At 55.2% G+C, this 69,014-nt stretch overlaps 1 protein-coding gene and 3 long non-coding RNA genes across 39 annotated transcripts; all 4 read right to left on the minus strand.

Annotated features, from left to right (window-relative positions):
* Positions 1 to 2,091: 2,091 nt before the first annotated feature.
* On the minus strand, positions 2,092 to 7,507 carry LOC140645890 (uncharacterized). Of its 5 annotated transcripts, none has more exons than XR_012040082.1 (6): positions 7,412 to 7,507; positions 6,412 to 6,613; positions 6,012 to 6,134; positions 5,470 to 5,622; positions 4,902 to 5,032; positions 2,092 to 2,645 (listed from the first exon to the last, which is right to left on the minus strand). It is a non-coding gene; the product is annotated as an uncharacterized lncRNA (long non-coding RNA). The 5 variants fall into 5 exon arrangements; XR_012040085.1 differs by having other exon boundaries at positions 5,909 to 6,134; XR_012040081.1 differs by having other exon boundaries at positions 5,470 to 6,134.
* Positions 7,508 to 10,083: 2,576 nt separating this feature from the next.
* On the minus strand, positions 10,084 to 22,898 carry LOC140645884 (uncharacterized). Of its 11 annotated transcripts, none has more exons than XR_012040056.1 (7): positions 22,050 to 22,898; positions 20,622 to 20,977; positions 18,499 to 18,827; positions 14,355 to 14,476; positions 13,080 to 13,178; positions 12,563 to 12,703; positions 10,084 to 11,527 (listed from the first exon to the last, which is right to left on the minus strand). It is a non-coding gene; the product is annotated as an uncharacterized lncRNA (long non-coding RNA). The 11 variants fall into 11 exon arrangements; XR_012040066.1 differs by lacking the exon at positions 22,050 to 22,898 and having other exon boundaries at positions 10,084 to 10,433; positions 11,336 to 11,527; positions 20,622 to 21,054; XR_012040061.1 differs by lacking the exon at positions 22,050 to 22,898 and adding an exon at positions 17,042 to 17,131 and having other exon boundaries at positions 11,238 to 11,527; positions 20,622 to 21,053.
* Positions 22,899 to 34,470: 11,572 nt separating this feature from the next.
* LOC140645862 (uncharacterized) lies at positions 34,471 to 56,204 on the minus strand. 21 transcript variants are annotated; one of them, XM_072849341.1, is made up of 15 exons: positions 56,106 to 56,204; positions 55,113 to 55,314; positions 54,713 to 54,835; positions 54,172 to 54,324; positions 53,604 to 53,734; positions 51,098 to 51,344; positions 50,397 to 50,672; positions 46,416 to 46,545; positions 44,993 to 45,071; positions 42,873 to 43,201; positions 38,729 to 38,850; positions 37,457 to 37,555; positions 36,940 to 37,080; positions 36,587 to 36,849; positions 34,471 to 35,912 (listed from the first exon to the last, which is right to left on the minus strand). In XM_072849341.1, the coding sequence occupies exons 11-15, from the start codon at positions 38,747 to 38,749 to the stop codon at positions 35,753 to 35,755; spliced, it is 684 nt and encodes a 227-aa protein (XP_072705442.1). In that variant the 5' UTR covers positions 38,750 to 38,850; positions 42,873 to 43,201; positions 44,993 to 45,071; positions 46,416 to 46,545; positions 50,397 to 50,672; positions 51,098 to 51,344; positions 53,604 to 53,734; positions 54,172 to 54,324; positions 54,713 to 54,835; positions 55,113 to 55,314; positions 56,106 to 56,204; the 3' UTR covers positions 34,471 to 35,752. The 21 variants fall into 21 exon arrangements, 19 of the variants coding, with proteins under 19 accessions (XP_072705442.1, XP_072705439.1, XP_072705440.1 ...); XM_072849338.1 differs by lacking the exon at positions 56,106 to 56,204 and having other exon boundaries at positions 34,471 to 34,820; positions 35,720 to 35,912; XM_072849339.1 differs by lacking the exon at positions 56,106 to 56,204 and having other exon boundaries at positions 34,471 to 34,820; positions 35,716 to 35,912.
* Positions 56,205 to 59,072: 2,868 nt separating this feature from the next.
* On the minus strand, positions 59,073 to 68,215 carry LOC140645865 (uncharacterized). Of its 2 annotated transcripts, none has more exons than XR_012040054.1 (8): positions 68,062 to 68,215; positions 67,283 to 67,611; positions 65,814 to 65,904; positions 63,121 to 63,242; positions 61,850 to 61,948; positions 61,334 to 61,474; positions 60,100 to 60,292; positions 59,073 to 59,203 (listed from the first exon to the last, which is right to left on the minus strand). It is a non-coding gene; the product is annotated as an uncharacterized lncRNA (long non-coding RNA). The 2 variants fall into 2 exon arrangements; XR_012040055.1 differs by having other exon boundaries at positions 60,096 to 60,292.
* Between the last annotated feature and the right edge of the window lie 799 nt (positions 68,216 to 69,014).

Genomic DNA, 69,014 nt, shown 5'->3' on the forward strand with positions numbered 1-69,014 from the left:
TAAAAGCAGGCATAGAGAAAAACCGAAAAACAAAGGCCTTCAAGGAAGAAAACAATAAAATAGAGGGACAGCAAACTAAATAAACAAAGGCACAGAAACAACATTTAAAAAGCGACAGGGTGTCGTGGTTTAGCCCCAGCCGGCAGCTAAGCACCACGCAACCGCTCGCTCACTCCCGCCCCGGTGGGATGGGGGAGAGAATTGGAAGAGCACAAGAAAACTGGTGGGTCGAGATAAGAACAGTTTAATAATCGGAACAAAATAGTAGGAATAATAATAATGAATTGTAATGAGGAGGAAAACCACAAGAGAGAGCGAGAGGAACAAAACCCAAGGGAGGGAAAATAAAAGAAAGATACAACCGCTCACCACCCGCCGACCGACGCCCAGCCAGTCCCCGAGCAGCGACCGCTACCCCCCGGCCAACTCCCCCCAGTTTCTATACCGGGCACGACATCCTATGGTATGGAATAGCCCTTTGGTCAGTTTGGATCCACTGTCCTGGCTGTGCCCCCTCCCATTTCTTGTGCACCTGCCAGAGCATGGGAAGCTGAAAAAGTCCTTGACTGGTGTAAACACCGCTTAGCAACAGCCAAAACATCAGCGTGTTATCAATCTTATTCTCATCCTAAAATCCAAAACACAGCACTATAGCAGCTACCTGGAAGAAAATTAACTCTATCCCAGCCAAAACCAGGACACAGGCTATGGCACAGGCTAGCATGAAACAGAAAATAAAGACAGTGAACTGGATACAAGGAGATAGAGAAAAAAATTCAAAAGCAACGTGACACAGGAAAGCCTGGAAATAATAAAAAAATAGGGTTAGACATCTGGGTAAAAGTAGGCAGAAAAAAATTTTACAGGTCACAATATACAGCACAGATAGGGAAAAAATAAACAAGAGACAGAAAAAATACATACAAGTGAACATAGAAACAAAAATTCAAAAGCTTTTTCAATTCAAAAGACATTAAGAGAGGAAAAAAAAAAATAGCAAAAAAACCAAGTAGATGGAGACATAAAAAGAAAAATTTAAAGGCAACTGGGCACAGCACAGACTAGAACAAATTAAAAAATGAGGACAGCAAACCGGATAAAGACAGACGAGGAAAGACAATTTAAAAGCAACGGCGTACAGGACAGACAGGAAACAATTAAACAGGGAGAGACATCTTGACTAAAGTAGACACAGAATGAAAATTTTAAAAGCAACAGGATACAGGAAAAAATTAAAAAAAAAAAAAAAAAAAAAGAGAGACAGAAAACAAGAGAAGAGTACACCTAGAAACAAAATTTCAAAAAGAGAAGAATTATGAGAGTAAAAAAAAAGAAAAATAGGGACAGTTTACTAGGAAAAAGTAGACGGGGTGCAGAGCAGAGGGAGCCACTGGAAAGAGAGACAGGCCACTGCACAGAGGGAGACCTCGAAATGCCATTTTCCCCAGCAATGCGGAAGAAGGCAGTGCGGGAAGAGTGAAATAATAGCAGGTGGGGAGCTGGAAAGGGAGGGGCATAGAAAGGAAACGTAGAAGGTGACGGTGTGGAGGGCAGCGCTAGCAGAAGGGCAAAAAGCTTTGGGGAGCCAAACAGCCTGAAAGGGAGACAGAGGCAGGTACAGGCAAGGAGGCAGGCAGAGGTCTGGAGAAGCACGGCAGAGAGGGGCCCGGACGCACGCGAGGGATGCGCGACTCACCGCAGCTCCTGCCACCGCCGGGAGACCTTCAGCGCCCCGGGGCTTCTCTCTCGGCCCCTGCCCCTTCCTCCTCCACAGTGCCGGCTGCCTCGCCCGCCCAGGTGCCCCGATGCTCCTCTCCCAAGAGGCTTCCCAGAGACACGGCGGCTCACGTGTGCGGCCCATGGGGGCACCGAGCTCCTGGCACCACGTGCCGGTGGTGCGCTCTGCCGGGGACGGCTGGGAGGGATCCTTCCCGGCTGCGGGGACCGGCTGCTCCTTGCTGGAGGCAGCTGCCTGGGGAAGCCCCTTCCTTTCACTCCTCAGCCAGCTCCCGCAGGCAGGCATGCCTAGGCAGCCCCTCCCCACGTAGAGCCCCTCGGCACAGCAGGGCCAGCCCCCTCCTCAGCCCTTTTTAAACCCTTGGCCCAGCCCCAGCCCTTTTTAAACCCTGGGCCCAGCCCCATCCTCACCTCATGGGTCCCACCTGTGCTGCCCCGGGCCACAGCTGGAGCCCATCGGGAACAGGGGGCCCATTACCCCAACCCTCACAAGCCAGACACAGCCAGCAACCTGGCACCGGCACGGGCAGACACCACCACCAAGCTGGCACCGCTGTGGGCAGATGCTGCCTCCAAGCTGGCGCCGGCCTGGCAGACTTTATTTTACGGCCCAAAGCCAAGGTTGGCCTCTAAACAAGAAAACATGTGAAAGCACCCTTACAGGATGCCGGTCCGGTGGTGTCCATGATAGCTCTCACAGCCTCCCACGTAATAGACAGCTCCCCTGTCCGGGACCATGTTTGGCATGTCCCAGGCCCTCCCCGCACCCATGCTGAAAATCAAACAGAACAATTAAGGACTCTGCTTCATCGCCTCAGCCTCCCAAAGAAGCTTCCTTCCTCTGCTGACGGTCGACGCGGATATCCTCGTGCTGTTCCTTGAATGCGGGCTGGCCTTGGGTGCCTGTGCTGCCAAAGGAAGAGAAAATGATCATGCTCTTGTAACGTGCTCCATCATCCTCTTGTTCTTCAAGAAATCAAAAGAAAGCTACCATCCCCATTGCTACATGACAGAAGTTTGTGCAGGAGACGGCTGAGCCCATCCCCAGAAATGGAAAACTCTGCTATGACCCTGCTTTGCCTTTTGGCGACAGCGCCCGCCATCGGTGTGCCCCAAACAGGCGAGGTCCCGTTCGGGCTGGCGTCCGCCACAAACAGGCGACGTCCCCTGCGGGCTGAACAGAGTCAACTGAACAGAGTCTTCAGAAGAACTTAGTTGTGCATTCAGTTTACAAGTAAATCCCACCCAAGCAATGCTAGGGGGCATGCTGGCATAGAAAGGAATTCATGAGTTCATTTAGTATTTCCAGTGGAACATTCCATAGCTTGTAAAAACAGCCTTCAAGTCTTTTTCCCTGTTGCACCAACAACGCTTATTTTAGTTCTGCTTAAGGGGTCCCCTACAACTACTTACTACAGCATGTGTGGCTCCACTATCAATTAAAAAAATCTAGTCTTTCATTCCCCAGCTTGACTGGAACCAGAGGATCGTCTGGGGAAACTTTCATAGACTCCTCCGGCCCCCTTCGGTCCAACCCAATCTCCGTCATGACTCCAACCCCTTCTTCTGTCTCTCTTTCCCGAGATGACTCAGACGGGGCGGACAATCTTTTTTCCAACGGCCCTCTCGCTTACGATTTGCACGCCGATTCATTCCCAGGGGAATGTCATAACCGTTTCTACTCTTATTGCTACGGCCCCTTTCTCGCCCACAAAATTCACCTCGTGTATTTTCTCTCCCTTTTTCTCGGTCTTCTGTCAAGGCAGCCAACAAAGAAGCTTGCGGCGTTACTCGTCCCCGCTTCTCCTTCTCTTCTGTTTCCTCCCCACTATTACGTACCTTATACGCGACTGACAAGAACCGCGAGATTGTCATGCCATCCTCGCCCTCTACCTTTTGTCATCTCTTTCTTATACCTGCTGCCGCTTGACCAATAAACGGCGTGTTCAATAACTTTGAATTGCTATCATCTTCCGGATCGAGATCCGATTAGATAAATTCTTAGGCTTTTGCACTCCATGTTGAATCCCATACCCAATTAACTTTGGATATTCCTTTACCCTCTGTAATCCCTCACACTTGTGTTTGGATCCCACTCCGGATCCTCCTTTGGGGGGTACGTAATGGTATTAGGCACCCCCCCACGCACACACACATTGTTGGACCAGTCCCTCTCTAGCCTTCTCTAAAATTGTTCTCCTCTCCTCAGGGGTAAACAAATATTCTAGGAGAGCCTGTACATCTCCCCAGTTAGGATTATGAGTCGTGATTAACAGTACTATACATTCCCTCTGGATTGTTTCGATAGGATCTGACTGCCCGTTGCCAGTTTAACAAATCAGAGGCGGTAAAAGGTACGTGTACGGATACCGCTCTTCCTTCAGGCCCTAGAGCCTGGCTGAGGGGAGCTTGAACTATCGGTTTCTGTCCCCTTGTTCTTTTAGAGACAGCACTCACAACTCCATTATCGCTTGAGCTATCAGATTCTGGCTGTTTTGGAGGAGCTACCAACAGCTGAATATCCTCTTCCGAATTTTCCCATTCGATAAAAGAGAAAAAGGGAAAACCTCGTTGTAACGCATATATTCCAACCTGATGTTTAGAATCCACTAAACCACCTTTCTTCCTAATATCCCAATCGCATCTTAACGGAAAAACCATATCCACGTAAGGCATTGCATCCCAGTTTTCCGTTCTCCGACAAAACAACATTCGTTCTGATATAGCGTTATATTTCAAGGATCCATCCTCAGGCCATTTTTCACCATCTTCCAATCGAGATCGTGGCCACCGTTGATTACAATATCGTTTTAGCCCATTCTTAGTCGTGGGATCTCCCCCAAATTTATTGCAATGCTTCAGGATGCATCCTAGAGGAGAGCAAAGGGGTGCCTCCTGGGAAGCAGCAGCGCCCACATCGGTACCGAAAAACCCAGCATTTCTACACAAACCAGAACGAGGGACGTCTCCCTCTGTTGAACAGGACGGCGTGTAGAAACAAACAGAACTACGCTACTGCCACCTATCTTTCCTGCTGCGTCTTATGCAGAGCCCAGAACAGAACAGAGGGTGCCTGCTTCCCGAGAGGTCTTGCCCCTACCCCCCTTTTCTCCTATCCCCCAAAAATACCTCTTTTCACTAGCATTGCACCGTTGTGTCGCCACCGCCCGACTGCAGGAGAGGAGCTGAAGGAGTCCCCGGTCGACAGGTCGGTGCGCGCCGGAGTCCGCTCAGACCTCTTCTCCCCGTCGGATGCGGCAAGACGAACCGGGCGAGGCTGTCGGCTCGGTCCCATCTGGGGTGCCAAAACCGTTATCCCACAAGCGTGAGGTCGCTTGCCCGGTGTGCGAGATGCCAATATACACACAGGGCAGAGGTATGTTTATTTCATGTCTGCGCAGAGATGGGCGCTAGGCGGTAGCTCCGCAAAGCTAGCACAGAGTTCGGTCATACAAGTACAGTATTTATACGGTCTAGCTATGCATATGCATAAGTAATCACACAAAGCAGTTTTCTATCGGTCTACATTTCTCTTATGTCAACTTAAAGCTACAGCGCTACTTTAACGTGCTGCGCACACTGAGCGGTGAGGGCTCTCTGCTCGGGCCGGGGTCTCCAGCTCGAGGGGTGTGACTTTTAGGATGATAACGAGGATAGTTTGCGGGAGGGTGCTTCTTATCACGCTCCTACTAGTTGTTTCGGATGGTTCCCAAACCATTTTAATTAGCTTACCTATTTCTTCAGGATGGGCTTCTCTCCCAAGGACAGTAATTCTCGTTTAGACGTTCCGCTTTCCAGCCTGCATCCTCCTTATCGGCTTTACCTAAGCCCTGGCCTTCCACCAGCTCCCGGTAGACGACACCGTTAGACTACAACACGACCGTTCTTTGACGCCCGTCAGTGGGATCGGAATTAGGAACAGAAAGAACAGGACAAGCTAAACACCCACACGAGCCTCACATCCCTAAGAAATGACTAAAAAACCCCAAACGACCCCCATTTTAGATTGCATTGCCTTAGGGACCGCCTCCTTCAAGTGCCCGGGCGGAGCGGTGGAATCAGTCACAGAATTCACTTGCCCGCCAGGAGACAGCCCTTGTCCTCGCAAGGCAAATTTTTCAAAACAGCGTGCTATTTTCCCATTTTATCAACTACAGCGGGCTTGCCCTACCAGCACGAGTTGAGGACGTTTTCCTGTGGGTTCATTTGACACTCCATTAAGTTTTTAGCAGGCGCAAGCGACCAAGCGCGAGATAGAAAGTAAGCCAAGATACCGGCTGCCGTACAAAATTTCTTCAAGATTGCGCCTGCGGGAATCGCACAAAGCCCACGACGACTGAACAGGTATGTCGGAGGCCCCCCGGCAAACAGCGCCGACGTTTCGTGAAGCTCTTTTCCTGTCAAGAAAAGGGCCTTTTAGATGGTATCTCTGTTGGAATTCAGGCTGCTTCCTACTCATTCTGGCAAGTTCGCTTTCACAGCAACCCTGAGATCTTCAACCACCAAGCAACATTTGTAATTCTTGCTCTCTGCCTACGGGGAATTTCAGCGAATCAGAACACTACTTCAAGCAAAATTCCGGGTCTGTTTCACGCAAATCAAATATCTAAGCCGTGGACAGGTGTCTGTAGAAAGACGCCGACTTTAAAAGATAAAGGGAAGTAGAGTACTCACTTTTCTGAAATGTCTTCCAGTCGTTCCATCGATTTAGCAGCCCGACCCAGCCGTCGAAATTCCGGAGCAACAGAGAGAGCGGTCGCACGTCCACGCCGTTCTCCCCTAGCCACAGAGCCTTCCGCTTTGCCCATTCCCGCCGACAGCCAGAGCATCGGCGCCGTAGCACCTTCGGAATAACGCACCTCCCACAGCTACGCACCTTTACAAAAGAACCGAGCAGCGTGTAAACAAACATTGCAACGGTTGCGGTAAGGGCTCAAACAGGGATGCCGATGTTATCACTCTGAGATTCAACAGCCACTAAAAATGTCATTTTGCTCCAGTATTACAGGAGTTCATTGGCTAGCGTCAAAAAAATTTTGTTGAAAATTCATTGTTTGAAGCATGACTTCCAAATGCAAATGTTAAGCAATTCTCGTGAGTCTTTAACTGAGCGGCATTCAGGATCTGACTAAAACAATGGCGGAACGGAGGGCTAGAAGCCCAAAACTAACTCACCATCCTGGCAACTATGGGAGACTTTTGGTGACTGTGGGGGAACTGAGCTTGGGAAGCTTTGCCCAGTCTGGCAATAGAAAGCTAAGGCCCTGCAAACACGGTACGTTTAACCAAAAAAAAAAGGGGGGGGGGAGGGGGATATGTTGTTTTGTAGTTCCTCTGCTTTCTACACAGAACCAAAGCAGTTTTAGTTCAGTAACGAATGTTCACACTTCCACACGGCACTCTTACAAACATCGGTCACTGCTAATAAGCAACGGATGTAGTGGGTACAGAGAAACCTCCTGTCCAGCAAATGCTTTAAGCTTTTCTACGTTCAAGACTTTACTTCCCAGGTGCCTGCAAAGACCCTTACTCTGCCCTGCCCCACCCAACCCGTTCTATTTGGAACGATTGCTGAAAAACACGACCATTCCACAGCAAGTAAGCAACTGACATCCCGACCCAGAGCCTTCCCTTACAGGACAATGCCAAAGCCAAGCCCAGAATTTTTACTTGCCGATGACCGGCAGCGTGCGAGAGCAGAGCCGGACGCGAGGACTTCCCTCCGGGACGGCAGATCCGCTGGTGCGCGCACACGCATGCGCGGTGCCGGGCTGCAGTTCCGGCTTCCGACCCTCCCGACGACCAAACGTCAGTACCTCAGGGGGGGGAGCCGCGCATGCGCGGTGGCGCAATTTTGTTGGTGCTCGCTGCTGTCGCCCGGTGGACAAAACGCAGTACTGCAGCTAGGGAGTCGCGCGTGCGCACTGGCACAATTTTTTTTTTGTGCTCGCTGCTGCCGCCGGGTGGACACAGGTCGGTACTGCAGCTGGGGAGCCGCGCATGCGCAGTGGAGGACTTTCGAGTGCTCGCTGCTGCCGCCGTGTGGGCAAAGGCCGGTACTGCAGCTGGGGAGCCGCGCATGCGCGGTGGTGCATTGTCCCGAGCTCGCCGCTGCCACCGTGTGAACAAAAGTCGGTACTGCAGCTAGGGAGTCGCGCACGCGCAGTGGTGCACTGTCAAGTGCTCGGTGCTGCAGGCCTGTGGGCAAAAGTCGGTACTGCAGCTGGGGAGCCGCGCACGCGCAGTGGTGCAATTGTTTTCGTGTTCGCTGCTGCCTCCGTGTGGGCAAAGGTCGGTACTGCAGCTTGGGAGCCCCGCATGCGCGGTGGTGCACTTTCCCCCAGCTCGCTGCTGCCGCCCGATGGACAAAAATCAGTACTGCAGCCAGTGAGCCGCGCATGCGCAGTGGCGCATTTTCCCGAGCTCGCTGCTGCCGCCGTGTGGACAAAAATCGGTACTGCAGCTGGGGAGGCGCGCATGCGCAGTGACGGACTTTCGAGTGCTCTCTGCTGCCGCCGTGTGGACAAGATGCAGTACTGCAGCTGGGGAGCCGCGCATGCGCCGTGGCGCATTTTCCCCCCAGCTCGCTGCTGCCGCCCGCTGGACAAAAGTCGGTACTGCAGCCAGGGAGTCGCGCATGCGCGCTGGCGCAATTTTTTTTCCGTGCTCGCTGCTGCCGCCATGTGGACAGAGATCGGTACTGCAGGTGGGGAGCCGCGCATGCGCAGCGGCGGACTTTCGAGTGCTCGCTGCTGCCGCCCGGTGGACCAGGGTCGGTACTGTAGCTGGGGAGCCGCGCATGCGCGTTGGTGCATTTTTCCGGGCTCGCTGCTGCCGCCGTGTGGACAATAATCGGTACTGCAGCTGGGGAGACGCGCATGCGCAGTGACGGACTGTCGAGTGCTCTCTGCTGCCGCCCGGTGGACAAAGTTCGGTACTGCAGCTGGGGAGCCGCGCATGCGCGGTGGTGCATTTTCCCGAGCTCGCTGCTGCCGCCGTGTGGACAAAAGACCGTACTGCAGCTAGGGAGTTGCGCATGCGCGGTAGCGCATTTTTTCCCGAGCTCGCTGCTGCCGCCGTGCGGACAGAGGGCGGTACTGCAGCTAGGAGTCGCGCATGCGCGGTGGCGCATTTATGCTCGCCCCTGTCGCCCGGTGGACAAAAGTCGGTACTGCGGGTGGGGAGCCGCGCTTGCGCAGTGGCGCATTTTAAAGTGCTCGCTGCTGTCGCTCAGGGGAACAGGGTCGGTACTGCAGATGCGGATCTGCGCATGCGCGGTGGGTCTTTTGGGCTCGCTGCTGCATCCCGGTGGACAAATGTCGGTACTGCAGCCCGGGCGCCGCGCATGCGCATTGGCGCATTTGTGTTGTGCTCGCTGCTGCCGCCCGGTGACCAAAACTCGGTACTGCAGCTGTGGAGCTGCGCATGCGCGGTGCCGCATTTTCAGGTGCTCGCCGCTGCCGCCCTGTGGACAAAGCTCGGTACTGCAAGCTGGGGAGCCGCGCATGCGCGGTGGCGCCTTCGCCCGACCTCGCTGCTGCCGCCCTGTGGACAACAGTCGGTACTGCGGCTGAGGAGACGCGCATGCGCGCTGAAGCATTCGTTTTGTGCTCGCTGCTGCCGCCCGGTGACCAAAAGTCGGTACTGCAGCTGGGGAGCCGCGCATGCGCGATAGCGGTTGTTTGGGGGTTTTTTGGGGTTTTTTTTTTTTTTTTTTTTTGTGCTCGCTGCTGCCTCTGTGTGGACAGAAGTCGGTACTGCAGCTGGGGAGAGCTCGCTCTGCCTTGTTGCCATTTAAAATTTCTTCGTATACGCCCTCTTTTTATGCACTTTTAAACTCCTTTTTTTAGTCATATATATGAGTTCTTTTTCTATTTTATCACCCTATATATCTCGATTTAGATTTTTTTCATATTCTACCATCCTTTATATAATAGAGTAGACAGAGGGGTTTCTTGTCAAATCTTTTTACGTATATATAAATAAAATTTTTCAATATACATAAAAAGGAGAGATTTTTCTCTGCTTCAATGCCTCACACCCCTATTTACAGTTTTTCATTATTTAATCCCTCCCCCACCAATTCTCAGGCATTTGGGGGCTGTCACCCCCCCTTTCGGGGGGGTGAACTGTCCCGTGACCCCCCCCTCCCCCCACTCAACCTGCTCCTCTGCCACATCACCATCGTCCCCCCCAGTGACACTGGGGTGCCCCAATAGACATCATCACTCCCCAGCCTCCCCTCTTCTTCGTCACACCCAAAAGACAAACAAAACAAGGGAAACTGCCCCAACTGCCACCTCCTTACGTCACCGAAATCGGGAATCAAACTCCTTAACACCAATGTAGTATTAAGAAGCAGGCATTCTTTACTACGGCACCGGATGCACGGGGGATCGCTCCACCTAGCGTGCATACCGCAGGTTACATCAGCCGAAACTTACATTGTCCAGTTACATACATATGCATCAAGTCTCCTGGAATGATAATGCATATTCATTCTATTTCCCGGAACTAATTATCATACTCGCGTGGTCATTACGCATGCGTCCTTGAGCTCCGAGGGGCTTCCGTGGGGGTCTCTGGTGGTCCTTGGTGGCCGTACAGGTGCGTCCTTCAGTCGACCCCTTCTTCTGGACATGCGCAATCCCACCTTGCTTATGTAACTTGCTCCCCTTCTTCATGGTGCGTGGTTCCTAACAATGATTCGGCACCCTTAGCACAAACCAATTATTCTAACCACCCTTGACTCTTTGTCAAGATGGGCTGGGGCTGTACTGGGAACGTAGCAGCATGACCGTACTACTCCTTGTCCAATTGTCTTTGGGCATAGTAGCATAGCCATAGCCATAGGTGTACAAACACAATATTAAAGCATCGTCTAACCTGCTCCTATCTCTATGTTGCTTAGTTACAAAAGAACAAACTAACAATTTTGGTTACATCTGGTTACACTTACTTTCATCAGGCCATTTACATATGTACATGCCCCACCAAAAAAGGGGAGCTCCGCTAGAAAAATAAAGGGGGGGGCAGCCCCCCCAGCCCCTGTCCCGCAGCCTGGCAGCCGCCCCACGCCATAGGGGAGCGTGCCCGAGGACGGTGCCACGTCTCTCGCTCGGCCTCTGCTCCGCCATCTTCCCCCTCCCTTCCCGCGCTGCGACGGGCTCCCCAGGGCAACAAACGGCCCCGGTCCCTCTCGGCCCCGGGCTCTCCCCACCACCTGCGGGGCACCCACCGCACACAGAGCCAGGAGCCTCCAGCCACAGGGCTGGCCCCTGACCCTCACCATGCTTCACCACCCGCAGGGAAACCTGGCCGGGGGGATCTAGGGAGCACCACCAGACGCTTACAGCAAGACCGCTGAAAAACAAAAACCCCACATTCCCTTTCAGCACATGAAAAAAAAAAACAGCACAGCAGAAAGTACAGGGATTCAGTCAGAATAAGGGATAGGAGAGGAGCTGAGCTAAAGCAGGATTCTAGGGAAACGGGTCCGCTCCAGATACAGCGCACGCTTTAACAGCTACACTGACTGCAACGCTTCAAATCCCTATTGAGACCAAGCGGTAGGATTTTCAACACCTTCTTCACCTACAAGTGAACGCTCTTGCTGCTCTTGGAAAACGCCTCATCGCTTCCTTCCAGCACTGCTGCAGGGAGACAACCCGGTGAGGCTGCAGGACAAGGCCGGACCGTCATCAGAATCTACGCTACGGATCCACCACAACGGCTACGGCCCTCGCGGCTGCTGCTGCTGCTGCACGTCTTGCTCGCTCGGTCAAGAAAGCTGAAAGGGAAGTGTAAACCTTTAGAGAGTAACATGGAAAATAAAGAACACATCTCAGTAATTCACTCTACGCTAAAAAGGTGGCCGTATGTTTATATACATCCAACAACAAGACTTACACTAGAAAAGCATTTGAGTTTCCTTTTGCATTCATTTACCTTGCACAGCTGGGATACCGTTAAACCATCTCTCTCCAAAATGCACGGTTATAACGTGACTGGGGGGGGTTGTGCGCTATGTCCCTCCTAGTGACATCTGCCCAGCTGCGCTGCCCAAGAGAGACGCTACTCAAGCGCCAGGGAAACGCGCCATGGAAAGAGAGGCAGAAATAAAGCACTGCAGAGCACGCCGTCAAAATACTGGGGAAAACCCCGTAACGTTCAGTTGCCTCTCTCTTGAAACACGGAGAACAAATACCTCACTGCTGAAACACACCTCCTAAGTTGCATGCCACAGCTATTGGGCAGTTACAGTTTCAACAGTGCCAGTCACTTTGTCAATGACACCATTTTAACTTCTGTTTAAAGTTCCAGTTTGATAGAAAAGTCAGTGAGATAAGAGATCGCCCAGACGGTTTCACTGGGGGAAGGGGGGCGCAGAAATCAAATCCCCAGTGCTGCAATACATCAGGCTACCAAAAGGGACCGGCAGATTTGCTAATGCTTTTGGCTGTACCGAAGCATGCAGAGGAACGCCTTTCCATCATATCTCGGCTGTTGCAACCGAGAACCAAAGACCAGCGATGCCATCAGCTTTTGGAAGACGTGCTGGGCTTGGGTCCTTGGAAGGAAATTGACTTTTCTGGGTGTTTTTAAAGAGAGTGAAAAGTCTTGCTGCTGATGACTTCTACTGGCACGTCCAGCCGCTCCGATGGGAAGTTCGTCAAATGCAACTTCTTTGAATGAGAAGGATTGCCAGTCGGGAAAATCTCTTCCCAACTGAAGTCAAAAATTACACACCGTAGCTTCAGGAAAAAGGACCTTCTCGAAGCAGTAACTCACCAAAACCACATCAGGACTCACTGGCGGTACTTACAAGGCTGCTAACGCTTCTTGGGAAAGCCTGGAAAACACGCGGAAGCGACGCCCATTTGTCCCGTTTTGGCCACGTCTCTTCTTTGACCTTGACGGCTTTTCGTACGGATGCTAGGATCGCAGTAAGGCTTTTCAAGTACTCCTACAAGATATTTTAAAACCTTACTGACTGAAAAAGCAGAAAGCTTTTCCCAGGAAAACAAAGGCTCTTTCTTCTGAACACCTGAACTCTTCCCAACAGTTTCTTTCCTCTTTTAGTACAAAATTATTTTCACAGTATCATTTCATAGGAAGCGCACAGAAACAGAAGATTACGCTTTCGGGAAGAGAAAAGAAACGGAGGGAAGTCAGCTTTGCGTAGGCACGCTCCAGAACACGCCTTTTTCTATCCGTAGTATTTGTGTTGAAATACTTCACAGAAAAACTACAGAAGGAGAGTTGGCACATTCTTCACCTTAACTTTCAAGTCCCCGCTACGAGTACCTTCGGAAAAACGCAGGCACACATCGTAGACATACCGTGGACTTGCAGACCACTACGGATCCTTTCCGTCCGTCTTGCACTTTCCTGGCAGAAGAAAGGGCGACCACGGCGAAATGGTGGCGGCTGACATTCTGCTGAGAGAGGGAAAAAAAACCTTTAGCATAAAGCTGGGTAGGAATCTAAAGCTTCCTTTTTTGGTGAAGCTTGGTGAAGACTACAACTGAGCAGAGGAAAAAGTGTTTTGCATCATCTTCGGTACAGTTGACGATACAGGCCGCTAGAGCTTGCGCGCTTTTTAGACAACCGTGCCTTTTTTTGACTCACGGGCAGCTTTGGTTTGCGCAGCAAAAAGCGCAGCAAGAAGACGGCACGCCCTCAGACCCAGAGCGCAACCCTCCGGATGGCCACACGCCCCTCGCTGTTTTGAGGAGGAGCCGCCGAGCATCCCTGCGAGCACAGCTGCACGCGCAACATCACTTTCACCTGCGCTGATTTCAGCGGATGCAGTTTCTGAAGCTTTACACTGAAAACCGTATCTTGACGCTTCGCCACAGGAGAAGCGATCCGTAACTAGAACCCCACAAAAACCTTGAAACACCACTTGCAATCCCACAGCAGCGACAGCTTCAGAACTATTTAGACCAGGAACAAGGGAGAAAAATAACACCGCTTCATCGCACGCACGGGAAAGCGGCAGAGAAAAGGGTCAGCATTCGTAGCCCTCACAGAAAACAGGCATTCTCCTTCCCTTCCTAAAGCCCTCTCTTGGGTCTAAATACCGCAGCACTACCGTGGCAGTATCGAGAGCAGGGAACAACAGCCCCGCCGCTGGACGTTTACGTAGCGGCATACATAAACAGAGGGACACGTTTTGCCACGCACAACCCTGAACTTCCTGAAAATTCACGTTTACCAAAAAGAGCCGCTTGGAGCATACTGCCCAGCAGCGTTTGGCAATAAAACTGCCATGTGGTGGACCCACGCAAATCGCTCGGTAACTTGCTATTTGCTTCCCGTTGTTTTTCTTCCTTCGGAAATTCTACTTGCGGCCAAGTTATTCGCTACGGCTTCAAGCATTGACCTTCCTGGGATTACCAGCACATCTACACAGGCAAGTAACTTACCTGCTCTTCTACCATTGTCCAAATTCCAATTACAGTCATGAAAGAGGAGTGAGAGAGAAGAAAAGGAGAGCTCAGGCAGCAAGAGAGCTCTGCAGGCTGCCGCCACTCAGCGTCGCACTCTTCTTTTTAAACCACACACACGCGCCCCCCACCACAAAACAGACCAAAAACCCCGTGACCTTGTACCTTTTTTCTTTCAGAGCTCATCCCTGTCTCAGCACGCCGTCTTGTCAAAGCGTGAAGTGCAGATGATCTGTAGCCCAATGACACTTGCGTGCGATGGATACGTGTTCAGAAGGAGTCCAGATCTGTAAGACAGGTGCCGTTTTGGTGGTTTTAATAATCATCACTCGAGTGCATTGACTGACACGTTTGGAAGGAAACTAACTGCTGTGGTTTAGCCCCAGTCGGCAATTAAGTGCCACCCAGCAGCTGGCTCACCCTCCCGCCCAGGGGATGGGGGAAAGAAGCCAAGGAGCAAAAGTCAGAAAACTCGTGGCCTCAGATAAGAAGAGGTTAATCATTGGAACAAAACAAGAAGAAGAATGAATTATCATGAGAAGGAAAACAACAAGAGAGCAAGAGAGGAACAAAACCCAGGAAAACACAAGGGATGCAAGCCCTCACCACCCGCCGACCGATGCCCAGCCACTCCCCCAGCAGCGATCCCTATCCCCCGGCCAACTCCCCCCAGTCTCCATACTGAGCGTGACGCCAGATGGCACGGAATAGCCCTTTGGCCAGCTTCCATCAACTCTTTTGGCCGTGTCCCCTCCCAGTTTCTCGTGCGCCCGGCAGAGCACGGGAAGCTCAAAACTCCTTGACCAGTGGAAGCATTTCTTAGCAACAACTAGAACATCACTGTGTTATCAACATTATTCTCATCCTAAAATCCAAAACACAGCACTCTACCAGCTACTAGGAAGAAAATTAACTCTATCCCAGACGAAACCAGGACACTCATTCCCTTTTAAACATAGCGTCTCCTTGGGGGAAAAAAAATGTGTTAGAGACAGGAAAAAAAAAAAAAGACAACTCGGGGCTCCCAACCACCACCGAGCAGTGGGGAAATTAACGAAAGTGAAGACAAAGAGCAGCAACGCTGTAATCCTGATCACGGACTTCAGAGACCCTCCAAGTCTACACCTCAAGCCTAGGAATGACTAGTCCTTTTTTGGAAGGACAAACTTTTTTTACATAAAACTCCTAGACTGAAGGCTCCACGGAAGAGAATGCGGATTGACCCACAGCACAGCATGCCATCAACGCTCTAATGAAAAAAAAAAAAATTTAATAAAAATCAAGTTGAAATGTCAGTTTCCATCACATTTCACTCACTCTATTTCTACTGGCGTCTAGGTGCTCCAAAATTAACTCTACTGACACCATAGGTTACTAACAATGTAGTTGTGCATATAAAAAGAAAAGGCTCTTGCCAACTTGCCCGTAAAGTTAGTCTGAACAAACAGAAGAGAAACACTTGACCCTGAAGAAGGTAACAGGCAGCTCTTCATTTATCCGAGATGAAAGTTCATTCTTTTACCCGAAAGGAAAACCTTCGGAACTGCCAAGGGACCAATCCAGGAACGAGGCACGCTCCGTTACCCGCAGGTCTTCATCACCTTTTCTGCACTGGCAGCAGATTTGCCTTTTCTCTGGGTTTCAGGCGGAGCATCTGTAGCGTCCCTGAACTCGCAAAGGTTTCTCCCCGCTCCCCCGGCCCCATACGCGCGATTCCCTGAGCGGCAAGCGGGACCGACCACGCGGGATTTTCTGCACGTGACGCCGAAGGTGACACTGGGAAAAGAGGAGGCAAAAAATGATCCTGTTTGTCACACCCAGCCGACGGGGAAAACACAGGGGAGGGTTCTGCCAGAGGGCCCTGCGGGGCCAGGCCGTGCACCCCGGCAGCTCCAACCGACCGGCCCCTCTCCCCTTTGCCAGGTACCGGGAGACACCGCGGCCTCCCGCTGCCGCCTCGCCCGCGCCGCCTCGCAGCGGGGCTGCCCCAGGAGAGCCGGGGCACCCCCACCTCGCTCCCACCCCCAGGAACGGGACCGGGAGACGCCCTCCATGCAGGGAGGGGCGCAGGGCGTGGATTTAATCCCCGAGGGAAGAGGCCAGGCTCCCCGCTGGCAGAAGGACCGCTCGCCTCCCTGCTGCTCAGAGACGCTTGCTGGGGACAGCCCGGCCTGCGCCCGGCCGCTCTGCAGCCCCGCTGGGAGCGCAGTCCGGCCGACGGATGCTCCAGCGAATAGACGCTCCGGCTCACGGCCGCCCCCGCTCAGCTAACGTTGCCTCTGGCTAATGCACGCTCCAGACAGCGGACACCCCATCTCCTTCCAGCTCCTCCTCGCTACAGCTCTGGCTAACCGAAGCTCCGGCTCCGCACCGAAGCTCCGCTGGATTTCAGCTCCTTCTCCTTACGAGCTCCAGCTATTTGCCACAGTCTGGGCTTTGGACAAGCTCGGAAAGCGGTCGCTGTCAGAACTTGAATATGACTATTAAACATCACAGCTGGACGCTGTGGAAATACCGATTCATCAGTTTGTACGATTAAGTACTTAAGAACTATTCTCAGCAGCGTACAAAGAAGAGCTGGGCTCCAAGAGGGCGTGCGGGGTCTGAAAAGCACCCTTCCCCCCCCAGAGGCCACCTCAGACCGAGAGGCTGGCCCGGGGCACGCCGGCCTCCCGAACTCTGGGCTCCGACGCGACCAGAGCCCCACCCTCCAGGGAGGGTCCGTGCACCCTGCCCACCCTCTGCTTTCCCCCGCAGCCCCCAACGCCCTCCCCCCGCCCTGCGCAAACAGCCAAACTGGCTTCTGCTTTGGGCCCCCAAACCAGCTCCCATTTCTGAGCCCACAAACCCACCTGCTCAGCCTGTTCTCGAGTCCCACAAATGCAGCACTTCACCTCTGCTCCTCAGCCCAAAACGTACCGCTCGGTCCCCTCTGGCAGGTCCTGAAAACGCACGACTCAAGCTGTTTCTCAGCCCCAAAGTCAGCCACCTCAGCCTCTTTTCAAGCCCCGAGAACACAAGACCCGCTCTCCATTTTCAGGCCCCAAACCAGCTCACCCTCTCTGCTTTCCGACCCCTTTGCGGTCCCCATGCGTGATGCTGCGGGGTGGGGGGAGCGGAGCCACCCCACAGCCCTGCACCCCCAGGGCCACACGTGCACTTTTTGGGAGCGCTTGGGCACTGCGGAGGGCCCGGCCCCACACCTCTGCAGGGCCGCACCAGCACAGGCAGGGCATCGCTTTATTACGGCTGCTTCCGGCTTGCTTTCTCCGGCACTGGTTGGGGGTGCCGGGCCCGCACCCCAAACCCCCGCAGCCCCAAGCACCCCTGCGGGGAGCCGGGCCCAGCCGCCTCCAGGAACCCCCGCCCGCCGCAGCCGCGGCCCTTCCCCGCCACTCCGGCCACCGGCACCCGCCCGGCGCCGCAGGAGCCCCCCGGGCCGCCGCTGCCCGACCTGCGCCGGGAGCGGCAGAGGCTGCCCAGCTCCACAAGCAGAACCTGAGAGCCAGATGGGGCTGCCCCTACTCCCCCCGGCTCGCACACGGGTTCGGCCCCAAAACGCCCCGACGGACCCCAGGAGAGCGCTCGGCCCGGGGCTGCTTTCCCGGACAGTCCCAAGAGAACAGAGCCTGCACCCGCCCCTATTTCATACAGGGATGGGGAGCAGGACAGAGGACTGGAAAGAGAAAAGGAAGACAAGGGAGAAGACTGAGGTGCCGCCAGAGAATGAAAGGCCGAAAGAAAAGGTCAGAGACGTAGAGGAAATCAAACACAACAGGGACGAGAAGCCCTGCAGAGAGATGGAGCAAGAAAAGGCAGGGTCAGCGAGCAGGACAGAGGGGTAGAGAGGTGGGGGGGAAAGGAGAGGAAGAAGAACAGAGGAACGTGACGGCGACAGGGCGCAGGACATACAGACAGAGAGAGAAAAACCACAGGGAACAGGACAAAGGGACTGGGAAAGCAAGAAAGGGTCAGATTTGTACAAAGAGACCAAGAAGGAAAAAGGGGAAAAAAAGCAAGCCATGGGCTAGAGGACAGAGGCAGAGGAAAAAAGGGCCAGGGAGCAGGACAGAGAAGGAGAGAAAGGAAAAAGCGGAGACAGGGAAGAGGGTCAGGGAGAGGAAGCAAAGGGCAGGGAGCAGGAGAGAGGTGGAGAAAGAAGCGCTGGGGCAGAAGGATAGAAAGAGAACAAAGACAGGAAGAAGGATGGCGGACGATAGAGAGAGGGGAAAAGAAGGACGAGGAGCAGGACACAGATTGTCAGACAGGGACAGGGAGCAAGACCACGCGCTGGCTGACGCATACAGACCCTGCGGTGCACGCTGGCGGCCTGGCCTGCCGCGGACTACGAGGAGGGATCCTTCCTCACCCGGAGAGGCAGGCTCTCTCTTGCCTGCAGCGGGAGGCAGCCGCCAGACGGCCTTCCATTTCTTCTTCTTTACCCTTCTCTGGCTTCTTTCTCCAGCTTCAGCCGCGGCAGCTCCTGTCCACAGCCAGCAAGCGCTCCGCCCGTCCCTTTTCGCCCCCACGCCGCGAGGAGAGCCAGGCCAGGCACAGACAATCCACGCAAGCCTGAGGCGGGTGCCGTCACCGGCAGCCCCAGGGGAGGAAGGGACGACCGTGTCCTCAGCGCAGCCTCTGGGAGAGGGAAAGAAGAAGCAGACACCGTTATTACCGCAGATCGCCCCCGGCTGAAGCCTCTCCTTCCGCAGGGGCTTCTCGAGACGCGCGGGAGGCCAGCTTGCCACCGGCACGACGGGGCTTGGGAGCGACCTGGGGCTACGGGACAGGCTTCAGGGGAGGGGCTGGAGCTGGGGGCAGCTGCGCGTGGGGGGGCAAGCGGGGCCGGGGAGGCTCAGGGGGAGCTCTGGGAGCGGGGAGCCGCCCGGCGTCTGCGCCTGGGGGGGTGTCCGCCTTCTTCCCCTCTCCCCTTCTCTCAGCTCTCGGGCAACTCCCTGGGGCTGCCCTGACCCAGCTCGCCTCCGGCACACCGGCAGCCTGCCGCAGCGGGCAGCTTCAGGCTTCCCGTCCCGCAGCCAGCGGGCAGAACACACCCCCGCGCCCGCCAAAGGGGCTCGCTCGCCTTACCGCTGCCCCAGGACACCCGCCGCCGCCGAGACCCGCGCCCAGCGCGCCGCCATGCCGCTCCCGGGCACCGCGCATGCGCCGGCCGCCGACGGCGCGCCGGAGGGGCCAGGGCTGGCGCCCGAACGCCGGGCGGCGGCACCGCGCTGCGGCCGTGCCGCCGCGGCAGCGGCGGAGGCGGCAGCGCCGCTGCGCTCCTGTGCGGTGTCGGCGCTGCAGTACCGCGCCGCGGCACCGGCAGCAGCGAGCACCCGGCGGGCGGCGCGGACCCAGGGGCGGCACCGGCGCTGCAGTTCCGCGCCGAGCGCCCGCCGGCAGCGTGCACGCGGGGCGGCGGCAGCGGCGGCGTTTCCTTACCGGGAGGCAGCAACGAGCGCGGCGGCGGCGGCGCTTCGCAGGCACCGCGGCACCGCCTTGCCGTTACCGGCGGACGGCAGCCGCGGTGAGCACGGCGGCACCCCACCGCACATGCGCGGTGCCGGACCTGCAGTACCGCGTTTCCTCCGCCAGAGGGCAGCAGTGAGCGCGGGCGCCGCCGCGCGCCCCCCCCCCCCTCCGCCCCCCGGCGCGCCACGTGCCCGAGGCCGTTCCCCGCCGGCAGACGGCTGCCGGCCCCGGCAGGTACCCGGAGGCCAGCATTGGGGCGAGGACGCACCCCGGCGTGCTGCACACACCAGCGGGGCTGGCTGGAACCTCCCTGCCGAAAGACTACATCTCCCGGCATGCCCTGCCAACAACGTGCCCGACCACAAGCTGGCTACCCCAGGACTACAGCTCCCAGCATGCTGCGGGCTGCTGCCTTCTGTGCCATTTAACCCTATGGGGACACCGTCCCGTGCGCCCTCCTCCCCTCACCAGCACCCGCGGGACCCCGCCGCGCCTGCGGAGGCCGGCTCGCAGGGCCGGGATTCCCAGCACCACCACCGGCTCCGCTTCGGGTCCGATGCTTCCCCAGCTGTCCCGCACCCCTCCGCACGACCTGGAAACCCCCCACACACAGACACGCACCGAGGGGGGGGGGGGCTTTGTGTAGGGACCACCCTTTTGCAGGGCCCCGACCCGACCCAGCTGCTTCCCCAGCACTACCCCTACCCCCCTGTGAGCCCCAGCGCTCAGGCAGCCCCGCGTGTCCCTGTGCGGCCTCCCCCCTGTCCCGGTGCATCAGCTTTCCCCCATCCCCTCGGCTTCTGGGCCACCCGCGACCCCGGCGCCGCACCCTCCGCTCCTTGGCCCTAGTGCGGGTCTTCCTGGACCCGGTCGCTGTTGCCCCAGCCTCACCTCCCCCTTTGTGTCACCTTCCCCGGGATGTTCCCGGTTGCAGGGACCCCCCCCCCCGGCCCCATTCACCTGTTCTGTGCTTGCAGCCTCAGTCCCGGTCCCAGCATGTATTGCTCAGCTCTGGCGTTGTTGTCCTGGACCTACCCTGATGGGGTGATGTGAACACCACACTCATGGCAGTAGCCCAGCTCAGCAGCCCCCGGCCCACAGCTGCAGCCCGTGGGGACACGGGCACCATAGCCATCAGCCCTGCTGGCCACTCCAGAGGCTTGTCAGCCCCAGGCCCTGGGCCCAGAGCTGCATCCCACCGAGAACACAGGCTATTGCCCTCGGCCCCACTGGGGACAGCTGTGGTCGCTGGGACAGCAGAGGGGTGCCCCAGCTCCTGAGGGCAGCTTGCCAAAAGCCAAAGGGAGAGTCCTGGGCTGCAGAGGAAGAGAAAAGGGGACGAGAACAAAGGGAGAGCCCTGGAGCGCAATGCTGGGGTGGGAGGAAGCCATCAGCAGGTGACAAGGAAAACATAGGACTCTGGGGGCACAGGAAGGTGGGGGGGGAGGGGGCCTGGGCCCCACAGAGAGGAAAACAGTTGACCCTAGAGCACACCAAAAAAGCACTGGCAAAACTCTGCGATGGGAGGAAAGCTAAACAGGAAGCATTGCGGCACGCTGTATGACAAACACAGGGCCTTGGGACACACAGAAGGACTCGGGGGGAGCCTAAAATATGAATTCAGGAGTTCAGAGGGCTCCAGGGCACGGCCGAATACAAACTGGTGCACACCAAAAGGGCTGCGCAGCATGCCACGGGGCTCAGTGTCGCTGTTTGCTTAGGGACATGGTGTAGTGGTGGTCTTGGTAGTGTCAGGCTTACGGTTGGACTCGATGATCTTAAAGGTCTTTTCCAACCTATACGATTCTGTGATTCTGTGATGGGAAGCGGCCTGCAGCCACCACCAGACCCTATGGAAACTCCCTCTCTCAGCACCGTTTGTGCTGGCCCCAGACCTTCGCCCGTACCTTGGGTACCGTAGGGGGTTGCCCCCTCAGCGACCTCGTTGGGAATGAAGAGCTCACAACCCGTATTCCTTCAGATCCTCCTCTCTGTCCCCTCTGTCCACGCTTGCCCCAGACCAAACAGCCCGGACCAGCCCTTGCCATGCTCCGGCCTCACTCGCCCCTCACCTGCCCAACACACAGGGCTCTCCCCCCACTAACTGGCACCGCCTCAGCCGAGGGACCCTGTGCCCAAAGCCTGCTTCCAGGCGGGCTTGCGCGCCTGCCTCCCCGCAGCTCCAGCGTGTCTGCGTCTGCAAGAGCAAGGGCGTGCACGGGCCCAGAAGGAGGAGCAATCTTGGCTTCCCTAACCGTATTTTACTACTGTTTGTGCGCTATTCCCACCCAGACCTTCGTATGCGCATACCTAACCCAAAAATCTCTTCGCCCTTAGCACCTTCAGTCACTCGCAGCGCTGAGGATCTTCCCCTCTCTCAAAACTTACTTGCTCTTTCCTGTCTCCTTGTCGCACCTCCTCGGCCCTTTCTGTACGTTCTTCCTTCAAACAACACGCCTGAAATCAACAAAATGGGTCAAGCAGCTGTCTTCAAGTCGATGCCTCTGATAGGATTATCCTACAAACCAATCCAACTCCTAAGGTCATTGGACAATTCTAGTTTTAGAGCATTTTCCCAAAGCTTTTAAGTGCGGTTCCCTGCTAGGTTATGTGATAAAAAGCTTGTCTCCATAAACTCCAAGTCACACAGAGGCGCTGTGCCAGGTAAGGCACCCCAGCGACCCAGCCAGAGAAACGGATTCCCTGCCCTGGCTCCTCCCAGAGCTGTCCCGGCAGAGCCGCCAGCCCCACGGTACGGGGTGACACTCGTCACGACGAGTAGACGGGAGCGGCTTTCCGGATCACCATACAGACTGAGAAAGGTTGCCGACTAAGGCTGTGGGACGCACGTGGGGACCGCACAGGATGTACTATGGTCTGTTTACTGGAGGAACCAAAGGTGGGGAAGGGGAGGTAGCAGAGGAGTTCGGGGAGGAACAAGCATCGGAAAAGAGAGGGACAAGGGGATAAAAAGGGCTGGTGGCACGCAAATAGGTTGCTGGTCAGTAGGATTGTCTGGCCATGCCCTGTGCCTGATCAGCAGAGTCTCCTGTCTTCTCATTAACTCCATCCCTAGGTATTTTTGTGAGGGAAAGGTTCTCTGGTTTCGTGTGCGTGCGTGTGTGAGGGCCGAGGCCGAGCGGCCGAGGTGCAGGGCCGAGCTGTGGGGCCTAGGCTGAGTCGTGGGACCTAGGCCGAGCGGCGGCCTCGTCCCTGGAGCTCGGCAGGCATCCTAGATGGCATAGAAAAGAACAAGAACACTCTTTTTTGGGAACAGAGATCTTAGGAGAGGCGCGATGGCAACAAAGCGAGTCCAAAGGGGGCTTACGGAGCTAAAAGCGTGCTGCTCGGGAGGCAGCGTGACAGTAGCAGAGGGCTTCTGAGAGGGACAGACACAAGAAGGCTCGAGGGCGTGGTGAAGAAGTCCAGAGGGGATTTGAACAGACTACGGATGTCCTCAGGGGACCAGGGACTGAACAGAGGTGTCCTAGCTAGCAGAGAGGACAACATGAGTGCTCTGGAGATGAAAGATGTCAGCGGGAATGGTTCTCGGGAGCAAGAAGGGTGCAAATTGCGCTACAGAGCCACAGAGGGCTGCGGGGCACGAGGACGGCCTCAGGAGGCACAGTGACGGCACAAGGCGGCTGCTGAGAGAGAGAGAGAGAGAGACAGACAGACAGACAGACAGACAGAAGGCAGCTCTGGCAGGCAATGCAAAACTCAAGAGGGTGTCCCAGCGATGTCCTCAGGGGATGAGCGACCGAACGGAGACGTCCTAGACAGCAGTGAATAAGGTAAGGGAGCTGTGGGGCACAACGACAGCCTGAGGAGGGGTTCTGTCCGAATAAGAGAGAGACACAAAGAGGGCTGCAGAGCTGGAAGGGTGCCGTGGGGCACGAGGACAGTCTCGGGCGGCGTCATGACAGGAACGAGGGGGCTCCGGGGGTCGGGGGAAACGTGGACAAAGAGACAAACAAAGGATTGCTGACACAATGAGGTCCTCGGGAGGGGATCTGAATGGAGTAGAGATGTCCTCAGGGGACCGGGGACCGAACAGAGGCATCCGACATGGCGGAGGGAAGGCAAGAGTGCTCTGAGGGAAAACGGAAGCCTGAGGAAGCGTTGTCTCTGAAGAAGAAAGATACAAAGCCCGCTGCAGAACTAAAGGATGGCCATGGACCACAAGGGCGCTGGCAGGAAGCGTCGCGACAGAAACAGAGGGGTGCCGAGATGGCCAGAGAGACAGAAGGCGGCTTGAGGGCACAAAGGCACTGGGGAGGGGATCTGAACAGAGTACGGAGGTGACGAGGGAGACGCCGACCCACTGGAGGCAAGCGAGATGGAGGAGAGGACAAAGAGACTGCTCTGAGGAAGAGGGAGGAGATGTTCTTACAAAGCCAGAGGGGTACAAGTTACGCTTCAGAAATAACAGCATGCCGAGGAGACCCTCTAACGCCTCAGGATGAACGGAGAGAAGAGAAAAAAAAATAAAAGACAGAAAGAAAATTTAAGCAGCAACAGGGTATGTGACAAGACAGAGAGAACTAAAAACACAGGGACAGACAGCTCGATAAAAGTCAATACAGAAAGAACACTGAAAAAGCAAAAGGGTACAAGGCAGAGGAGAAAAAATTTAAAAATAGGAAGAGCAAACTAGATAAAAGCAGGCATAGAGAAAAACTGAAAAACAAAGGCCTTCAAGGAAGAAAACAATAAAATAGAGGGACAGCAAACTAAATAAACAAAGGCACAGAAACAACATTTAAAAAGCGACAGGGTGTCGTGGTTTAGCCCCAGCCGGCAGCTAAGCACCACGCAACCGCTCGCTCACTCCCCCCCCCGGTGGGATGGGGGAGAGAATTGGAAGAGCACAAGAAAACTGGTGGGTTGAGATAAGAACAGTTTAATAATCGGAACAAAATAGTAGGAATAATAATAATGAATTGTAATGAGGAGGAAAACCACAAGAGAGAGCGAGAGGAACAAAACCCAAGGGAGGGAAAATAAAAGAAAGATACAACCGCTCACCACCCGCCGACCGACGCCCAGCCAGTCCCCGAGCAGCGACCGCTACCCCCCGGCCAACTCCCCCCAGTTTCTATACCGGGCACGACATCCTATGGTATGGAATAGCCCTTTGGTCAGTTTGGATCCACTCTCCTGGCTGTGCCCCTCCCATTTCTTGTGCACCTGCCAGAGCATGGGAAGCTGAAAAAGTCCTTGACTGGTGTAAACACCGCTTAGCAACAGCCAAAACATCAGCGTGTTATCAATCTTATTCTCATCCTAAAATCCAAAACACAGCACTATAGCAGCTACCTGGAAGAAAATTAACTCTATCCCAGCCAAAACCAGGACACAGGCTATGGCACAGGCTAGCATGAAACAGAAAATAAAGACAGTGAACTGGATACAAGGAGATAGAGAAAACATTGCAAAAGCAACGTGACACAGGAAAGCCTGGAAATAATAAAAAAATAGGGTTAGACATCTGGGTAAAAGTAGGCAGAAAAAAATTTTACAGGTCACAATATACAGCACAGATAGGGAAAAAATAAACAAGAGACAGAAAAAATACATACAAGTGAACATAGAAACAAAAATTCAAAAGCTTTTTCAATTCAAAAGACATTAAGAGAGGAAAAAAAAATAGCAAAAAACCCAAGTAGATGGAGACATAAAAAGAAAAATTTAAAGGCAACTGGGCACAGCACAGACTAGAACAAATTAAAAAATGAGGACAGCAAACCGGATAAAGACAGACGAGGAAAGACAATTTAAAAGCAACGGGGTACAGGACAGACAGGAAACAATTAAACAGGGAGAGACATCTTGACTAAAGTAGACACAGAATGAAAATTTTAAAAGCAACAGGATACAGGAAAAAATTAAAAAAAAAAAAAAAAAAAAAGAGAGACAGAAAACAAGATAAGAGTACACCTAGAAACAAAATTTCAAAAAGAGAAGAATTATGAGAGTAAAAAAAAAGAAAAATAGGGACAGTTTACTAGGAAAAAGTAGACAGGGTGCAGAGCAGAGGGAGCCACTGGAAAGAGAGACAGGCCACTGCACAGAGGGAGACCTCGAAATGCCATTTTCCCCAGCAATGCGGAAGAAGGCAGTGCGGGAAGAGTGAAATAATAGCAGGTGGGGAGCTGGAAAGGGAGGGGCATAGAAAGGAAACGTAGAAGGTGACGGTGTGGAGGGCAGCGCTAGCAGAAGGGCAAAAAGCTTTGGGGAGCCAAACAGCCTGAAAGGGAGACAGAGGCAGGTACAGGCAAGGAGGCAGGCAGAGGTCTGGAGAAGCACGGCAGAGAGGGGCCCGGACGCACGCGAGGGATGCGCGACTCACCGCAGCTCCTGCCACCGCCGGGAGACCTTCAGCGCCCGGGGCTTCTCTCTCGGCCCCTGCCCCTTCCTCCTCCACAGTGCCGGCTGCCTCGCCCGCCCAGGTGCCCCGATGCTCCTCTCCCAAGAGGCTTCCCAGAGACACGGCGGCTCACGTGTGCGGCCCATGGGGGCACCGAGCTCCTGGCACCACGTGCCGGTGGTGCGCTCTGCCGGGGACGGCTGGGAGGGATCCTTCCCGGCTGCGGGGACCGGCTGCTCCTTGCTGGAGGCAGCTGCCTGGGGAAGCCCCTTCCTTTCACTCCTCAGCCAGCTCCCGCAGGCAGGCATGCCTAGGCAGCCCCCTCCCCACGTAGAGCCCCTCGGCACAGCAGGGCCAGCCCCCTCCTCAGCCCTTTTTAAACCCTTGGCCCAGCCCCAGCCCGTTCTAAACCCTGGGCCCAGCCCCATCCTCACCTCATGGGTCCCACCTGTGCTGCCCCGGGCCACAGCTGGAGCCCATCGGGAACAGGGGGCCCATTACCCCAACCCTCACAAGCCAGACACAGCCAGCAACCTGGCACCGGCACGGGCAGACACCACCACCAAGCTGGCACCGCTGTGGGCAGATGCTGCCTCCAAGCTGGCGCCGGCCTGGCAGACTTTATTTTACGGCCCAAAGCCAAGGTTGGCCTCTAAACAAGAAAACATGTGAAAGCACCCTTACAGGATGCCGGTCCGGTGGTGTCCATGATAGCTCTCACAGCCTCCCACGTAATAGACAGCTCCCCTGTCCGGGACCATGTTTGGCATGTCCCAGGCCCTCCCCGCACCCATGCTGAAAATCAAACAGAACAATTAAGGACTCTGCTTCATCGCCTCAGCCTCCCAAAGAAGCTTCCTTCCTCTGCTGACGGTCGACGCGGATATCCTCGTGCTGTTCCTTGAATGCGGGCTGGCCTTGGGTGCCTGTGCTGCCAAAGGAAGAGAAAATGATCATGCTCTTGTAACGTGCTCCATCATCCTCTTGTTCTTCAAGAAATCAAAAGAAAGCTACCATCCCCATTGCTACATGACAGAAGTTTGTGCAGGAGACGGCTGAGCCCATCCCCAGAAATGGAAAACTCTGCTATGACCCTGCTTTGCCTTTTGGCGACAGCGCCCGCCATCGGTGTGCCCCAAACAGGCGAGGTCCCGTTCGGGCTGGCGTCCGCCACAAACAGGCGACGTCCCCTGCGGGCTGAACAGAGTCAACTGAACAGAGTCTTCAGAAGAACTTAGTTGTGCATTCAGTTTACAAGTAAATCCCACCCAAGCAATGCTAGGGGGCATGCTGGCATAGAAAGGAATTCATGAGTTCATTTAGTATTTCCAGTGGAACATTCCATAGCTTGTAAAAACAGCCTTCAAGTCTTTTTCCCTGTTGCACCAACAACGCTTATTTTAGTTCTGCTTAAGGGGTCCCCTACAACTACTTACTACAGCATGTGTGGCTCCACTATCAATTAAAAAAATCTAGTCTTTCATTCCCCAGCTTGACTGGAACCAGAGGATCGTCTGGGGAAACTTTCATAGACTCCTCCGGCCCCCTTCGGTCCAACCCAATCTCCGTCATGACTCCAACCCCTTCTTCTGTCTCTCTTTCCCGAGATGACTCAGACGGGGCGGACAATCTTTTTTCCAACGGCCCTCTCGCTTACGATTTGCACGCCGATTCATTCCCAGGGGAATGTCATAACCGTTTCTACTCTTATTGCTACGGCCCCTTTCTCGCCCACAAAATTCACCTCGTGTATTTTCTCTCCCTTTTTCTCGGTCTTCTGTCAAGGCAGCCAACAAAGAAGCTTGCGGCGTTACTCGTCCCCGCTTCTCCTTCTCTTCTGTTTCCTCCCCACTATTACGTACCTTATACGCGACTGACAAGAACCGCGAGATTGTCATGCCATCCTCGCCCTCTACCTTTTGTCATCTCTTTCTTATACCTGCTGCCGCTTGACCAATAAACGGCGTGTTCAATAACTTTGAATTGCTATCATCTTCCGGATCGAGATCCGATTAGATAAATTCTTAGGCTTTTGCACTCCATGTTGAATCCCATACCCAATTAACTTTGGATATTCCTTTACCCTCTGTAATCCCTCACACTTGTGTTTGGATCCCACTCCGGATCCTCCTTTGGGGGGTACGTAATGGTATTAGGCACCCCCCCACGCACACACACATTGTTGGACCAGTCCCTCTCTAGCCTTCTCTAAAATTGTTCTCCTCTCCTCAGGGGTAAACAAATATTCTAGGAGAGCCTGTACATCTCCCCAGTTAGGATTATGAGTCGTGATTAACAGTACTATACATTCCCTCTGGATTGTTTCGATAGGATCTGACTGCCCGTTGCCAGTTTAACAAATCAGAGGCGGTAAAAGGTACGTGTACGGATACCGCTCTTCCTTCAGGCCCTAGAGCCTGGCTGAGGGGAGCTTGAACTATCGGTTTCTGTCCCCTTGTTCTTTTAGAGACAGCACTCACAACTCCATTATCGCTTGAGCTATCAGATTCTGGCTGTTTTGGAGGAGCTACCAACAGCTGAATATCCTCTTCCGAATTTTCCCATTCGATAAAAGAGAAAAAGGGAAAACCTCGTTGTAACGCATATATTCCAACCTGATGTTTAGAATCCACTAAACCACCTTTCTTCCTAATATCCCAATCGCATCTTAACGGAAAAACCATATCCACGTAAGGCATTGCATCCCAGTTTTCCGTTCTCCGACAAAACAACATTCGTTCTGATATAGCGTTATATTTCAAGGATCCATCCTCAGGCCATTTTTCACCATCTTCCAATCGAGATCGTGGCCACCGTTGATTACAATATCGTTTTAGCCCATTCTTAGTCGTGGGATCTCCCCCAAATTTATTGCAATGCTTCAGGATGCATCCTAGAGGAGAGCAAAGGGGTGCCTCCTGGGAAGCAGCAGCGCCCACATCGGTACCGAAAAACCCAGCATTTCTACACAAACCAGAACGAGGGACGTCTCCCTCTGTTGAACAGGACGGCGTGTAGAAACAAACAGAACTACGCTACTGCCACCTATCTTTCCTGCTGCGTCTTATGCAGAGCCCAGAACAGAACAGAGGGTGCCTGCTTCCCGAGAGGTCTTGCCCCTACCCCCCTTTTCTCCTATCCCCCAAAAATACCTCTTTTCACTAGCATTGCACCGTTGTGTCGCATACCGCCCGACTGCAGGAGAGGAGCTGAAGGAGTCCCCGGTCGACAGGTCGGTGCGCGCCGGAGTCCGCTCAGACCTCTTCTCCCCGTCGGATGCGGCAAGACGAACCGGGCGAGGCTGTCGGCTCGGTCCCATCTGGGGTGCCAAAACCGTTATCCCACAAGCGTGAGGTCGCTTGCCCGGTGTGCGAGATGCCAATATACACACAGGGCAGAGGTATGTTTATTTCATGTCTGCGCAGAGATGGGCGCTAGGCGGTAGCTCCGCAAAGCTAGCACAGAGTTCGGTCATACAAGTACAGTATTTATACGGTCTAGCTATGCATATGCATAAGTAATCACACAAAGCAGTTTTCTATCGGTCTACATTTCTCTTATGTCAACTTAAAGCTACAGCGCTACTTTAACGTGCTGCGCACACTGAGCGGTGAGGGCTCTCTGCTCGGGCCGGGGTCTCCAGCTCGAGGGGTGTGACTTTTAGGATGATAACGAGGATAGTTTGCGGGAGGGTGCTTCTTATCACGCTCCTACTAGTTGTTTCGGATGGTTCCCAAACCATTTTAATTAGCTTACCTATTTCTTCAGGATGTGCTTCTCTCCCAAGGACAGTAATTCTCGTTTAGACGTTCCGCTTTCCAGCCTGCATCCTCCTTATCGGCTTTACCTAAGCCCTGGCCTTCCACCAGCTCCCGGTAGACGACACCGTTAGACTACAACACGACCGTTCTTTGACGCCCGTCAGTGGGATCGGAATTAGGAACAGAAAGAACAGGACAAGCTAAACACCCACACGAGCCTCACATCCCTAAGAAATGACTAAAAACCCCAAACGACCCCCATTTTAGATTGCATTGCCTTAGGGACCGCCTCCTTCAAGTGCCCGGGCGGAGCGGTGGAATCAGTCACAGAATTCACTTGCCCGCCAGGAGACAGCCCTTGTCCTCGCAAGGCAAATTTTTCAAAACAGCGTGCTATTTTCCCATTTTATCAACTACAGCGGGCTTGCCCTACCAGCACGAGTTGAGGACGTTTTCCTGTGGGTTCATTTGACACTCCATTAAGTTTTTAGCAGGCGCAAGCGACCAAGCGCGAGATAGAAAGTAAGCCAAGATACCGGCTGCCGTACAAAATTTCTTCAAGATTGCGCCTGCGGGAATCGCACAAAGCCCACGACGACTGAACAGGTATGTCGGAGGCCCCCCGGCAAACAGCGCCGACGTTTCGTGAAGCTCTTTTCCTGTCAAGAAAAGGGCCTTTTAGATGGTATCTCTGTTGGAATTCAGGCTGCTTCCTACTCATTCTGGCAAGTTCGCTTTCACAGCAACCCTGAGATCTTCAACCACCAAGCAACATTTGTAATTCTTGCTCTCTGCCTACGGGGAATTTCAGCGAATCAGAACACTACTTCAAGCAAAATTCCGGGTCTGTTTCACGCAAATCAAATATCTAAGCCGTGGACAGGTGTCTGTAGAAAGACGACGACTTTAAAAGATAAAGGGAAGTAGAGTACTCACTTTTCTGAAATGTCTTCCAGTCGTTCCATCGATTTAGCAGCCCGACCCAGCCGTCGAAATTCCGGAGCAACAGAGAGAGCGGTCGCACGTCCACGCCGTTCTCCCTAGCCACAGAGCCTTCCGCTTTGCCCATTCCCGCCGACAGCCAGAGCATCGGCGCCGTAGCACCTTCGGAATAACGCACCTCCCACAGCTACGCACCTTTACAAAAGAACCGAGCAGCGTGTAAACAAACATTGCAACGGTTGCGGTAAGGGCTCAAACAGGGATGCCGATGTTATCACTCTGAGATTCAACAGCCACTAAAAATGTCATTTTGCTCCAGTATTACAGGAGTTCATTGGCTAGCGTCAAAAAAATTTTGTTGAAAATTCATTGTTTGAAGCATGACTTCCAAATGCAAATGTTAAGCAATTCTCGTGAGTCTTTAACTGAGCGGCATTCAGGATCTGACTAAAACAATGGCGGAACGGAGGGCTAGAAGCCCAAAACTAACTCACCATCCTGGCAACTATGGGAGACTTTTGGTGACTGTGGGGGAACTGAGCTTGGGAAGCTTTGCCCAGTCTGGCAATAGAAAGCTAAGGCCCTGCAAACACGGTACGTTTAACCAAAAAAAAAAAGGGGGGGGGGGGGATATGTTGTTTTGTAGTTCCTCTGCTTTCTACACAGAACCAAAGCAGTTTTAGTTCAGTAACGAATGTTCACACTTCCACACGGCACTCTTACAAACATGGGTCACTGCTAATAAGCAACGGATGTAGTGGGTACAGAGAAACCTCCTGTCCAGCAAATGCTTTAAGCTTTTCTACGTTCAAGACTTTACTTCCCAGGTGCCTGCAAAGACCCTTACTCTGCCCTGCCCCACCCAACCCGTTCTATTTGGAACGATTGCTGAAAAACACGACCATTCCACAGCAAGTAAGCAACTGACATCCCGACCCAGAGCTTTCCCTTACAGGACAATGCCAAAGCCAAGCCCAGAATTTTTACTTGCCGATGACCGGCAGCGTGCGAGAGCAGAGCCGGACGCGAGGACTTCCCTCCGGGACGGCAGATCCGCTGGTGCGCGCACACGCATGCGCGGTGCCGGGCTGCAGTTCCGGCTTCCGACCCTCCCGACGACCAAACGTCAGTACCTCAGGGGGGGAGCCGCGCATGCGCGGTGGCGCAATTTTGTTGGTGCTCGCTGCTGTCGCCCGGTGGACAAAACGCAGTACTGCAGCTAGGGAGTCGCGCGCGTGCGCACTGGCACAATTTTTTTTTTGTGCTCGCTGCTGCCGCCGGGTGGACACAGGTCAGTACTGCAGCTGGGGAGCCGCGCATGCGCAGTGGAGGACTTTCGAGTGCTCGCTGCTGCCGCCGTGTGGGCAAAGGCCGGTACTGCAGCTGGGGAGCCGCGCATGCGCGGTGGTGCATTGTCCCGAGCTCGCCGCTGCCACCGTGTGAACAAAAGTCGGTACTGCAGCTAGGGAGTCGCGCACGCGCAGTGGTGCACTGTCAAGTGCTCGGTGCTGCAGGCCTGTGGGCAAAAGTCGGTACTGCAGCTGGGGAGCCACGCACGCGCAGTGGTGCAATTGTTTTCGTGTTCGCTGCTGCCTCCGTGTGGGCAAAGGTCGGTACTGCAGCTTGGGAGCCCCGCATGCGCGGTGGTGCACTTTCCCCCAGCCCGCTGCTGCCGCCCGATGGACAAAAATCAGTAAGGCAGCCAGTGAGCCGCGCATGCGCAGTGGCGCATTTTCCCGAGCTCGCTGCTGCCGCCGTGTGGACAAAAGTCGGTACTGCAGCTGGGGAGGCGCGCATGCGCAGTGACGGACTTTCGAGTGCTCTCTGCTGCCGCCGTGTGGACAAGATGCAGTAGTGCAGCTGGGGAGCCGCGCATGCGCCGTGGCGCATTTTCCCCCCAGCTCGCTGCTGCCGCCCGCTGGACAAAAGTCGGTACTGCAGCCAGGGAGTCGCGCATGCGCGCTGGCGCAATTTTTTTTCCGTGCTCGCTGCTGCTGCCATGTGGACAGAGATCGGTACTGCAGGTGGGGAGCCGCGCATGCGCAGCGGCGGACTTTCGAGTGCTCGCTGCTGCCGCCCGGTGGACAAAACGCAGTACTGCAGCTAGGGAGTCGCGCGTGCGCACTGGCACAATTTTTTTTTTGTGCTCGCTGCTGCCGCCGGGTGGACACAGGGTCGGTACTGTAGCTGGGGAGCCGCGCATGCGCGTTGGTGCATTTTTCCGGGCTCGCTGCTGCCGCCGTGTGGACAATAATCGGTACTGCAGCTGGGGAGCCGCGCATGCGCAGTGACGGACTGTCGAGTGCTCTCTGCTGCCGCCCGGTGGACAAAGTTCGGTACTGCAGCTGGGGAGCCGCGCATGCGCGGTGGTGCATTTTCCCGAGCTCGCTGCTGCCGCCGTGTGGACAAAAGACCGTACTGCAGCTAGGGAGTTGCGCATGCGCGGTAGCGCATTTTTTCCCGAGCTCGCTGCTGCCGCCGTGCGGACAGAGGGCGGTACTGCAGCTAGGAGTCGCGCATGCGCGGTGGCGCTTTTTTATGCTCGCCCCTGTCGCCCGGTGGACAAAAGTCGGTACTGCGGGTGGGGAGCCGCGCTTGCGCAGTGGCGCATTTTAAAGTGCTCGCTGCTGTCGCTCAGGGGAACAGGGTCGGTACTGCAGATGCGGATCTGCGCATGCGCGGTGGGTCTTTTGGGCTCGCTGCTGCATCCCGGTGGACAAATGTCGGTACTGCAGCCCGGGCGCCGCGCATGCGCATTGGCGCATTTGTGTTGTGCTCGCTGCTGCCGCCCGGTGACCAAAACTCGGTACTGCAGCTGTGGAGCTGCGCATGCGCGGTGCCGCATTTTCAGGTGCTCGCCGCTGCCGCCCTGTGGACAAAGCTCGGTACTGCAAGCTGGGGAGCCGCGCATGCGCGGTGGCGCCTTCGCCCGACCTCGCTGCTGCCGCCCTGTGGACAACAGTCGGTACTGCGGCTGAGGAGAGGCCCATGCGCGCTGAAGCATTCGTTTTGTGCTCGCTGCTGCCGCCCGGTGACCAAAAGTCGGTACTGCAGCTGTGGAGCCGCGCATGCGCGATAGCGGTTGTTTGGGGGTTTGGGGGTGTTTTTTTTTTTTTTTGTGCTCGCTGCTGCCTCTGTGTGGACAGAAGTCGGTACTGCAGCTGGGGAGAGCTCGCTCTGCCTTGTTGCCATTTAAAATTTCTTCGTATACGTCCTCTTTTTATGCACTTTTAAACTCCTTTTTTTAGTCATATATATGAGTTCTTTTTCTATTTTATCACCCTATATATCTCGATTTAGATTTTTTTCATATTCTACCATCCTTTATATAATAGAGTAGACAGAGGGGTTTCTTGTCAAATCTTTTTACGTATATATAAATAAAATTTTTCAATATACATAAAAATGAGAGATTTTTCTCTGCTTCAATGCCTCACACCCCTATTTACAGTTTTTCATTATTTAATCCCTCCCCACCAATTCTCAGGCATTTGGGGGCTGTCACCCCCTTTCGGGGGTGAACTGTCCCGTGACCCCCCTCCCCCACTCAACCTGCTCCTCTGCCACATCACCATCGTCCCCCCCAGTGACACTGGGGTGCCCCAATAGACATCATCACTCCCCAGCCTCCCCTCTTCTTCGTCACACCCAAAAGACAAACAAAACAAGGGAAACTGCCCCAACTGCCACCTCCTTATGTCACCGAAATCGGGAATCAAACTCCTTAACACCAATGTAGTATTAAGAAGCAGGCATTCTTTACTACGGCACCGGATGCACGGGGGATCGCTCCACCTAGCGTGCATACCGCAGGTTACATCAGCCGAAACTTACATTGTCCAGTTACATACATATGCATCAAGTCTCCTGGAATGATAATGCATATTCATTCTATTTCCCGGAACTAATTATCATACTTGCGTGGTCATTACGCATGCGTCCTTGAGCTCCGAGGGGCTTCCGTGGGGGTCTCTGGTGGTCCTTGGTGGCCGTACAGGTGCGTCCTTTAGTCGACCCCTTCTTCTGGACATGCGCAATCCCACCTTGCTTATGTAACTTGCTCCCCTTCTTCATGGTGCGTGGTTCCTAACAATGATTCGGCACCCTTAGCACAAACCAATTATTCTAACCACCCTTGACTCTTTGTCAAGATGGGCTGGGGCTGTACTGGGAACGTAGCAGCATGACCGTACTACTCCTTGTCCAATTGTCTTTGGGCATAGTAGCATAGCCATAGCCATAGGTGTACAAACACAATATTAAAGCATCGTCTAACCTGCTCCTATCTCTATGTTGCTTAGTTACAAAAGAACAAACTAACAATTTTGGTTACATCTGGTTACACTTACTTTCATCAGGCCATTTACATATGTACATGCCCCACCAAAAAAGGGGAGCTCCGCTAGAAAATAAAGGGGGGGGCAGCCCCCCCAGCCCCTGTCCCGCAGCCTGGCAGCCGCCCCACGCCATAGGGGAGCGTGCCCGAGGACGGTGCCACGTCTCTCGCTCGGCCTCTGCTCCGCCATCTTCCCCCTCCCTTCCCGCGCTGCGACGGGCTCCCCAGGGCAACAAACGGCCCCGGTCCCTCTCGGCCCCGGGCTCTCCCCACCACCTGCGGGGCACCCACCGCACACAGAGCCAGGAGCCTCCAGCCACAGGGCTGGCCCCTGACCCTCACCATGCTTCACCACCCGCAGGGAAACCTGGCCGGGGGGATCTAGGGAGCACCACCAGACGCTTACAGCAAGACCGCTGAAAAACAAAAACCCCACATTCCCTTTCAGCACATGAAAAAAAAACAGCACAGCAGAAAGTACAGGGATTCAGTCAGAATAAGGGATAGGAGAGGAGCTGAGCTAAAGCAGGATTCTAGGGAAACGGGTCCGCTCCAGATACAGCGCACGCTTTAACAGCTACACTGACTGCAACGCTTCAAATCCCTATTGAGACCAAGCGGTAGGATTTTCAACACCTTCTTCACCTACAAGTGAACGCTCTTGCTGCTCTTGGAAAACGCCTCATCGCTTCCTTCCAGCACTGCTGCAGGGAGACAACCCGGTGAGGCTGCAGGACAAGGCCGGACCGTCATCAGAATCTACGCTTACGGATCCACCACAACGGCTACGGCCCTCGCGGCTGCTGCTGCTGCTGCACGTCTTGCTCGCTCGGTCAAGAAAGCTGAAAGGGAAGTGTAAACCTTTAGAGAGTAACATGGAAAATAAAGAACACATCTCAGTAATTCACTCTACGCTAAAAAGGTGGCCGTATGTTTATATACATCCAACAACAAGACTTACACTAGAAAAGCATTTGAGTTTCCTTTTGCATTCATTTACCTTGCACAGCTGGGATACCGTTAAACCATCTCTCTCCAAAATGCACGGTTATAACGTGACTGGGGGGGGTTGTGCGCTATGTCCCTCCTAGTGACATCTGCCCAGCTGCGCTGCCCAAGAGAGACGCTACTCAAGCGCCAGGGAAACGCGCCATGGAAAGAGAGGCAGAAATAAAGCACTGCAGAGCACGCCGTCAAAATACTGGGGAAAACCCCGTAACGTTCAGTTGCCTCTCTCTTGAAACACGGAGAACAAATACCTCACTGCTGAAACACACCTCCTAAGTTGCATGCCACAGCTATTGGGCAGCTACAGTTTCAACAGTGCCAGTCACTTTGTCAATGACACCATTTTAACTTCTGTTTAAAGTTCCAGTTTGATAGAAAAGTCAGTGAGATAAGAGATCCCCAGACGGTTTCACTGGGGGAAGGGGGGCGCAGAAATCAAATCCCCAGTGCTGCAATACATCAGGCTACCAAAAGGGACCGGCAGATTTGCTAATGCTTTTGGCTGTACCGAAGCATGCAGAGGAACGCCTTTCCATCATATCTCGGCTGTTGCAACCGAGAACCAAAGACCAGCGATGCCATCAGCTTTTGGAAGACGTGCTGGGCTTGGGTCCTTGGAAGGAAATTGACTTTTCTGGGTGTTTTTAAAGAGAGTGAAAAGTCTTGCTGCTGATGACTTCTACTGGCACGTCCAGCCGCTCCGATGGGAAGTTCGTCAAATGCAACTTCTTTGAATGAGAAGGATTGCCAGTCGGGAAAATCTCTTCCCAACTGAAGTCAAAAATTACACACCGTAGCTTCAGGAAAAAGGACCTTCTCGAAGCAGTAACTCACCAAAACCACATCACTGGCGGTACTTACAAGGCTGCTAACGCTTCTTGGGAAAGCCTGGAAAACACGCGGAAGCGACGCCCATTTGTCCCGTTTTGGCCACGTCTCTTCTTTGACCTTGACGGCTTTTCGTACGGATGCTAGGATCGCAGTAAGGCTTTTCAAGTACTCCTACAAGATATTTTAAAACCTTACTGACTGAAAAAGCAGAAAGCTTTTCCCAGGAAAACAAAGGCTCTTTCTTCTGAACACCTGAACTCTTCCCAACAGTTTCTTTCCTCTTTTAGTACAAAATTATTTTCACAGTATCATTTCATAGGAAGCGCACAGAAACAGAAGATTACGCTTTCGGGAAGAGAAAAGAAACGGAGGGAAGTCAGCTTTGCGTAGGCACGCTCCAGAACACGCCTTTTTCTATCCGTAGTATTTGTGTTGAAATACTTCACAGAAAAACTACAGAAGGAGAGTTGGCACATTCTTCACCTTAACTTTCAAGTCCCCGCTACGAGTACCTTCGGAAAAACGCAGGCACACATCGTAGACATACCGTGGACTTGCAGACCACTACGGATCCTTTCCGTCCGTCTTGCACTTTCCTGGCAGAAGAAAGGGCGACCACGGCGAAATGGTGGCGGCTGACATTCTGCTGAGAGAGGAAAAAAAACCTTTAGCATAAAGCTGGGTAGGAATCTAAAGCTTCCTTTTTTGGTGAAGCTTGGTGAAGACTACAACTGAGCAGAGGAAAAAGTGTTTTGCATCATCTTCGGTACACTTGACGATACAGGCCGCTAGAGCTTGGGCACTTTTAGACAAGCGTGCCTTTATTTGTCTCACGGGCAGCTTTGGTTTGCGCAGCAAAAAGCGCAGCAAGAAGACGGCACGCCCTCAGACCCAGAGCGCAACCCTCCGGACGGCCACACGCCCCTCGCTGTTTTGAGGAGGAGCCGCCGAGCATCCCTGCGAGCACAGCTGCACGCGCAACATCACTTTCACCTACGCTGATTTCAGCGGATGCAGTTTCTGAAGCTTTACACTGAAAACCGTATCTTGACACTTCGCCACAGGAGAAGCGATCCGTAACTAGAACCCCACAAAAACCTTGAAACACCACTTGCAATCCCACAGCAGCGACAGCTTCAGAACTATTTAGACCAGGAACAAGGGAGAAAAATAAAACCGCTTCATCGCACGCACGGGAAAGCGGCAGAGAAAAGGGTCAGCATTCGTAGCCCTCACAGAAAACAGGCATTCTCCTTCCCTTCCTAAAGCCCTCTCTTGGGTCTAAATACCGCAGCACTACCGTGGCAGTATCGAGAGCAGGGAACAACAGCCCCGCCGCTGGACGTTTACGTAGCGGCATACATAAACAGAGGGACACGTTTTGCCACGCACAACCCTGAACTTCCTGAAAACTCACGTTTACCAAAAAGAGCCACTTGGAGCATACTGCCCAGCAGCGTTTGGCAATAAAACTGCCATGTGGTGGACCCACGCAAATCGCTCGGTAACTTGCTATTTGCTTCCCGTTGTTTTTCTTCCTTCGGAAATTCTACTTGCGGCCAAGTTATTCACTACGGCTTCAAGCATTGACCTTCCTGGGATTACCAGCACATCTACACAGGCAAGTAACTTACCTGCTCTTCTACCATTGTCCAAATTCCAATTACAGTCATGAAAGAGGAGTGAGAGAGAAGAAAAGGAGAGCTCAGGCAGCAAGAGAGCTCTGCAGGCTGCCGCCACTCAGCGTCGCACTCTTCTTTTTAAACCACACACACGCGCCCCCCACAAAAAACAGACCAAAAACCCCGTGACCTTGTACCTTTTTTCTTTCAGAGCTCATCCCTGTCTCAGCACGCCGTCTTGTCAAAGCGTGAAGTGCAGATGATCTGTAGCCCAATGACACTTGCGTGCGATGGATACGTGTTCAGAAGGAGTCCAGATCTGTAAGACAGGTGCCGTTTTGGTGGTTTTAATAATCATCACTCGAGTGCATTGACTGACACGTTTGGAAGGAAACTAACTGCTGTGGTTTAGCCCCAGTCGGCAATTAAGTGCCACCCAGCAGCTGGCTCACCCTCCCCCAGGGGATGGGGGAAAGAAGCCAAGGAGCAAAAGTCAGAAAACTCGTGGCCTCAGATAAGAAGAGGTTAATCATTGGAACAAAACAAGAAGAAGAATGAATTATCATGAGAAGGAAAACAACAAGAGAGCAAGAGAGGAACAAAACCCAGGAAAAAACAAGGGATGCAAGCCCTCACCACCCGCCGACCGATGCCCAGCCACTCCCGCAGCAGCGATCCCTATCCCCCGGCCAACTCCCCCCAGTCTCCATACTGAGCGTGACGCCAGATGGCACGGAATAGCCCTTTGGCCAGCTTCCATCAACTCTTTTGGCCGTGTCCCCTCCCAGTTTCTCGTGCGCCCGGCAGAGCACGGGAAGCTCAAAACTCCTTGACCAGTGGAAGCATTTCTTAGCAACAACTAGAACATCACTGTGTTATCAACATTATTCTCATCCTAAAATCCAAAACACAGCACTCTACCAGCTACTAGGAAGAAAATTAACTCTATCCCAGACGAAACCAGGACACTCATTCCCTTTTAAACATAGCGTCTCCTTGGGGGAAAAAAAATGTGTTAGAGACGGAAAAAAAAACGACAACTCGGGGCTCCCAACCACCACCGAGCAGTGGGGAAATTAACGAAAGTGAAGACAAAGAGCAGCAACGCTGTAATCCTGATCACGGACTTCAGAGACCCTCCAAGTCTACACCTCAAGCCTAGGAATGACTAGTCCTTTTTTGGAAGGACAAACTTTTTTTACATAAAACTCCTAGACTGAAGGCTCCACGGAAGAGAATGCGGATTGACCCACAGCACAGCATGCCATCAACGCTCTAATGAAAAAAAAAAAAAAAGGAATAAAAATCAAGTTGAAATGTCAGTTTCCATCACATTTCACTCACTCTATTTCTACTGGCGTCTAGGTGCTCCAAAATTAACTCTACTGACACCATAGGTTACTAACAATGTAGTTGTGCATATAAAAAGAAAAGGCTCTTGCCAACTTGCCCGTAAAGTTAGTCTGAACAAACAGAAGAGAAACACTTGACCCTGAAGAAGGTAACAGGCAGCTCTTCATTTATCCGAGATGAAAGTTCATTCTTTTACCCGAAAGGAAAACCTTCGGAACTGCCAAGGGACCAATCCAGGAACGAGGCACGCTCCGTTACCCGCAGGTCTTCATCACCTTTTCTGCACTGGCAGCAGATTTGCCTTTTCTCTGGGTTTCAGGTGGAGCATCTGTAGCGTCCCTGAACTCGCAAAGGTTTCTCCCCGCTCCCCCGGCCCCATACGCGCGATTCCCTGAGCGGCAAGCGGGACCGACCACGCGGGATTTTCTGCACGTGACGCCGAAGGTGACACTGGGAAAAGAGGAGGCAAAAAATGATCCTGTTTGTCACACCCAGCCGACGGGGAAAACACAGGGGAGGGTTCTGCCAGAGGGCCCTGCGGGGCCAGGCCGTGCACCCCGGCAGCTCCAACCGACCGGCCCCTCTCCCCTTTGCCAGGTACCGGGAGACACCGCTGCCTCCCGCTGCCGCCTCGCCCGCGCCCCCTCGCAGCGGGGCTGCCCCAGGAGAGCCGGGGCACCCCACCTCGCTCCCACCCCCAGGAACGGGACCGGGAGACGCCCTCCATGCAGGGAGGGGCGCAGGGCGTGGATTTAATCCCCGAGGGAAGAGGCCAGGCTCCCCGCTGGCAGAAGGACCGCTCGCCTCCCTGCTGCTCAGAGACGCTTGCTGGGGACAGCCCGGCCTGCGCCCGGCCGCTCTGCAGCCCCGCTGGGAGCGCAGTCCGGCCGACGGATGCTCCAGCGAATAGACGCTCCGGCTCACGGCCGCCCCCGCTCAGCTAACGTTGCCTCTGGCTAATGCACGCTCCAGACAGCGGACACCCCATCTCCTTCCAGCTCCTCCTCGCTACAGCTCTGGCTAACCGAAGCTCCGGCTCCGCACCGAAGCTCCGCTGGATTTCAGCTCCTTCTCCTTACGAGCTCCAGCTATTTGCCACAGTCTGGGCTTTGGACAAGCTCGGAAAGCGGTCGCTGTCAGAACTTGAATATGACTATTAAACATCACAGCTGGACGCTGTGGAAATACCGATTCATCAGTTTGTACGATTAAGTACTTAAGAACTATTCTCAGCAGCGTACAAAGAAGAGCTGGGCTCCAAGAGGGCGTGCGGGGTCTGAAAAGCACCCTTCCCCCCAGAGGCCACCTCAGACCGAGAGGCTGGCCCGGGGCACGCCGGCCTCCCGAACTCTGGGCTCCGACGCGACCAGAGCCCCACCCTCCAGGGAGGGTCCGTGCACCCTGCCCACCCTCTGCTTTCCCCCGCAGCCCCCAACGCCCTCCCCCCGCCCTGCGCAAACAGCCAAACTGGCTTCTGCTTTGGGCCCCCAAACCAGCTCCCATTTCTGAGCCCACAAACCCACCTGCTCAGCCTGTTCTCGAGTCCCACAAATGCAGCACTTCACCTCTGCTCCTCAGCCCAAAACGTACCGCTCGGTCCCCTCTGGCAGGTCCTGAAAACGCACGACTCAAGCTGTTTCTCAGCCCCAAAGTCAGCCACCTCAGCCTCTTTTCAAGCCCCGAGAACACAAGACCCGCTCTCCATTTTCAGGCCCCAAACCAGCTCACCCTCTCTGCTTTCCGACCCCTTTGCGGTCCCCATGCGTGATGCTGCGGGGTGGGGGGAGCGGAGCCACCCCACAGCCCTGCACCCCCAGGGCCACACGTGCACTTTTTGGGAGCGCTTGGGCACTGCGGAGGGCCCGGCCCCACACCTCTGCAGGGCCGCACCAGCACAGGCAGGGCATCGCTTTATTACGGCTGCTTCCGGCTTGCTTTCTCCGGCACTGGTTGGGGGTGCCGGGCCCGCACCCCAAACCCCCGCAGCCCCAAGCACCCCTGCGGGGAGCCGGGCCCAGCCGCCTCCAGGAACCCCCGCCCACCGCAGCCGCGGCCCTTCCCCGCCACTCCGGCCACCGGCACCCGCCCGGCGCCGCAGGAGCCCCCCGGGCCGCCGCTGCCCGACCTGCGCCGGGAGCGGCAGAGGCTGCCCAGCTCCACAAGCAGAACCTGACAGCCAGATGGGGCTGCCCCTACTCCCCCCGGCTCGCACACGGGTTCGGCCCCAAAACCCCCCGACGAACCCCAGGAGAGCGCTCGGCCCGGGGCTGCTTTTTCCCCCGACAGTCCCAAGAGAACAGAGCCTGCACCCGCCCCTATTTCATACAGGGATGGGGAGCAGGACAGAGGACTGGAAAGAGAAAAGGAAGACAAGGGAGAAGACTGAGGTGCCGCCAGAGAATGAAAGGCCGAAAGAAAAGGTCAGAGACGTAGAGGAAATCAAACACAACAGGGACGAGAAGCCCTGCAGAGAGATGGAGCAAGAAAAGGCAGGGTCAGCGAGCAGGACAGAGGGGTAGAGAGGTGGAGGGGAAAGGAGAGGAAGAAGAACAGAGGAACGTGACGGCGACAGGGCGCAGGACATACAGACAGAGAGAGAAAAACCACAGGGAACAGGACAAAGGGACTGGGAAAGCAAGAAAGGGTCAGATTTGTACAAAGAGACCAAGAAGGAAAAAGGCGAAAAAAAGCAAGCCATGCGCTAGAGGACAGAGGCAGAGGAAAAAAGGGCCAGGGAGCAGGACAGAGAAGGAGAGAAAGGAAAAAGCGGAGACAGGGAAGAGGGTCAGGGAGAGGAAGCAAAGGGCAGGGAGCAGGAGAGAGGTGGAGAAAGAAGCGCTGGGGCAGAAGGATAGAAAGAGAAAAAAGACAGACAGGAAGAAGGATGGCGGACGATAGAGAGAGGGGAAAAAGAAGGACGAGGAGCAGGACACAGATTGTCAGACAGGGACAGGGAGCAAGACCACGCGCTGGCTGACGCATACAGACCCTGCGGTGCACGCTGGCGGCCTGGCCTGCCGCGGACTACGAGGAGGGATCCTTCCTCACCCGGAGAGGCAGGCTCTCTCTTGCCTGCAGCGGGAGGCAGCCGCCAGACGGCCTTCCATTTCTTCTTCTTTACCCTTCTCTGGCTTCTTTCTCCAGCTTCAGCCGCGGCAGCTCCTGTCCACAGCCAGCAAGCGCTCCGCCCGTCCCTTTTCGCCCCCACGCCGCGAGGAGAGCCAGGCCAGGCACAGACAATCCACGCAAGCCTGAGGCGGGTGCCGTCACCGGCAGCCCCAGGGGAGGAAGGGACGACCGTGTCCTCAGCGCAGCCTCTGGGAGAGGGAAAGAAGAAGCAGACACCGTTATTACCGCAGATCGCCCCCGGCTGAAGCCTCTCCTTCCGCAGGGGCTTCTCGAGACGCGCGGGAGGCCAGCTTGCCACCGGCACGACGGGGCTTGGGAGCGACCTGGGGCTACGGGACAGGCTTCAGGGGAGGGGCTGGAGCTGGGGGCAGCTGCGCGTGGGGGGGCAAGCGGGGCCGGGGGAGGCTCAGGGGGAGCTCTGGGAGCGGGGAGCCGCCCGGCGTCTGCGCCTGGGGGGGTGTCCGCCTTCTTCCCCTCTCCCCTTCTCTCAGCTCTCGGGCAACTCCCTGGGGCTGCCCTGACCCAGCTCGCCTCCGGCACACCGGCAGCCTGCCGCAGCGGGCAGCTTCAGGCTTCCCGTCCCGCAGCCAGCGGGCAGAACACACCCCCGCGCCCGCCAAAGGGGCTCGCTCGCCTTACCGCTGCCCCAGGACACCCGCCGCCGCCGAGACCCGCGCCCAGCGCGCCGCCATGCCGCTCCCGGGCACCGCGCATGCGCCGGCCGCCGACGGCGCGCCGGAGGGGCCAGGGCTGGCGCCCGAACGCCGGGCGGCGGCACCGCGCTGCGGCCGTGCCGCCGCGGCAGCGGCGGAGGCGGCAGCGCCGCTGCGCTCCTGTGCGGTGTCGGCGCTGCAGTACCGCGCCGCGGCACCGGCAGCAGCGTGCACCCCGCGGGCGGCGCGGACCCAGGGCGGCACCGGCGCTGCAGTTCCGCGCCGAGCGCCCGCCGGCAGCGTGCACGCGCGGCGGCGGCAGCGGCGGCGTTTCCTTACCGGGAGGCAGCAACGAGCGCGGCGGCGGCGCTTCGCAGGCACCGCGGCACCGCCTTGCCGTTACCGGCGGACGGCAGCCGCGGTGAGCACGGCGGCACCCCACCGCACATGCGCGGTGCCGGACCTGCAGTACCGCGTTTCCTCCGCCAGAGGGCAGCAGTGAGCGCGGGCGCCGCCGCGCGCCCGACCACCCCCCCCCGCCCCCGCGCGCCACGTGCCCGAGGCCGTTCCCCGCCGGCAGACGGCTGCCGGCCCCGGCAGGTACCCGGAGGCCAGCATTGGGGCGAGGACGCACCCCGGCGTGCTGCACACACCAGCGGGGCTGGCTGGAACCTCCCTGCCGAAAGACTACATCTCCCGGCATGCCCTGCCAACAACGTGCCCGACCACAAGCTGGCTACCCCAGGACTACAGCTCCCAGCATGCTGCGGGCTGCTGCCTTCTGTGCCATTTAACCCTATGGGGACACCGGCCCCTACGCCCTCCTCCCCTCACCAGCACCCGCGGGACCCCGCCGCGCCTGCGGAGGCCGGCTCGCAGGGCCGGGATTCCCAGCACCACCACCGGCTCCGCTTCGGGTCCGATGCTTCCCCACCTGCCCCGCACCCCTCCGCACGACCTGGAAACCCCACACACACAGACACGCACCCGGGGAGGGCGGGGCTTTGTGTCGGGACCACCCTTTTGCAGGGCCCCGACCCGACCCAGCAGCTTCCCCAGCACTACCCCTACCCCCCGGTGAGCCCCAGCGCTCAGGCAGCCCCGCGTGTCCCTGTGCGGCCTCCCCCCTGTCCCGGTGCATCAGCTTTCCCCCATCCCCTCGGCTTCTGGGCCACCCGCGACCCCGGCGCCGCACCCTCCGCTCCTTGGCCCTAGTGCGGGTCTTCCTGGACCCGGTCGCTGTTGCCCCCGCCCCACCTCCCCTTTGTGTCACCTTCCCGGGATGTCCCCGGTGGCAGGGACCCCCCCCCCCCCGGCCCCATTCACCTGTTCTGTGCTTGCAGCCTCAGTCCCGGTCCCAGCATGTATTGCTCAGCACTGGCGTTGTTGTCCTGGACCTACCCTGCTGGGGTGATGTGAACACCACACTCATGGCAGTAGCCCAGCTCAGCAGCCCCCGGCCCACAGCTGCAGCCCGTGGGGACACGGGCACCATAGCCATCAGCCCTGCTGGCCACTCCAGAGGCTGGTCAGCCCCAGGCCCTGGGCCCAGAGCTGCATCCCACCGAGAACACAGGCTATTGCCCTCGGCCCCACTGGGGACACCTGTGGTCGCTGGGACAGCAGAGGGGTGCCCCAGCTCCTGAGGGCAGCTTGCCAAAAGCCAAAGGGAGAGTCCTGGGCTGCACAGGAAGAGAAAAGGGGACGAGAACAAAGGGAGAGCCCTGGAGTGCAATGCTGGGGTGGGAGGAAGCCATCAGCAGGTGACAAGGAAAACATAGGACTCTGGGGGCACAGGAAGGTGGGGGGGAGGGGGCCTGGGCCCCACAGAGAGGAAAACAGCTGACCCTAGAGCACACCAAAAAAGCACTGGCAAAACTCTGGGATGGGAGGAAAGCTAAACAGGAAGCATTGCGGCACGCTGTATGACAAACACAGGGCCTTGGGACACACAGGACTCGGGGGAGCCTAAAATATGAATTCAGGAGTTCAGAGGGCTCCAGGGCACGGCCGAATACAAACTGGTGCACACCAAAAGGGCTGCGCAGCATGCCACGGGGCTCAGTGTCGCTGTTTGCTTAGGGACATGGGGTAGTGGTGGTCTTGGTAGTGTCAGGCTTACGGTTGGACTCGATGATCTTAAAGGTCTTTTCCAACCTATACGATTCTGTGATTCTGTGATGGGAAGCGGCCTGCAGCCACCACCAGACCCTATGGAAACTCCCTCTCTCAGCACCGTTTGTGCTGGCCCCAGACCTTCGCCCGTACCTTGGGTACCGTAGGGGTTGCCCCTCAGCGACCTCGTTGGGAATGAAGAGCTCACAACCCGTATTCCTTCAGATCCTCCTCTCTGTCCCCTCTGTCCACGCTTGCCCCAGACCAAACAGCCCGGACCAGCCCTTGCCATGCTCCGGCCTCACTCGCCCCTCACCTGCCCAACACACAGGGCTCTCCCCCCACTAACCGGCACCGCCTCAGCCGAGGGACCCTGTGCCCAAAGCCTGCTTCCAGGCGGGCTTGCGCGCCTGCCTCCCCGCAGCTCCAGCGTGTCTGCGTCTGCAAGAGCAAGGGCGCGTGCACGGGCCCAGAAGGAGGAGCAATCTTGGCTTCCCTAACCGTATTTTACTACTGTTTGTGCGCTATTCCCACCCAGACCTTCGTATGCGCATACCTAACCCAAAAATCTCTTCGCCCTTAGCACCTTCAGTCACTCGCAGCGCTGAGGTTCTTCCCCTCTCTCAAAACTTACTTGCTCTTTCCTGTCTCCTTGTCGCACCTCCTCGGCCCTTTCTGTACATTCTTCCTTCAAACAACACGCCTGAAATCAACAAAATGGGTCAAGCAGCCGTCTTCAAGTCGATGCCTCTGATAGGATTATCCTACAAACCAATCCAACTCCTAAGGTCATTGGACAATTCTAGTTTTAGAGCATTTTTCCAAAGCTTTTAAGTGCGGTTCCCTGCTAGGTTATGTGATAAGAAGCTTGTCTCCATAAACCCCAAGTCACACAGAGGCGCTGTGCCAGGTAAGGCACCCCAGCGACCCAGCCAGAGAAACGGATTCCCTGCCCTGGCTCCTCCCAGAGCTGTCCCGGCAGAGCCGCCAGCCCCACGGTACGGGGTGACACTCGTCACGACGAGTAGACGGGAGCGGCTTTCCGGATCACCATACAGACTGAGAAAGGTTGCCGACTAAGGCTGTGGGACGCACGTGGGGACCGCACAGGATGTACTATGGTCTGTTTACTGGAGGAACCAAAGGTGGGGAAGGGGAGGTAGCAGAGGAGTTTGGGGAGGAACAAGCATCGGAAAAGAGAGGGACAAGGGGATAAAAAGGGCTGGTGGCACGCAAATAGGTTGCTGGTCAGTAGGATTGTCTGGCCATGCCCTGTGCCTGATCAGCAGAGTCTCCTGTCTTCTCATTAACTCCATCCCTAGGTATTTTTGTGAGGGAAAGGTTCTCTGGTTTCGTGTGCGTGCGTGTGTGAGGGCCGAGGCCGAGCGGCCGAGGTGCAGGGCCGAGCTGTGGGGCCTAGGCTGAGTCGTGGGACCTAGGCCGAGCGGCGGCCTCGTCCCTGGAGCTCGGTTTGAGGAGCTCGGCAGGCATCCTAGATGGCATAGAAAAGAACAAGAACACTCTTTTTTGGGAACAGAGATCTTAGGAGAGGCGCGATGGCAACAAAGCGAGTCCAAAGGGGGCTTACGGAGCTAAAAGCGTGCTGCTCGGGAGGCATCGTGACAGTAGCAGAGGGCTTCTGAGAGGGACAGACACAAGAAGGCTCGAGGGCGTGGTGAAGAAGTCCAGAGGGGATTTGAACAGACTACGGATGTCCTCAGGGGACCAGGGACTGAACAGAGGTGTCCTAGCTAGCAGAGAGGACAACATGAGTGCTCTGGAGATGAAAGATGTCAGCGGGAATGGTTCTCGGGAGCAAGAAGGGTGCAAATTGTGCTACAGAGCCACAGAGGGCTGCGGGGCACGAGGACGGCCTCAGGAGGCACGGTGACGGCACAAGGCGGCTGCTGAGAGAGAGAGAGAGAGAGACAGACAGACAGACAGACAGACAGAAGGCAGCTCTGGCAGGCAATGCAAAACTCAAGAGGGTGTCCCAGCGATGTCCTCAGGGGATGAGCGACCGAACAGAGATGTCCTAGACAGCAGTGAATAAGGTAAGGGAGCTGTGGGGCACAACGACAGCCTGAGGAGGGGTTCTGTCCGAATAAGAGAGAGACACAAAGAGGGCTGCAGAGCTGGAAGGGTGCCGTGGGGCACGAGGACAGTCTCGGGCGGCGTCATGACAGGAACGAGGGGGCTCCGGGGGTCGGGGGAAACGTGGACAAAGAGACAAACAAAGGATTGCTGACACAATGAGGTCCTCGGGAGGGGATCTGAACGGAGTAGAGATGTCCTCAGGGGACCGGGGACCGAACAGAGGCATCCGACATGGCGGAGGGAAGGCAAGAGTGCTCTGAGGGAAAACGGAAGCCTGAGGAAGCGTTGTCTCTGAAGAAGAAAGATACAAAGCCCGCTGCAGAACTAAAGGATGGCCATGGACCACAAGGGCGCTGGCAGGAAGCGTCGCGACAGAAACAGAGGGGTGCCGAGATGGCCAGAGAGACAGAAGGCGGCTTGAGGGCACAAAGGCACTGGGGAGGGGATCTGAACAGAGTACGGAGGTGACGAGGGAGACGCCGACCCACTGGAGGCAAGCGAGATGGAGGAGAGGACAAAGAGACTGCTCTGAGGAAGAGGGAGGAGATGTTCTTACAAAGCCAGAGGGGTACAAGTTACGCTTCAGAAATAACAGCATGCCGAGGAGACCCTCTAACGCCTCAGGATGAATGGAGAGAAGAGAAAAAAATAAAAGACAGAAAGAAAATTTAAGCAGCAACAGGGTATGTGACAAGACAGAGAGAACTAAAAACACAGGGACAGACAGCTCGATAAAAGTCAATACAGAAAGAACACTGAAAAAGCAAAAGGGTACGAGGCAGAGGAGAAAAAATTTAAAAATAGGAAGAGCAAACTAGATAAAAGCAGGCATAGAGAAAAACTGAAAAACAAAGGCCTTCAAGGAAGAAAACAATAAAATAGAGGGACAGCAAACTAAATAAACAAAGACACAGAAACAACATTTAAAAAGCGACAGGGTGTCGTGGTTTAGCCCCAGCCGGCAGCTAAGCACCACGCAACCGCTCGCTCACTCCCCCCCCGGTGGGATGGGGGAGAGAATTGGAAGAGCACAAGAAAACTGGTGGGTTGAGATAAGAACAGTTTAATAATCGGAACAAAATAGTAGGAATAATAATAATGAATTGTAATGAGGAGGAAAACCACAAGAGAGAGCGAGAGGAACAAAACCCAAGGGAGGGAAAATAAAAAAAAGATACAACCGCTCACCACCCGCCGACCGACGCCCAGCCAGTCCCCGAGCAGCGACCGCTACCCCCCGGCCAACTCCCCCCAGTTTCTATACCGGGCACGACATCCTATGGTACGGAATAGCCCTTTGGTCAGTTTGGATCCACTGTCCTGGCTGTGCCCCCTCCCATTTCTTGTGCACCTGCCAGAGCACGGGAAGCTGAAAAAGTCCTTGACTGGTGTAAACACCGCTTAGCAACAGCCAAAACATCAGCGTGTTATCAATCTTATTCTCATCCTAAAATCCAAAACACAGCACTATAGCAGCTACCTGGAAGAAAATTAACTCTATCCCAGCCAAAACCAGGAGACAGGCTATGGCACAGGCTAGCATGAAAGAGAAAATAAAGACAGTGAACTGGATACAAGGAGATATAGAAAAAAATTCAAAAGCAACATGACACAGGAAAGCCTGGAAATAATTAAAAAATAGGGTTAGACATCTGGGTAAAAGTAGGCAGAAAAAAATTTTACAGGTCACAATATACAGCACAGATAGGGAAAAAATAAACAAGAGACAGAAAAAATACATACAAGTGAACATAGAAACAAAAATTCAAAAGCTTTTTCAATTCAAAAGACATTAAGAGAGGAAAAAAAAAATAGCAAAAAACCCAAGTAGATGGAGACATAAAAAGAAAAATTTAAAGGCAACTGGGCACAGCACAGACTAGAACAAATTAAAAAATGAGGACAGCAAACCGGATGAAGATAGACGAGGAAAGACAATTTAAAAGCAACGGGGTACAGGACAGACAGGAAACAATTAAACAGGGAGAGACATCTTGACTAAAGTAGACACAGAATGAAAATTTTAAAAGCAACAGGATACAGGAAAAAATTTAAAAAAAAAAAAAAAGAGAGAGACAGAAAACAAGATAAGAGTACACCTAGAAACAAAATTTCAAAAAGAGAAGAATTATGAGGGTAAAAAAAATGAAAAATAGGGACAGTTTACTAGAAAAAAGTAGACAGGGTGCAGAGCAGAGGGAGTCACTGCAAAGAGAGACAGGCCACTGCACAGAGGGAGACCTCGAAATGCCATTTTCCCCAGCAATGCGGAAGAAGGCAGTGCGGGAAGAGTGAAATAAGAGCAGGTGGGGAGCTGGAAAGGGAGAGGCATAGAAAGGAAACGTAGAAGGTGACGGTGTGGAGGGCAGCGCTAGCAGAAGGGCAAAAAGCTTTGGGGAGAAGCTCCCCAAACAGCCTGAAAGGGAGACAGAGGCAGGTACAGGCAAGGAGGCAGGCAGAGGTCTGGAGAAGCACGGCAGAGAGGGGCCCGGAGGCACGCGAGGGATGCGCGACTCACCGCAGCTCCTGCCACCGCCGGGAGACCTTCAGCGCCCCGGGGCTTCTCTCTCGGCCCCTGCCCCTTCCTCCTCCACAGTGCCGGCTGCCTCGCCCGCCCAGGTGCCCCGATGCTCCTCTCCCAAGAGGCTTCCCAGAGACACGGTGGCTCACGTGTGCGGCCCATGGGGGCACCGAGCTCCCGGCACCACGTGCCGGTGGTGCGCTCTGCCGGGGACGGCTGGGAGGGATCCTTCCCGGCTGCGGGGACCGGCTGCTCCTTGCTGGAGGCAGCTGCCTGGGGAAGCCCCTTCCTTTCACTCCTCAGCCAGCTCCCGCAGGCAGGCATGCCTAGGCAGCCCCCTCCCCACGTAGAGCCCCTCGGCACAGCAGGGCCAGCCCCCTCCTCAGCCCTTTAAACCCTTGGCCCAGCCCCAGCCCCTTTTAAACCCTGGGCCCAGCCCCATCCTCACCTCATGGGTCCCACCTGTGCTGCCCCGGGCCACAGCTGGAGCCCATCGGGAACAGGGGGCCCATTACCCCAACCCTCACAAGCCAGACACAGCCAGCAACCTGGCACCGGCACGGGCAGACACCACCACCAAGCTGGCACCGCTGTGGGCAGATGCTGCCTCCAAGCTGGCGCCGGCCTGGCAGACTTTATTTTACGGCCCAAAGCCAAGGTTGGCCTCTAAACAAGAAAACATGTGAAAGCACCCTTACAGGATGCCGGTCCGGTGGTGTCCATGATAGCTCTCACAGCCTCCCACGTAAGAGACAGCTCCCCTGTCCGGGACCATGTTTGGCATGTCCCAGGCCCTCCCCGCACCCATGCTGAAAATCAAACAGAACAATTAAGGACTCTGCTTCATCGCCTCAGCCTCCCAAAGAAGCTTCCTTCCTCTGCTGACGGTCGACGCGGATATCCTCGTGCTGTTCCTTGAATGCGGGCTGGCCTTGGGTGCCTGTGCTGCCAAAGGAAGAGAAAATGATCATGCTCTTGTAACGTGCTCCATCATCCTCTTGTTCTTCAAGAAATCAAAAGAAAGCTACCATCCCCATTGCTACATGACAGAAGTTTGTGCAGGAGACGGCTGAGCCCATCCCCAGAAATGGAAAACTCTGCTATGACCCTGCTTTGCCTTTTGGCGACAGCGCCCGCCATCGGTGTGCCCCAAACAGGCGAGGTCCCGTTCGGGCTGGCGTCCGCCACAAACAGGCGACGTCCCCTGCGGGCTGAACAGAGTCAACTGAACAGAGTCTTCAGAAGAACTTAGTTGTGCATTCAGTTTACAAGTAAATCCCACCCAAGCAATGCTAGGGGGCATGCTGGCATAGAAAGGAATTCATGAGTTCATTTAGTATTTCCAGTGGAACATTCCATAGCTTGTAAAAACAGCCTTCAAGTCTTTTTCCCTGTTGCACCAACAACGCTTATTTTAGTTCTGCTTAAGGGGTCCCCTACAACTACTTACTACAGCATGTGTGGCTCCACTATCAGTTAAAAAATCTAGTCTTTCATTCCCCAGCTTGACTGGAACCAGAGGATCGTCTGGGGAAACTTTCATAGACTCCTCCGGCCCCCTTCGGTCCAACCCAATCTCCGTCATGACTCCAACCCCTTCTTCTGTCTCTCTTTCCCGAGATGACTCAGACGGGGCGGACAATCTTTTTTCCAACGGCCCTCTCGCTTACGATTTGCACGCCGATTCATTCCCAGGGGAATGTCATAACCATTTCTACTCTTATTGCTACGGCCCCTTTCTCGCCCACAAAATTCACCTCGTGTATTTTCTCTCCCTTTTTCTCGGTCTTCTGTCAAGGCAGCCAACAAAGAAGCTTGCGGCGTTACTCGTCCCCGCTTCTCCTTCTCTTCTGTTTCCTCCCCACTATTACGTACCTTATACGCGACTGACAAGAACCGCGAGATTGTCATGCCATCCTCGCCCTCTACCTTTTGTCATCTCTTTCTTATACCTGCTGCCGCTTGACCAATAAACGGCGTGTTCAATAACTTTGAATTGCTATCATCTTCCGGATCGAGATCCGATTAGATAAATTCTTAGGCTTTTGCACTCCATGTTGAATCCCATACCCAATTAACTTTGGATATTCCTTTACCCTCTGTAATCCCTCACACTTGTGTTTGGATCCCACTCCGGATCCTCCTTTGGGGGGTACGTAATGGTATTAGGCACCCCCCCACGCACACACACATTGTTGGACCAGTCCCTCTCTAGCCTTCTCTAAAATTGTTCTCCTCTCCTCAGGGGTAAACAAATATTCTAGGAGAGCCTGTACATCTCCCCAGTTAGGATTATGAGTCGTGATTAACAGTACTATACATTCCCTCTGGATTGTTTCGATAGGATCTGACTGCCCGTTGCCAGTTTAACAAATCAGAGGCGGTAAAAGGTACGTGTACGGATACCGCTCTTCCTTCAGGCCCTAGAGCCTGGCTGAGGGGAGCTTGAACTATCGGTTTCTGTCCCCTTGTTCTTTTAGAGACAGCACTCACAACTCCATTATCGCTTGAGCTATCAGATTCTGGCTGTTTTGGAGGAGCTACCAACAGCTGAATATCCTCTTCCGAATTTTCCCATTCGATAAAACGAAAAAGGGAAACCCTTTTTCTCTTTTAACGCATATATTCCAACCTGATGTTTAGAATCCACTAAACCACCTTTCTTCCTAATATCCCAATCGCATCTTAACGGAAAAACCATATCCACGTAAGGCATTGCATCCCAGTTTTCCGTTCTCCGACAAAACAACATTCGTTCTGATATAGCGTTATATTTCAAGGATCCATCCTCAGGCCATTTTTCACCATCTTCCAATCGAGATCGTGGCCACCGTTGATTACAATATCGTTTTAGCCCATTCTTAGTCGTGGGATCTCCCCCAAATTTATTGCAATGCTTCAGGATGCATCCTAGAGGAGAGCAAAGGGGTGCCTCCTGGGAAGCAGCAGCGCCCACATCGGTACCGAAAAACCCAGCATTTCTACACAAACCAGAACGAGGGACGTCTCCCTCTGTTGAACAGGACAGCGTGTAGAAACAAACAGAACTACGCTACTGCCACCTATCTTTCCTGCTGCGTCTTATGCAGAGCCCAGAACAGAACAGAGGGTGCCTGCTTCCCGAGAGGTCTTGCCCCTACCCCCCTTTTCTCCTATCCCCCAAAAATACCTCTTTTCACTAGCATTGCACCGTTGTGTCGCCACCGCCCGACTGCAGGAGAGGAGCTGAAGGAGTCCCCGGTCGACAGGTCGGTGCGCGCCGGAGTCCGCTCAGACCTCTTCTCCCCGTCGGATGCGGCAAGACGAACCGGGCGAGGCTGTCGGCTCGGTCCCATCTGGGGTGCCAAAACCGTTATCCCACAAGCGTGAGGTCGCTTGCCCGGTGTGCGAGATGCCAATATACACACAGGGCAGAGGTATGTTTATTTCATGTCTGCGCAGAGATGGGCGCTAGGCGGTAGCTCCGCAAAGCTAGCACAGAGTTCGGTCATACAAGTACAGTATTTATACGGTCTAGCTATGCATATGCATAAGTAATCACACAAAGCAGTTTTCTATCGGTCTACATTTCTCTTATGTCAACTTAAAGCTACAGCGCTACTTTAACGTGCTGCGCACGCTGAGCGGTGAGGGCTCTCTGCTCGGGCCGGGGTCTCCAGCTCGAGGGGTGTGACTTTTAGGATGATAACGAGGATAGTTTGCGGGAGGGTGCTTCTTATCACGCTCCTACTAGTTGTTTCGGATGGTTCCCAAACCATTTTAATTAGCTTACCTATTTCTTCAGGATGTGCTTCTCTCCCAAGGACAGTAATTCTCGTTTAGACGTTCCGCTTTCCAGCCTGCATCCTCCTTATCGGCTTTACCTAAGCCCTGGCCTTCCACCAGCTCCCGGTAGACGACACCGTTAGACTACAACACGACCGTTCTTTGACGCCCGTCAGTGGGATCGGAATTAGGAACAGAAAGAACAGGACAAGCTAAACACCCACACGAGCCTCACATCCCTAAGAAATGACTAAAAACCCCAAACGACCCCCATTTTAGATTGCATTGCCTTAGGGACCGCCTCCTTCAAGTGCCCGGGCGGAGCGGTGGAATCAGTCACAGAATTCACTTGCCTGCCAGGAGACAGCCCTTGTCCTCGCAAGGCAAATTTTTCAAAACAGCGTGCTATTTTCCCATTTTATCAACTACAGCGGGCTTGCCCTACCAGCACGAGTTGAGGACGTTTTCCTGTGGGTTCATTTGACACTCCATTAAGTTTTTAGCAGGCGCAAGCGACCAAGCGCGAGATAGAAAGTAAGCCAAGATACCGGCTGCCGTACAAAATTTCTTCAAGATTGCGCCTGCGGGAATCGCACAAAGCCCACGACGACTGAACAGGTATGTCGGAGGCCCCCCGGCAAACAGCGCCGACGTTTCGTGAAGCTCTTTTCCTGTCAAGAAAAGGGCCTTTTAGATGGTATCTCTGTTGGAATTCAGGCTGCTTCCTACTCATTCTGGCAAGTTCGCTTTCACAGCAACCCTGAGATCTTCAACCACCAAGCAACATTTGTAATTCTTGCTCTCTGCCTACGGGGAATTTCAGCGAATCAGAACACTACTTCAAGCAAAATTCCGGGTCTGTTTCACGCAAATCAAATATCTAAGCCGTGGACAGGTGTCTGTAGAAAGACGACGACTTTAAAAGATAAAGGGAAGTAGAGTACTCACTTTTCTGAAATGTCTTCCAGTCGTTCCATCGATTTAGCAGCCCGACCCAGCCGTCGAAATTCCGGAGCAACAGAGAGAGCGGTCGCACGTCCACGCCGTTCTCCCCTAGCCACAGAGCCTTCCGCTTTGCCCATTCCTGCCAACAGCCAGAGCATCGGCGCCGTAGCACCTTCGGAATAACGCACCTCCCACAGCTACGCACCTTTACAAAAGAACCGAGCAGCGTGTAAACAAACATTGCAACGGTTGCGGTAAGGGCTCAAACAGGGATGCCGATGTTATCACTCTGAGATTCAACAGCCACTAAAAATGTCATTTTGCTCCAGTATTACAGGAGTTCATTGGCTAGCGTCAAAAAAATTTTGTTGAAAATTCATTGTTTGAAGCATGACTTCCAAATGCAAATGTTAAGCAATTCTCGTGAGTCTTTAACTGAGCGGCATTCAGGATCTGACTAAAACAATGGCGGAACGGAGGGCTAGAAGCCCAAAACTAACTCACCATCCTGGCAACTATGGGAGACTTTTGGTGACTGTGGGGGAACTGAGCTTGGGAAGCTTTGCCCAGTCTGGCAATAGAAAGCTAAGGCCCTGCAAACACGGTACGTTTAACCAAAAAAAAAGGGGGGGGGGATATGTTGTTTTGTAGTTCCTCTGCTTTCTACACAGAACCAAAGCAGTTTTAGTTCAGTAACGAATGTTCACACTTCCACACGGCACTCTTACAAACATGGGTCACTGCTAATAAGCAACGGATGTAGTGGGTACAGAGAAACCTCCTGTCCAGCAAATGCTTTAAGCTTTTCTACGTTCAAGACTTTACTTCCCAGGTGCCTGCAAAGACCCTTACTCTGCCCTGCCCCACCCAACCCGTTCTATTTGGAACGATTGCTGAAAAACACGACCATTCCACAGCAAGTAAGCAACTGACATCCCGACCCAGAGCTTTCCCTTACAGGACAATGCCAAAGCCAAGCCCAGAATTTTTACTTGCCGACGACGGGCAGCGTGCGAGAGCAGAGCCGGACGCGAGGACCTCCCTCCGGGATGGCAGAGCCGCTGGTGCGCGCACACGCATGCGCGGTGCCGGGCTGCAGTTCCGGCTTCCGACCCTCCCGACGACCAAACGTCAGTACCTCAGGGGGGGAGCCGCGCATGCGCGGTGGCGCAATTTTGTTGGTGCTCGCTGCTGTCGCCCGGTGGACAAAACGCAGTACTGCAGCTAGGGAGTCGCGCGTGCGCACTGGCACAATTTTTTTTTTGTGCTCGCTGCTGCCGCCGGGTGGACACAGGTCAGTACTGCAGCTGGGGAGCCGCGCATGCGCAGTGGAGGACTTTCGAGTGCTCGCTGCTGCCGCCGTGTGGGCAAAGGCCGGTACTGCAGCTGGGGAGCCGCGCATGCGCGGTGGTGCATTGTCCCGAGCTCGCCGCTGCCACCGTGTGAACAAAAGTCGGTACTGCAGCTAGGGAGTCGCGCACGCGCAGTGGTGCACTGTCAAGTGCTCGGTGCTGCAGGCCTGTGGGCAAAAGTCGGTACTGCAGCTGGGGAGCCGCGCACGCGCAGTGGTGCAATTGTTTTCGTGTTCGCTGCTGCCTCCGTGTGGGCAAAGGTCGGTACTGCAGCTTGGGAGCCCCGCATGCGCGGTGGTGCACTTTCCCCCAGCCCGCTGCTGCCGCCCGATGGACAAAAATCAGTAAGGCAGCCAGTGAGCCGCGCATGCGCAGTGGCGCATTTTCCCGAGCTCGCTGCTGCCGCCGTGTGGACAAAAGTCGGTACTGCAGCTGGGGAGGCGCGCATGCGCAGTGACGGACTTTCGAGTGCTCTCTGCTGCCGCCGTGTGGACAAGATGCAGTACTGCAGCTGGGGAGCCGCGCATGCGCAGTGGTGCAATTTGTTTTCGTGCTCGCTGCTGCCGCCGTGTGGACAAGATGCAGTAGTGCAGCTGGGGAGCCGCGCATGCGCCGTGGCGCATTTTCCCCCCAGCTCGCTGCTGCCGCCCGCTGGACAAAAGTCGGTACTGCAGCCAGGGAGTCGCGCATGCGCGCTGGCGCAATTTTTTTTCCGTGCTCGCTGCTGCTGCCATGTGGACAGAGATCGGTACTGCAGGTGGGGAGCCGCGCATGCGCAGCGGCGGACTTTCGAGTGCTCGCTGCTGCCGCCCGGTGGACAAAACGCAGTACTGCAGCTAGGGAGTCGCGCGTGCGCACTGGCACAATTTTTTTTTTGTGCTCGCTGCTGAGGTGGACACAGTCGGTAGCCCGCGCATGCGCGTTGGTGCATTTTTCCGGGCTCGCTGCTGCCGCCGTGTGGACAATAATCGGTACTGCAGCTGGGGAGACGCGCATGCGCAGTGACGGACTGTCGAGTGCTCTCTGCTGCCGCCCGGTGGACAAAGTTCGGTACTGCAGCTGGGGAGCCGCGCATGCGCGGTGGTGCATTTTCCCGAGCTCGCTGCTGCCGCCGTGTGGACAAAAGACCGTACTGCAGCTAGGGAGTTGCGCATGCGCGGTAGCGCATTTTTCCCGAGCTCGCTGCTGCCGCCGTGCGGACAGAGGGCGGTACTGCAGCTAGGAGTCGCGCATGCGCGGTGGCGCTTTATGCTCGCCCCTGTCGCCCGGTGGACAAAAGTCGGTACTGCGGGTGGGGAGCCGCGCTTGCGCAGTGGCGCATTTTAAAGTGCTCGCTGCTGTCGCTCAGGGGAACAGGGTCAGGTCCCCATACTGCAGATGGGGATCTGCGCATGCGCGGTGGGTCTTTTGGGCTCGCTGCTGCATCCCGGTGGACAAATGTCGGTACTGCAGCCCGGGCGCCGCGCATGCGCATTGGCGCATTTGTGTTGTGCTCGCTGCTGCCGCCCGGTGACCAAAACTCGGTACTGCAGCTGTGGAGCTGCGCATGCGCGGTGCCGCATTTTCAGGTGCTCGCCGCTGCCGCCCTGTGGACAAAGCTCGGTACTGCAAGCTGGGGAGCCGCGCATGCGCGGTGGCGCCTTCGCCCGACCTCGCTGCTGCTGCCGCCCTGGTGGACAACAGTCGGTACTGCGGCTGGGGAGCCGCGCGCATCGAGATAGCGGTTGTTTGGGGTTTGGGGGTTTTTTGGGTTTTTTTTTTTTTTTTTTTGTGCTCGCTGCTGCCTCTGTGTGGACAGAAGTCGGTACTGCAGCTGGGGAGAGCTCGCTCTGCCTTGTTGCCATTTAAAATTTCTTCGTATACATCCTCTTTTTATGCACTTTTAAACTCCTTTTTTTAGTCATATATATGAGTTCTTTTTCTATTTTATCACCCTATATATCTCGATTTAGATTTTTTTCATATTCTACCATCCTTTATATAATAGAGTAGACAGAGGGGTTTCTTGTCAAATCTTTTTACGTATATATAAATAAAATTTTTCAATATACATAAAAAGGAGAGATTTTTCTCTGCTTCAATGCCTCACACCCCTATTTACAGTTTTTCATTATTTAATCCCTCCCCACCAATTCTCAGGCATTTGGGGCTGTCACCCCCCTTTCGGGGGGGTGAACTGTCCCGTGACCCCCCCCTCCCCCCACTCAACCTGCTCCTCTGCCACATCACCATCGTCCCCCCCAGTGACACTGGGGTGCCCCAATAGACATCATCACTCCCCAGCCTCCCCTCTTCTTCGTCACACCCAAAAGACAAACAAAACAAGGGAAACTGCCCCAACTGCCACCTCCTTATGTCACCGAAATCGGGAATCAAACTCCTTAACACCAATGTAGTATTAAGAAGCAGGCATTCTTTACTACGGCACCGGATGCACGGGGGATCGCTCCACCTAGCGTGCATACCGCAGGTTACATCAGCCGAAACTTACATTGTCCAGTTACATACATATGCATCAAGTCTCCTGGAATGATAATGCATATTCATTCTATTTCCCGGAACTAATTATCATACTTGCGTGGTCATTACGCATGCGTCCTTGAGCTCCGAGGGCTTCCGTGGGGGTCTCTGGTGGTCCTTGGTGGCCGTACAGGTGTGTCCTTTAGTCGACCCCTTCTTCTGGACATGCGCAATCCCACCTTGCTTATGTAACTTGCTCCCCTTCTTCATGGTGCGTGGTTCCTAACAATGATTCGGCACCCTTAGCACAAACCAATTATTCTAACCACCCTTGACTCTTTGTCAAGATGGGCTGGGGCTGTACTGGGAACGTAGCAGCATGACCGTACTACTCCTTGTCCAATTGTCTTTGGGCATAGTAGCATAGCCATAGCCATAGGTGTACAAACACAATATTAAAGCATTGTCTAACCTGCTCCTATCTCTATGTTGCTTAGTTACAAAAGAACAAACTAACAATTTTGGTTACATCTGGTTACACTTACTTTCATCAGGCCATTTACATATGTACATGCCCCACCAAAAAAGGGGAGCTCCGCTAGAAAAATAAAGGGGGGGGCAGCCCCCCCAGCCCCTGTCCCGCAGCCTGGCAGCCGCCCCACGGCATAGGGGAGCGTGCCCGAGGACGGTGCCACGTCTCTCGCTCGGCCTCTGCTCCGCCATCTTCCCCTCCCTTCCCGCGCTGCGACGGGCTCCCCAGGGCAACAAACGGCCCCGGTCCCTCTCGGCCCCGGGCTCTCCCCACCACCTGCGGGGCACCCACCGCACACAGAGCCAGGAGCCTCCAGCCACAGGGCTGGCCCCTGACCCTCACCATGCTTCACGACCCGCAGGGAAACCTGGCCGGGGGATCTAGGGAGCACCACCAGACGCTTACAGCAAGACCGCTGAAAAACAAAAACCCCACATTCCCTTTCAGCACATGAAAAAAACAGCACAGCAGAAAGTACAGGGATTCAGTCAGAATAAGGGATAGGAGAGGAGCTGAGCTAAAGCAGGATTCTAGGGAAACGGGTCCGCTCCAGATACAGCGCACGCTTTAACAGCTACACTGACTGCAACGCTTCAAATCCCTATCGAGACCAAGCGGTAGGATTTTCAACACCTTCTTCACCTACAAGTGAACGCTCTTGCTGCTCTTGGAAAACGCCTCATCGCTTCCTTCCAGCACTGCTGCAGGGAGACAACCCGGTGAGGCTGCAGGACAAGGCCGGACCGTCATCAGAATCTACGCTTACGGATCCACCACAACGGCTACGGCCCTCGCGGCTGCTGCTGCTGCTGCACGTCTTGCTCGCTCGGTCAAGAAAGCTGAAAGGGAAGTGTAAACCTTTAGAGAGTAACATGGAAAATAAAGAACACATCTCAGTAATTCACTCTACGCTAAAAAGGTGGCCGTATGTTTATATACATCCAACAACAAGACTTACACTAGAAAAGCATTTGAGTTTCCTTTTGCATTCATTTACCTTGCACAGCTGGGATACCGTTAAACCATCTCTCTCCAAAATGCACGGTTATAACGTGACTGGGGGTTGTGCGCTATGTCCCTCCTAGTGACATCTGCCCAGCTGCGCTGCCCAAGAGAGACGCTACTGAAGCGCCAGGGAAACGCGCCATGGAAAGAGAGGCAGAAATAAAGCACTGCAGAGCACGCCGTCAAAATACTGGGGAAAACCCCGTAACGTTCAGTTGCCTCTCTCTTGAAACACGGAGAACAAATACCTCACTGCTGAAACACACCTCCTAAGTTGCATGCCACAGCTATTGGGCAGCTACAGTTTCAACAGTGCCAGTCACTTTGTAAATGACACCATTTTAACTTCTGTTTAAAGTTCCAGTTTGATAGAAAAGTCAGTGAGATAAGAGATCCCCCAGACGGTTTCACTGGGGGGGGAGGAGGGGAGGAGGCGCAGAAATCAAATCCCCAGTGCTGCAATACATCAGGCTACCAAAAGGGACCGGCAGATTTGCTACTGCTTTTGGCTGTACCGAAGCATGCGGAGGAACGCCTTTCCATCATATCTCGGCTGTTGCAACCGAGAACCAAAGACCAGCGATGCCATCAACTTTTGGAAGACGTGCTGGGCTTGGGTCCTTGGAAGGAAATTGACTTTTCTGGGTGTTTGTAAAGAGAGTGACAAGTCTTGCTGCTGATGACTTCTACTGGCACGTCCAGCCGCTCCGATGGGAAGTTCGTCAAATGCAACTTCTTTGAATGAGAAGGATTGCCAGTCGGGAAAATCTCTTTCCAACTGAAGTCAAAAATTACACACCGTAGCTTCAGGAAAAAGGACCTTCTCGAAGCAGTAACTCACCAAAACCACATCAGGACTCACTGGCGGTACTTACAAGGCTGCTAACGCTTCTTGGCAAAGCCTGGAAAACACGCGGAAGCGACGCCCATTTGTCCCGTTTTGGCCACGTCTCTTCTTTGACCTTGACGGCTTTTCGTACGGATGCTAGGATCGCAGTAAGGCTTTTCAAGTACTCCTACAAGATATTTTAAAACCTTACTGACTGAAAAAGCAGAAAGCTTTTCCCAGGAAAACAAAGGCTCTTTCTTCTGAACAGCTGAACTCTTCCCAACAGTTTCTTTCCTCTTTTAGTACAAAATTATTTTCACAGTATCATTTCATAGGAAGCGCACAGAAACAGAAGATTACGCTTTCGGGAAGAGAAAAGAAACGGAGGGAAGTCAGCTTTGCGTAGGCACGCTCCAGAACACGCCTTTTTCTATCCGTAGTATTTGTGTTGAAATACTTCACAGAAAAACTACAGAAGGAGAGTTGGCACATTCTTCACCTTAACTTTCAAGTCCCGCTACGAGTACCTTCGGAAAAACGCAGGCACACATCGTAGACATACCGTGGACTTGCAGACCACTACGGATCCTTTCCGTCCGTCTTGCACTTTCCTGGCAGAAGAAAGGGCGACCACGGCGAAATGGTGGCGGCTGACATTCTGCTGAGAGAGGAACAAAACCTTTAGCATAAAGCTGGGTAGGAATCTAAAGCTTCCTTTTTGGTGAAGCTTGGTGAAGACTACAACTGAGCAGAGGAAAAAGTGTTTTGCATCATCTTCGGTACAGTTGACGATACAGGCCGCTAGAGCTTGCGCGCTTTTAGACAACCGTGCCTTTTTTTGACTCACGGGCAGCTTTGGTTTGCGCAGCAAAAAGCGCAGCAAGAAGACGGCACGCCCTCAGACCCAGAGCGCAACCCTCCGGATGGCCACACGCCCCTCGCTGTTTTGAGGAGGAGCCGCCGAGCATCCCTGCGAGCACAGCTGCACGCGCAACATCACTTTCACCTGCGCTGATTTCAGCGGATGCAGTTTCTGAAGCTTTACACTGAAAACCGTATCTTGACACTTCGCCACAGGAGAAGCGATCCGTAACTAGAACCCCACAAAAACCTTGAAACACCACTTGCAATCCCACAGCAGCGACAGCTTCAGAACTATTTAGACCAGGAACAAGGGAGAAAAATAATACCGCTTCATCGCACGCACGGGAAAGCGGCAGAGAAAAGGGTCAGCATTCGTAGCCCTCACAGAAAACAGGCATTCTCCTTCCCTTCCTAAAGCCCTCTCTTGGGTCTAAATACCGCAGCACTACCGTGGCAGTATCGAGAGCAGGGAACAACAGCCCCGCCGCTGGACGTTTACGTAGCGGCATACATAAACAGAGGGACACGTTTTGCCACGCACAACCCTGAACTTCCTGAAAATTCACGTTTACCAAAAAGAGCCACTTGGAGCATACTGCCCAGCAGCGTTTGGCAATAAAACTGCCATGTGCTGGACCCACGCAAATCGCTTGGTAACTTGCTATTTGCTTCCCGTTGTTTTTCTTCCTTCGGAAATTCTACTTGCGGCCAAGTTATTCACTACGGCTTCAAGCATTGACCTTCCTGGGATTACCAGCACATCTACACAGGCAAGTAACTTACCTGCTCTTCTACCATTGTCCAAATTCCAATTACAGTCATGAAAGAGGAGTGAAAGAGAAGAAAAGGAGAGCTCAGGCAGCAAGAGAGCTCTGCAGGCTGCCGCCACTCAGCGTCGCACTCTTCTTTTTAAACCACACACACGCGCCCCCCACAAAAAAACAGACCAAAAACCCCGTGACCTTGTACCTTTTTTCTTTCAGAGCTCATCCCTGTCTCAGCACGCCGTCTTGTCAAAGCGTGAAGTGCAGATGATCTGTAGCCCAATGACATTTGCGTGCGATGGATACGTGTTCAGAAGGAGTCCAGATCTGTAAGACAGGTGCCGTTTTGGTGGTTTTAATAATCATCACTCGAGTGCATTGACTGACACGTTTGGAAGGAAACTAACTGTTGTGGTTTAGCCCCAGTCGGCAATTAAGTGCCACCCAGCAGCTGGCTCACCCTCCCCCCCCAGGGGGATGGGGGAAAGAAGCCAAGGAGCAAAAGTCAGAAAACTCGTGGCCTCAGATAAGAAGAGGTTAATCATTGGAACAAAACAAGAAGAAGAATGAATTATCATGAGAAGGAAAACAACAAGACAGCAAGAGAGGAACAAAACCCAGGAAAAAACAAGGGATGCAAGCCCTCACCACCCGCTGACCGATGCCCAGCCACTCCCCCAGCAGCGATCCCTATCCCCCGGCCAACTCCCCCCAGTCTCCATACTGGGCATGACGCCAGATGGCACGGAATAGCCCTTTGGCCAGCTTCCATCAACTCTTTTGGCCGTGTCCCCTCCCAGTTTCTCGTGCGCCCGGCAGAGCACGGGAAGCTCAAAACTCCTTGACCAGTGGAAGCATTTCTTAGCAACAACTAGAACATCACTGTGTTATCAACATTATTCTCATCCTAAAATCCAAAACACAGCACTCTACCAGCTACTAGGAAGAAAATTAACTCTATCCCAGACGAAACCAGGACACTCATTCACTTTTAAACGTAGCGTCTCCTTGGGGGAAAAAAAATGTGTTAGAGACAGAGAGGTAAATAAAAAAAGACAACTCAGGGCTCCCAACCACCACCGAGCAGTGGGGAAATTAACAAAAGTGAAGACAAAGAGCAGCAACGCTGTAATCCTGATCACGGACTTCAGAGACCCTCCAAGTCTACACCTCAAGCCTAGGAATGACTAGTCCTTTTTGGAAGGACAAACTTTTTTTACATAAAACTCCTAGACTGAAGGCTCCACGGAAGAGAATGCGGATTGACCCACAGCACAGCATGCCATCAACGCTCTAATGAAAAAGAAAAAAAAAAGGAATAAAAATCAAGTTGAAATGTCAGTTTCCATCACATTTCACTCATTCTATTTCTACTGGCGTCTAGGTGCTCCAAAATTAACTCTACTGACACCATAGGTTACTAACAATGTAGTTGTGCATATAAAAAGAAAAGGCTCTTGCCAACTTGCCCATAAAGTTAGTCTGAACAAACAGAAGAGAAACACTTGACCCTGAAGAAGGTAACAGGCAGCTCTTCATTTATCCGAGATGAAAGTTCATTCTTTTACCCGAAAGGAAAACCTTCGGAACTGCCAAGGGACCAATCCGGGAACGAGGCACGCTCTGTTACCCGCAGGTCTTCATCACCTTTTCTGCACTGGCAGCAGATTTGCCTTTTCTCTGGGTTTCAGGCGGAGCATCTGTAGCGTCCCTGAACTCGCAAAGGTTTCTCCCCGCTCCCCCGGCCTCATACGCGCGATTCCCTGAGCGGCAAGCGGGACCGACCACGCGGGATTTTCTGCACGTGACGCCGAAGGTGACACTGGGAAAAGAGGAGGCAAAAAATGATCCTGTTTGTCACACCCAGCCGACGGGGAAAACACAGGGGAGGGTTCTGCCAGAGGGGCCCTGCGGGGCCAGGCCGTGCACCCCGGCAGCTCCAACCGACCGGCCCCTCTCCCCTTTGCCAGGTACCTGGGAGACACCGCTGCCTCCCGCTGCCGCCTCGCCCGCGCCCCCTCGCAGCGGGGCTGCCCCAGGAGAGCCGGGGCACCCCCACCTCGCTCCCACCCCCAGCAACGGGACCGGGAGACGCCCTCCATGCAGGGAGGGGCGCAGGGCGTGGATTTAATCCCCGAGGGAAGAGGCCAGGCTCCCCGCTGGCAGAAGGACCGCTCGCCTCCCTGCTGCTCAGAGACGCTGGCTGGGGACAGCCCGGCCTGCGCCCGGCCGCTCTGCAGCCCCGCTGGGAGCGCAGTCCGGCTGACGGATGCTCCAGCGAATAGACGCTCCGGCTCATGGCCGCCCCCGCTCAGCTAACGTTGCCTCTGGCTAACGCACGCTCCAGACAGCGGACACCCCATCTCCTTCCAGCTCCTCCTCGCTACAGCTCTGGCTAACCGAAGCTCCGGCTCCGCACCGAAGCTCCGCTGGATTTCAGCTCCTTCTCCTTACGAGCTCCAGCTATTTGCCACAGTCTGGGCTTTGGACAAGGTCGGAAAGCGGTCGCTGTCAGAACTTGAATATGACTATTAAACATCACAGCTGGACGCTGTGGAAATACCGATTCATCAGTTTGTACGATTAAGTAGTTAAGAACTATTCTCAGCAGCGTACAAAGAAGAGCTGGGCTCCAAGAGGGCGCGCGGGGTCTGAAAAGCACCCTTCCCCCCAGAGGCCACCTCAGACCGAGAGGCTGGCCCGGGGCACGCCGGCCTCCCGAACTCTGGGCTCCGACGCGACCAGACCCCCACCCTCCAGGGAGGGTCCGTGCACCCTGCCCACCCTCTGCTTTCCCCCGCAGCCCCCAACGCCCTCCCCCCGCCCTGCGCAAACAGCCAAACTGGCTTCTGCTTTGGGCCCCCAAACCAGCTCCCATTTCTGAGCCCACAAACCCACCTGCTCAGCCTGTTCTCGAGTCCCACAAATGCAGCACTTCACCTCTGCTCCTCAGCCCAAAAACGTACCGCTCGGTCCCCTCTGGCAGGTCCTGAAAACGCACGACTCAAGCTGTTTCTCAGCCCCAAAGTCAGCCCCCTGAGCCTCTTTTCAAGCCCCGAGAACACAAGACCTGCTCTCCATTTTCAGGCCCCAAACCAGCTCACCCTCTCTGCTTTCCGACCCCTTTGCGGTCCCCATGCGTGATGCTGCGGGGCGGGGGGAGCGGAGCCACCCCACAGCCCTGCACCCCCAGGGCCACACGTGCACTTTTTGGGAGCGCTTGGGCACTGCGGAGGGCCCGGCCCCACACCTCTGCAGGGCCGCACCAGCACAGGCAGGGCATCGCTTTATCACGGCTGCTTCCGGCTCGCTTTCTCCGGCACTGGTTTGGGGTGCCGGGCCCGCACCCCAAACCCCCGCAGCCCCAAGCACCCCCGCGGGGAGCCGGGCCCAGCCGCCTCCAGGAACCCCCGCCCGCCGCAGCCGCGGCCCTTCCCCGCCACTCTGGCCACCGGCACCCGCCCGGCGCCGCAGGAGCCCCGGGCCGCCGCTGCCCGACCTGCGCCGGGAGCGGCAGAGGCTGCCCAGCTCCACAAGCAGAACCTGAGAGCCAGATGGGGCTGCCCCTACTCCCCCCCGCTCGCACACGGGCTCGGCCCCAAAACCCCCCGACGAACCCCAGGAGAGCGCTCGGCCCGGGGCTGCTTTTTCCCCCGCCAGTCCCAAGAGAACAGAGCCTGCACCCGCCCCTATTTCATACAGGGATGGGGAGCAGGACAGAGGACTGGAAAGAGAAAAGGAAGACAAGGGAGAAGACTGAGGTGCCGCCAGAGAATGAAAGGCCGAAAGAAAAGGTCAGAGACGTAGAGGAAATCAAACACAATAGGGACGAGAAGCCCTGCAGAGAGATGGAGCAAGAAAAGGCAGGGTCAGCGAGCAGGACAGAGGGGTAGAGAGGTGGGGGGAAAGGAGAGGAAGAAGAACAGAGGAACGTGACGGCGACAGGGCGCAGGACATACAGACAGAGAGAGAAAAACCACAGGGAACAGGACAAAGGGACTGGGAAATCAAGAAAGGGTCAGATTTGTACAAAGAGACCAAGAAGGAAAAAGGAAAAAAAAAAGCAAGCCATGGGCTAGAGGACAGAGGCAGAGGAAGAGGAAAAAAGGGCCAGGGAGCAGGACAGAGAAGGAGAGAAAGGAAAAAGCGGAGACAGGGCAGAGGGTCAGGGAGAGGAAGCAAAGGGCAGGGAGCAGGAGAGAGGTGGAGAAAGAAGCGCTGGGGCAGAAGGATAGAAAGAGAAAAAGACAGACAGGAAGAAGGATGGCGGACGATAGAGAGAGGGGAAAAAGAAGGACGAGGAGCAGGACACAGATTGTCAGACAGGGACAGGGAGCAAGACCACGCGCTGGCTGACGCATACAGACCCTGCGGTGCACGCTGGCGGCCTGGCCTGCCGCGGACTACGAGGAGGGATCCTTCCTCAGCCGGAGAGGCAGGCTCTCTCTTGCCTGCAGCGGGAGGCAGCCGCCAGACGGCCTTCCATTTCTTCTTCTTTACCCTTCTCTGGCTTCTCTCTCCAGCTTCAGCCGCGGCAGCTCCTGTCCACAGCCAGCAAGCGCTCCGCCCGTCCCTTTTCGCCCCCACGCCGCGAGGAGAGCCAGGCCAGGCACAGACAATCCACGCAAGCCTGAGGCGGGTGCCGTCACCGGCAGCCCCAGGGGAGGAAGGGACGACCGTGTCCTCAGCGCAGCCTCTGGGAGAGGGAAAGAAGAAGCAGCCACCGTTATTACCGCAGATCGCCCCCGGCTGAAGCCTCTCCTTCCGCAGGGGCTTCTGGAGACGCGCGGAAGGCCAGCTTGCCACCGGCACGACGGGGCTTGGGAGCGACCTGGGGCTACGGGACAGGCTTCAGGGGAGGGGCTGGAGCTGGGGGCAGCTGCGCGTGGGGGGGCAAGCGGGGCCGGGGAGGCTCAGGGGGAGCTCTGGAAGCGGGGAGCCGCCCGGCGTCTGCGCCTGGGGGGGTGTCCGCCTTCTTCCCCTCTCCCCTTCTCTCAGCTCTCGGGCAACTCCCTGGGGCTGCCCTGACCCAGCTCGCCTCCGGCACACCGGCAGCCTGCCGCAGCGGGCAGCTTCAGGCTTCCCGTCCCGCAGCCAGCGGGCAGAAGACACCCCCGCGCCCGCCAAAGGGGCTCGCTCGCCTTACCGCTGCCCCAGGACGCCCGCCGCCGCCGAGACCCGCGCCCAGCGCGCCGCCATGCCGCTCCCGGGCACCGCGCATGCGCCGGCCGCCGACGGCGCGCCGGAGGGGCCAGGGCTGGCGCCCGAACGCCGGGCGGCAGCACCGCGCTGCGGCCGTGCCGCCGCGGCAGCGGCGGAGGCGGCAGCGCCGCTGCGCTCCTGTGCGGTGTCGGCGCTGCAGTACCGCGCCGCGGCACCGGCAGCAGCGAGCACCCGGCGGGCGGGGCGGACCCAGGGCGGCACGGGCGCTGCAGTCCCGCGCCGAGCGCCCGCCGGCAGCGTGCACGCGGGGCGGCGGCAGCGGCGGCGTTTCCTTACCGGGAGGCAGCAGCGAGCGCGGCGGCGGCGCTTCGCAGGCACCGCGGCACCGCCGTGCCGTTACCGGCGGACGGCAGCCGCGGTGAGCACGGCGGCACCCCACCGCACATGCGCGGTGCCGGACCTGCAGTACCGCGTTTCCTCCGCCAGAGGGCAGCAGTGAGCGCGGGCGCCGCCGCGCGCCCGACCGCCCCCCCCGCCCCCCCGCGCGCCACGTGCCCGAGGCCGTTCCCCGCCGGCAGACGGCTGCCGGCCCCGGCAGGTACCCGGAGGCCAGCATGGGGCGAGGACGCACCCCGGCGTGCTGCACACACCAGCGGGGCTGGCTGGAACCTCCCTGCCGAAAGACTACATCTCCCGGCATGCCCTGCCAACAACGTGCCCGACCACAAGCTGGCTACCCCAGGACTACAGCTCCCAGAATGCTGCGGGCTGCTGCCTCCTGTGCCATTTAACCCTATGGGGACACCGGCCCCTACGCCCTCCTCCCCTCACCGGCACCCGCGGGACCCCGCCGCGCCTGCGGAGGCCGGCTCGCAGGGCCGGGATTCCCAGCACCACCACCGGCTCCGCTTCGGGTCCGATGCTTCCCCAGCTGCC

The sequence above is a fragment of the Ciconia boyciana genome, unplaced genomic scaffold, assembly GCF_034638445.1.
Source record: "Ciconia boyciana unplaced genomic scaffold, ASM3463844v1 HiC_scaffold_40, whole genome shotgun sequence".
Lineage (NCBI taxonomy): Eukaryota > Metazoa > Chordata > Aves > Ciconiiformes > Ciconiidae > Ciconia > Ciconia boyciana.

Bases quoted from the DNA above. Each gene is read 5' to 3' on its own strand.
- LOC140645862 (XM_072849341.1), bottom strand. From the start codon at position 38,749: ATGAGCTCTGAAAGAAAAAAG. The intron at 36,850-36,939 runs GTAAGTACCGCC...TTTTGACTTCAG, and splicing joins CAAGAAGCGTTAGCAGCCTT to TTGGGAAGAGATTTTCCCGA. The intron at 35,913-36,586 runs GTACAGCCAAAA...CTTCCCTTTCAG, and splicing joins GCGTTCCTCTGCATGCTTCG to CTTTCTTGACCGAGCGAGCA.